Below are 70,911 nucleotides of genomic sequence, written 5' to 3'. Positions count from 1 at the left end.
TTGGGACTGGCCGGCAGAAACCTGCTGTACCTAATCCGGGGGCTGCATTCTACGCTAACAGCAGAGGCACTGACTCCAAGGGTGCTCTGGGGCCCAAGCACCCATGGAAAAAAAATAGGGAGTGTTCAACACCCACCAGCCACAGCTGTTTGGTGCTGGCCGCTAATCAGCTGTTCTGCAGGAGTCCTGGGGCTGGCCACCAATGAGCTGTTCCCCGAGCTCTATTTGGCTGGCCCTGGGGCTGGCCGCTGATCAGCAAGCGGCTGGTGGGAGGCTCTCGGGGAGGGGGCAGAGAGGAGTGAGAGGTTGGCGGGTGGGCGGGAAGGCTCAGGGAGGGGGTGCAGAGGAGCAAGTTACAGGTACAGGAGGAGGCAGAGTAGGGGCAGGAAGAGGTGAAGTGAGGGCGGGGCCTGGGGGAAGATGCCCCGCGGGGACAGGGCCTTAGGGTGGAGCAGGGCCAGAGCATCCACTGGGAATAACAAAAGTTAGCGCCTGTGTCTAAAGGGCTCTGTCTCCATGGCAGAATTAACTCAGGCTCTAAGTCAGGCACTGCCCTAACCCTCCTTCTGTCCACACACAAACCCTCTCACCCCAGTCTGGTGGTGCTTTCAACCCAGGGGATTTAAGTGACCAATCACATCAAACATAATGAATATACAAGGTGATTTGCTCCATGCCTGCTCACATCACATGGTTTCTGACAGGTCTCGATGCCTCTTTGGCTGAGCAGCAGTTGAAATTTTGGACCTGGCTGGGGGAGCCGGGAGCCGTTTGGATGAGCAATTGCAGACATGAAGTCAGGGTTATCTTCAGTGTCATCTGGTTATTTTCAGAAACACAGAGTAAGTCCTGTTCCCCTGAAAAGCAGTGGGGATGTACAGTGCACAGGCACCTACAGAAATCCCAAGCCCAACACTCCAGCTCTCTCTGCCTTTGCTGCCTTCCAGCATCACCCTGCCACTGCGAGGGCTCAGTCACACAGCGCAGACCCAACCCCCAGCCCCTGCCCTTGGAATCTAGGGGCTTATCTCGGGGGGGGGGGGGGAATTAAGTCCAGACTAACTCAAGTTAATGCGGATTGAAAATACCTGTGTGCACATAACACAAACCCATAAAGCGCACCGACTCCCCACTTGTTGTGAATTCTGGATTCCACTTTAAAAGTGCACTAAATTCAATGTGAATTAAGTTAGTTTGCGGAATATTGCTCATGTGGATGCACTGATGCCACCATAAGGACAGTGGAGCCCCGAAGCCGAGCAGCAAGAGTCACTGGAAGAGGAACATGAGAGGGCCGTGAGGAGATCTCCCCGGAAAGCTAGGATCTCTTTGGGACTCAGGCCTCTGAGCGTGGCCTTGTAGGAAGCTGCCCTGATTCCCAGCCCCAAACCCAGCCCAGGACACAGAAGGGAGATCTGATTGAGGGGAGCTTGGCGTGTAAGGATCCCTCTTTACAATGTATTATTGTTATGCTGTACTGCTGGGCTCACTGCTGTTCTGGGTGCCCCGTGGCCTCAGCCATTTCTGGTGGATGTGAGCTAGGAGCCTTTCCGAATTTCCAGCTCCCACCTTCCTCTCTTCCCCTACACTCTCCCCCTTCGTTCAGCCCCCTGAACAAGTTTTCAAACAGAGTTGGATGCCCAGGCAATTGGCTTCTAACTCGGACTGAAGCCTCAACCACTGACTGTTAACATGCCCAGGCCATGGTGGGCACATCCCCAGCTACTAATTGTCTTTTCCCTTTGAGCATCTGTCCATCCCCCAGCCTCCATCTGTGAGCTCAAAATGACGACTTCCTGGAGCAGTCACAGCCTCTACCTCCCCTGCTTTCCCTTACAGGGTAGATTCAAATAATGATTCTGTTCACTTGTGCAACTTTTCAAAGTTTACTGAGAGAGTTGGTACAGGAAAAACAGTCTGGTTAGTATCATTATGAACTGGGTGAAACCTTGATATGGGTCAAGTTAAAAACTCTCTGAGATTGATGGATGTGAATTCATCCTTCAGTTAACATAACTGTAAGGATACATTTATCACCAGCTCCTACCTAAGACAAAGGAGGTATGTGAACCCACCCAGGGGGTTTGGACAGAAGGGCTTTGCTGAGCAGTATTTTGGGTAGGAGGGTGTTTGTGTGTGAAAATATGCAAAATGCAGAGGACCAGCGAACAGACAAGGACAGCGAGGCAGAGGCAAAAGCCAAGCAGCCGCTGTGAACACAGTGTGATCCCGGACAATCTAGAGAGAGCGTCTGGTGTTGACTAAACGGGCTTGGAGCTGCAAGCTACGAAATTGGTCTTGTTCTTGGTTCCTGGCTCCTTATCCCTAATCACTATTCCCAAACCAGCCCCCAGTAGTGTACGGGGAGATCTCGGCAGACCAGTAAAGTGCCGAACCACGACCGCTTATTGGTAAAAGTAGCCAAGCCAGCAGGCTGTAACTGGGCGTATGCCAGAGCCGTAACTAGGTATTTTTGCGCCCGAGGCAAGAATATAAAATTGCTCCCTCCCCCACGGCTGGCTCTTCGGCGGCAATTCGGCGACAGGTCCCTCAGTCCCTTTCAGAGGGAAGGGCCTGCCGCCGAAGAATTAATGAAGTGGCGGTGGTAGAGCCTGTGATTTTGGGGGGGTCAACTCATTATTTTTGACTGCTTGGGCTGGTAATGTTGCTTCCAAGATGGTCTTTGAGTCCAGTCCAGTTCCAAATCAGAGAGGGACTCACAGGTTAAGGGAGGTGGGAGGTGCTGGATATCAGCAGTGGCGACTAGGGATTAGCAAGTGTCCTGAGAATGCTGGGAGTTCAGGTCTGCAGGGCAGGATCAGGGGTGGCAGGTTTGTAGAAATTTTGGTTGTGCCCAGAACCCACCCCCACCCAAACTCTGCCCCCCCCCACCTGCCCAAGGCTGTGGGAGGGAGTTTGGGTGAGGGAGGAGGTCTGGGGTGCAGGCCCTAGGCTCGGGCAGGGGATTGGGGTGCAGGCTCTGGGAGGGAGTTTGGGGATGAGAGGGGTGCAGAGGGATGGGGTGCAGGGGTGAGGGATGTGGGTTGTGGCTGCAGATGAGGGGTTTTGGAGTATTGGGGGGGCTCAGGGTGAGAGTTGGGGTGAGGGCTCTGTCTGGGGCTGGGGATGAGGTGTTTGGGGTGCTGGAGGGGCTCAGGGCTCGGGCAGAGGGTTGAGGGTGTGGTGGGGTGTTGCGTTGCATGCGGGCCGGATAAAGCACAACAACCAATATGATTGCAAGCAGAATCATTTATTAAGTACAATGCATCATATTATATAGGCTTCTCCATATTAGCAAACGTCAGACACACCAACATCACATTACTGCTGATTGGTTCTCTGTCCGATACACACGCTTTTCACATGCATGGCCCTTTGCTTACTGGTTTCCCATGCAATTCATCTGATTTATGGTCTTGTTTATCACCTTGAAACCGATCCCAGCTAGGCCACCTGGCGTCTGCCTCCTTCTGGCTAGTTCCCTACTTTCTCACAACAACTTTATCTCACCCCTCTGTCCTTGATGTCCGCTGCCGTAACTTTCCACCAAGGCAGCATAGGGATGATGTAACCCCACAGTGTGGGGTGAAAGCTCTGACTGGGGGTGTGGGCTCTGGGGTGGGGCAGGGCTGGGGATGAGGTTGGGGTGCAGGCAGGCTGCTCCGGGACAGGGGCCAGAAAGGAGGACTCCCCTCAGCCCTTTCCCTGCTGGCAGCAGCGAGTTCTGGGGGAGGAGTCCCCCTTTCCTGCCCCCCCAGCAGCACACTCACCCCCACCACTGTCACTGCTCCTAGGGCCCCTCTCAGGTCCAGGGCCCCTCTCAGGTCCAGGAATCTCCCTCACCTCCCCCGTGGTGGGTGACAGGGGGTGCTGTGTGCGCCTCCTCCCCTGCTGTTGCCCCTGACTGTAGCTTCACTAGGGGTGGGGCTGCCTCCTTGCCCAGCATGGGGCAGGAGCAGTGACTGCGGGCGGGGTGGGGGGCTGTGCTGCTGGAGGGTCCCATTGGAAAATGAAAGGGTCTGAGGAGGAAGGGCAGGCTCAGAGTCAGTCTGCCCTGGCAGTGACATGGAGGGTACTAGGACCCTGCGGCAGCAGTAGCTGCAGGGAGGCAGCATGGAGCTGCTCTGCTTCAGGTCCGGGAAGGGGGGTGGAGGACACTCGGGGGTGGCAGGTGGGGCGGGGGGGTGGGGGGGAGATTACCTCGGTTACAGATATCTCTGTCTGCCAGCGGATTTTTTTTTCTCCACCACTTTCTGCGCCCCTGGGCTTTTTGCACCTGAGGCAAGTGTCTCAGTGGCCTCGCCCTTGTGACAGCACTGGGTATGCACCAGCATGACCGAGTCAGGAGGGGACGGGGTTTGGGTGTCACAGAAAGGGCAGCTTGACCCGCATCCTTCCTGATGAGATCTGAGTCATAATTGCTGAGGTTCACATTTTAGGTAAGCAGGAAGCTTGTCCATATGTGCCCCACAGCCCCTGATCTCACCCCCACAAATCAGGCTGCAAACGGAGATTCGGCTCCAGCCTGAACTCTCTGCCCAGAGCCATTTGTCCCATGGACTCTGCCAGAAGCACAGACCCTCTGCAGCTGCACCTGGGCGTCTCTCAAACTGGATAACAGTCACAGAGACCATCTCAGAGCCCCAGGGGCTCACGTCTCCATCTAACGACTGTTCCAGTCCCCCCTGCAATTAACCAGCCCAGGGTCAGACACGCTGGAAACTTTCACACTCAGACTCTGGAGACACTTTGGGTTCATCTACAGAGCCCACGGCAGCAAGTCTCAGAACTGGGTGGACAGATTCAGGCTTGCAGGGCTCCCTCTTCGGCCTTAAAAATAGCCGTGTAGACATTCAGGCTCAGGCTGGAGCTCAGGCTCTGAAGTCTGGGTGGAGCCAGGTCTGCCCCTCAGAGCGCACACGGGGACATTGTCTGTGTCCACATCCCCTTCACCCTCTTCCTAGAACGGGGAACAGCAGCCCCAGGGCCCCTCCCTTCACCCCCAGGGCAGGGGAGCGAGAGCCCTCGGCCTCCTGGGCAGTGGGGCCTCCCAGCACCAATTCCTGAGTCAGTGTGAAAGTGTCTCCACCCAGAGAGCTCTGCGCACCCAGGAAACACAGATGTGCCTGTGGATCAGGATATAGGACGATATTCCCCCAGGAGTGATGGAAGCTCCCTAAAAGTAAAGGGGCCATCGGCTGCTGGAGCTCTGGGTAACCATGGAACAAGGACGTCACAGCAGCCGTGTGAGTCCCTCACTGTCCTGCCAACGTGGCTCATCTCTGACACCTGCTGGAACCTCTCCTTGGGGAGCAATCATCCCTGTGGCCCATTCAGGTCTTTGTCTCCCTGCGGAGGTGGCCGGTGAATGATGGCCATTCATGTGAGTGATGGTGTGAGCTCCTGTCCACTGGGAACCAGACTGTGAGCCTGGGCTGAGATTGGTGGGGAGTGAAAGGCCCCAGCTGCCCTCACAGCCCCCCTGACCCAGCTGGTTTCCCCCTGCAGTGCGATACCAGTGCTGCTCATACTTGGTGACACTCCCAGTGCCCCAGCGGGCAGGGCGAGGGCCTGTCCAAGGAGCAATGGGCACAATCTGCAGCAAGGGAGGTTGAGGCTGGAGATGAGGAAACACTTTCTAATTCTCAGGGCAGTGAAGCTCTGGACCTGGCTGGCGTCACTGGAGGTTTGTAAGAACAGGCTGGATAAAGCCCAGCTGGGGATGGTCTAGGCCAGGGATAGGCAACCTATGGCACGTGTGCTGAAGGTGGCACATAAGCTGATTTTCAGTGGCACTCACACTGCCCAGGTCCTGGCCACCGGTCCGGGGGGCTCTGCATTTTAATTTAATTTCAAATGGAGCTTCTTAAACATTTTTAAAACCTTATTTACTTTACATGCAACAATAGTTTAGTTATATATTATAGACTCAGAAAAAGAGACCTTCTAAAAACATTAAAATGTATGACTGGCACGCGAAACCTTAAATTAGACTGAATAAATGAAGACTCGGCACAGCACTGCTGACAGGTTGCCAACCCCTGGTCTAGGCCCTGCCCCAGCGCGGGGTGGCTGAACTAGGTGACCTCTCAAGTCTAGGTTACAGCTGTTCTGAGGCTGGGCCAAGGCCCTGGGAGCTTTAAGTGAGTCTGCCCAGGAAATTACAAGCCCCGGGTGTGTGGGTGGCTGTAGCAGGGCAAAGGGGTATTTTAGCCACCGGCAGTAATGGAGGAGAACAGTTAGGAACAGGTAATTTGTGATTTGGTGTTTTACCAGAAGAAGTGAAGTTAGACCCCTTAACTGCAGATGTGTTTTGAGGACTGGCATGACCTGGCAACAGCTGATTTACATGTTGCCGCCAGGTAAGATTTTTTGCAGTTTGGACTGTGTAGGAAACAGGTCCTGTTTGAGTGATGATTGTGGCAGGGACCCATTTAGCTTGGAAGTATAATTTTGAGCCAAAACTGGCTGTTCCGGGCTAAAGGTTCGGTCTTTTGCTTTGGGTGCCCGTCTGATGACTTGATATTGCTGCTGATGTTGCACAATTTGTCGGGGTTCAGAAGGTTTTAGCAGATTAAAGCAAGTGCGCAGCTGTCGTTCCATTATTAGAAAGGCCGGGGATGCCTGGGTTGTAGCATGTGTGTTTCTGTAGGAAAGTAAGAAGGTATCCACACGCTTTTGAATGGAGTGTTGTCCCCTTGCTGATTTGAAAGCATGTTTCATTGTCTGCACAAATTTTTTAGCTAATCCGTTGGTGGATGAATGATATGGTGCTGACGTGATGTGGTGTATTCCATTTGCCTTTATAAAATTTTGAAACTCCTGAGAGACGAACTGCGGTCCGTTGTTACTCACAAGTTGTTCTGGCAGACCAAAACGACTAAAGAGTTCTTGTAGTTTTTGGATAGTACTCTTTGCAGTAGTGGACTGCATTATAGAGACTTCTGACCATTTAGAATGGGCATCTACTGCCACCAAGAACATGCTTTCTTTAAGGGGGCCAGCGAAGTTAACGTGAATACGTTGCCACGGGTTTTCAGGCCAGTCCCATTGCTGTAGGGGTGCCCACTGGGGTGCATTTCTTACACTCTGACATGACATACAAGCTTTTGCCTTTTTTTAATAGCACTGTTCAATCCAGGCCACCAAAAATAGCTTTGTGCAATTTTACAGTGACTGGAATGTCACTGTTTTAACATTTGTGATCTCAGTGGTGGTGGAATAATGACACGTCTCCCCCACAACAAACAACCAGATTGGACTGATAACTCTGTCCTCCTGGACATGTAGGTAACAAGGTCGGGTGAAACCGGAGAGGTTTCTCGAGATTTTCCATGCATTATCAGGTTTATAACTTGGGACAATAGTGGGTCAACGCGAGTTGCCTTTTTTATCTGAGTAGCAGTGATGGGTGTATTCTCTACCTGTTTAAAGTAGAAGATTTCCTTTTGGGCCCTATTTTGATGTTTGACCGGTAAAGGCAACCTTGAGAGGCCATTTGCATTGCCGTGCAGAGTGGATTTCCGATATTTGATGTCATATGTGTGTGCTGAAAGTAACAATGCCCAACGTTGCATACAACTAGCAGCTAATGGGGGAATGCCTGTGTAGGGTCCAAAAATTGACGTCAGAGGTCGATGGTCTGTGAGAAGAGTAAACTTTTGCCCAAACTGGTACTGATGAAACTTTTGAATTTCAAAAACAATTTCTAATGCCTCACGTTCGATTTGGGCGTAGTTAGTTTCTGCTTTGCTTAGAGTGCGTGAAGCAAAAGCAATAGGTCTCTCTTCTCCCGAAGGCATAATGTGTGACACGACTGCTTCCACTCCATAAGGGGAGGCATCACAGGCCAATTGTAGGGGTAAGGATGGATCAAAGTGTGTTAGAACTTCAGAATTTAGCAATGCATCCTTAGCTTTGTTAAATGCAACATCACAGGCTTCAGTCCATTTCCAGGCCTTGTTCTGTCCAAGGAGCTCATGAAGTGGTTTTAGCAGTGTAGCTAACTGTGAGATGAACTTTCCATAATAGCTCAGTAGTCCTAGAAATGAGCGCAGCTGGCTTACATTTCGAGGTGGGGGAGCCTCCACAATAGCTTTAACTTTTGCAGGGGCCTTATGAAGGCCTGCAGAATCAATGATGTGTCCCAAATATTCAACAGAGGGCTTGAAGAATTCACACTTGTCTTTGAGAACTCATAGGCCATACTCTTCCAGTCTTTGTACGGTTGCCTCTAAATTCTTTAAGTGATCCTCTTCATTTCTTCCAGTGACCAGGATATCATCCAGATAGCACTGAACTCCTGACAAGCCACACAAGATCTGGTCTATAGCCCTCTGGAACAGGGCGGGAGCAGACGTTATTCCGAAGGGTAGGCGACAGTATTGATAAAGCCCCTTATGAGTCACAATAGTCAACAGCTCTTGGGACTTTTCATCGACGTACATCTGTAAATATGCTTGACTCAGATCAATCTTACTGAACTTTTGTCCCCCAGCCAGGCCTGCGAAGAGGTCATCGATGCGGGGAAGCGGGTATTGCTCTGCACACAACACTGGGTTGACAGTGACTTTAAAATCACCGCAAATCCGGAGAGAGACATCTTTCTTCACTATTGGAACGATAGGAGTGGCCCATGAGCTATGGGTAACTGGTATTAGGACTCCATTGGTGACCAGGCGCTCCAGGTCTGCTTCAACTTTTGGCCTGATGGCACATGGCACAGTTCGGGCTTTCAGATATTTTGGTGGACTGTCAGGTTTAATGTTCAATGTTACAGTGATTCCTTTTATACTTCCCAAATCATCTCCAAAAACAGCAGCATGTTTCCTTAGTATAGGGGTTAGACTGGTTTCTTCTTTAGTCATCCGGTGCACTTCTGCCCAGTTCAGTTGAATCTTCCCAAGCCAAGACCTACCCATTAAGGCTGGGTAGTTACCTCTCACCACAAACAGTGGCAATTTAGCAGCCTGTCCATTGACCTCCACCTTAACATTAATAGTGCCCAACATGGGCACAGCTTCTCCCGTATACGTCTTCAGAACAGTTTTTCTTGCCTTAAGCGGAAGATGCTGTAGCTTTTCTTTATACACAGTCTCGGAGACCAGCAAGACGGCTGCACCGGTGTCCAGTTCCATGCGTATAGGTTTGCCATCCAACAACGGGGTTACCCAGTATTCATTTGAGCCCACTGCCAAAGACAAAACATGCACAGGCACTTCCTTTTGCGATGAGGTGTCACCTTGATCATCCTGGGTCTGCTTTAGGGTATGCAGAGTTCCTCTTTTTGTCGGCCAGACCACAGGCCTCTTTTTCTTTTGTTTACAGGCACACTCAATGTGTCCCTTTTTGCCACAGTGTCGACACACCAGGTCCTTACACCAGCATTCTGATGCCTGGTGACCCGGCTTACCACAGTGGTAACATTCTTGACTCCACACAGTTTTGTGGGTCGGTTCTTGTGACACTTTTTGCACCCTAGGGGATGCACTGATGTATTGCGCCTCCCTTGTAGCCAGTTCCATGGAGACAGCAATATCAACAGCCTTATGTAATGTAAGCTGAGCCTCTGTCAGTAGGCGCTTCCGTATAGCTTCACTGTAGAGGCCACACACTAACCTGTCACGCAGGGCATCATTTAACATCTCTTTAAATTTACAGTGTTCTGCTAGCTTTTTTAAAATGGCTACAAATTGTACAACTGTTTCATCTTCTTTTTGGTCTCTTTTGTGGAACCTATATCTTTCAGCAATTACCAGTGGTTTTGGGGAAAAATGGGACCCCAGGATTTCCACAATGTCACTGTAAGATTTAGTCTCAGGCTTAACAGGTTGTAGTAAGCTGCGTAGCAGGGAGTAGGTTTTAGCCCCTACAACACCTTTGAATATTGGCACCTTCTTCACTTCTGTAATGTCATTTGCAATAAAAAAAAGCTCAAAACACTCAGTATACACATGCCACTGCTCTATATTCTCATCAGAAGGTTCCAGTGGCCTGCTCAGAGTAGCCATGATTTTAGTTTCACTTTCACAGTCAGTGCAAACAAGCAGTATTTTTCTTTGTTTGTTCTTTACCTTGACTTCTCTTCCTTCTGTTACTGAAGCAGCACCGGGATCCCATCCATCGTCGCCACTTGTTGTATCCTTGGGGGCAGCTGGTTTAGGAAGAAATCACTTGAGGCCAGAGAGCAGACAGCTAACAAAACTACCCCTTTATTTACAGACACAGAGCTCACCCAACCGGCTGAAGCCGGCCAGGCTATCCCCTAATATTCTAAATCAGTTGCCATAGGAACAAAAACCATGACAACCAAATACACAACAGGTGACACCAAGGGGCAGCATTCCCTCACCAATCAGCCCTTTCCCAAAGGGGACATGTCCCTGCTACGCAACAAACCTGGGTTTTTTCTGCCCCTTTCCATCCACCCCAGTGACACTGCTGTTTCCAGCCTATTGAATGTCATAGGAAAATGCTCTGTGCAGTGAAAGGAGCAGAGAGCTCCCAGGGGGAGGTGGGTCTCACCATGGATAAAACATCAGTGGTATGTACAGTACCTGCGTAGAGCTGGGCACGTCTCCACCCTGCAACCAAACACAGACAGAGGAGTGAGAACGCCCTGAACACCAACACACTGAGCAGGAGACAATGTCACACAGGGTGATACTGGGGGGAAAGGAACTTACTGAGCTCAGCCTGGAGTTTGTCTGAAAATAAAACAAATAAATGAGTCAATAGCACATTATCTTGCAGAAGGGAAGCGAGTCAAAAAGACCTTAATGCAGGGAAATTACAATCCTTAGACTCAGCCTGGAGGCTACCTCAACAGCCAGACACTTGAACCCCTGAGAAACAAAAGAATCAGGAAGAGGACAAATACTGTAACTCCACATGGCCATGGGCAAGGGGTTGTTAGAGCCAAAACAGGGATCCTTCAGCAAATGGAAAATATTAACCCTGTGAAGCCAAGAAAAAGGAGCACACCGTATATCAGGTGAAGTGCATGATGGGAATTAGGAGGCTAAAATGGAATTAGAAGAGTGACCAGGCAGAGATATAAACCAAATACCAGGGAATTGTTTCAGTCCATCAGAATCAGAAAGCCTGTGAGAGAAATGAAGGATGCCTTGGATCAGCAGGGGAAAGGAAGCAATTGAGGACGGTAAGGACAATACTGAGAGACAATATGTGATTTCTTTGCATCAGTTTTCAGCAGGGTGTTGGGGCTGCTCTGTTCATGAAATAAAGATAATGGATTGGGGTGTGAAGAGGAGAGATTGGAACAAACTGGTAAGTTAAAGAAACAGCAGCCACCAAGACCAGATGGCAAATGCCCGAGAGTTCTAAAATGACCTAAGAGTGATATGGCTGAGCTGCTAACAGTAATCTACCTCTCATTCAAATCAGTTACTCTTCTGGAGAATCAGAGGGCTGGGAATGTTGTACCCAATTTTAACAATTTGACAGAGGTAATCCTGAGAATTACAGCCCGGTGAGCTTTATGCAGGGCCTGGTAAACAATAACTAACAGAGAACTGTGCGGTCATGCTATGCTAAGCTCTAACCAGCCCAGCTTCTGCAAAGGAAAATGGGGTCTCCCTAAAACTATCAGAATTCTCTGAGCATGTCAATAAAACAGTGGACAAAGGAGAACCCACTGACACGGTTTATGTGTTTGCGGTATAAGTGCAGCTTGGCTGGTCCCAGGGTATTAGAGAGACAAGGTAGATGAGCTAAAAGTTCCTGTGGAATTTCACAAGCCTTTGACAAAGTTCCTTACAAAAGGTTATAAGAAAATTGAGTCATCATGGTATGAGAAGTAAGATTGTCATGGATCAGAGATTGGGGCCTCTGTCACAGACAGGATCTCAGACTAGTCAGACTCTGGTCTGATTTGCTTTGGTGACTCCTGTGTTCTCAAAAGCTTCTGTTTTGGAGTCTGATTCAGGAAAACACTGTGCGTGTGCTGAACAGGGATGGATTCACTCATGGGCTTATAGAATCATGGAATCATAGGACTGGAAGGGACCTCGAGAGGTCATCTAGTCCAATCCCCTGCACTCATGGCAGGACCAGCACCATCTAGACCATCCCTGACAGGTGTTTATCTAATCTGCTCTTAAAAATCTCCAATGATGGAGATTCCACAACCTCCCTGGGCAATTTATTCCAGTGCTTAACCACCCTGACAGATAGGAAGCTTTTCCTAATGTCCAACCTAAACCTCTGACCTTGTAACTGACAATGGGGCATCGTCATTGAATGGGAGAGCTGTTAACGAGGAGGCACAGGGATTGGCTGTAGCCCCCTCATTATTCAACTTTGTAATTAACGATCTGGAAGTAAATATAAAATCACTGCTGATAAATTCTGTGGCTAACACAGCTGGCTGGGAGTGGTGGTAAATAATGCTAGTGACAGGGCAGTTGCACAGAGCAGCCCGGATGGTTTGGTAAACTGGGATTAGTAAAACAAATGCATTTTAATACAGTCAACAGCAAGGCCCTATAGCTAGGAAGGAAGACTGGTGGCCACAGTTCCCTATGCTCTAGGGGTGGCCTGGAAAGCAGTGACTATGAAAAGGATTTAGGTCATAGAGAACAAACAGCTGAACCTGAACTCCCATTCCTAATGTGATCCGTAGATGTAGAAACAGGGGAGCAGCCTTGGCTTCTTTGTGTATGTAATTAAATCACCTATTCATTTCTTTAAATAACTTGTTTGGGGGCTTTTGCCAGGCCGTGGCTTCTGCTTTGTTGTTGTTTGTTTGTTTGTTTTTTAATTTCCCACGTGATTGGCTCCTGGTTGTGCAATCTGCTTTAAAAAAAAAAAAGGTTGAAAAGGCTGCTTCCTTCCTCTGCTCATGAGAGTGAAACTAACCTGCAGGGGCTGGTTCCCGGGTGCGGGGCTGGTAGTGGGGGAGCAGCAGGGGTGAGCAGGGCACAGCCTGGGAGGAGAGGACAAGGAGTGGAGAAGGGGATGGCAGTGGGTGTGAGGCATCCAGGGTGGTGAGGAGGAGGAGTTGGATGGGAATGATCAGAAAAGAATTGTAGGGCAAGACTAGAGTCAGGAAGGCCAGATGCTCTCTCCAGGCACCAACCCAGGCTCTGGTTCATTTCATCAGGCCCCACCAACTTGAATACATCTAACTTACCTACATATTCTGTAAACTGTTCCTTCCCTACTTTGAGTGGAGCTCCAAAACTGCTTTAAAAAGGAGTTAAAAATAAATAACTGCTAATATTAATTGTGCTGAGTATCTGGTCACAATTAAACTTTTTAGTGAAGACTGAAGTAAAATAGGCATTAAACACCTCAGTGTCAGTGACTGGGCAACCATGCCTAGGGGTCAGAATAGGGGTCAGTAACCAGAACTAGGAGCTAACACTGGAGTCAGAGCTGATGTCAGGAACCTGAGTCAAGGTCAGAACTGGGTTAGCTGGAATGAGGCAAATCAGGGGCAAGGCTAGAACAAGGAAGGTGCTATCCCAGCAGCACCTGATGCTTTGCAGAACCTTTAAGTGCATCTGCTGCTGAGCTTAAGAGCTGCTCTGCTGACGCTCCTAACCAATCAGATGCTGTAGCCAGTCAAGCAGTCTCACTGCTCCCAGCCGTTGTCCCCAGGGCACCGGCCCCTCCGCTCTCCAGGGACTCTGGGGCTCCACTGGTGGCCCCCGGCCCACCAGGGCTCCGCTCCCCAGGGGCTCAGCTCCCAGCCGCTTGCCCCCTGCTCCTCCGGCCGCTGCCAGCTCCACTCTTCCCTGGTCCCACAACACTCCTGGCCCCAGCCCGTCAGTTTTTCCCCCTTGAGTGTTCCAGCCCCGAGCACCCACTGGGTCAGACCAGGGGTTTTGCTGGACTAGGGAGGTTCAACCTGTAGCATCAATTATTATTTTCTATGATTATTTATTATTAAAACCGTACACTGAGCAGCGCAATGACATCCATGCGCACACTGTTAACCAAGGTGCACTAAGGAAAATAGGAGTAACCAAAACTGCTTTAAAAAGGAGTTAAAAATAAATAACTAAAACAGAGTGAAGCTGCATTTACACTGGCTTATAGGAAACAGAGTAACTGTCAGGCCCTGGGAACAGCAGGTCAGAGCCACATCAAGTGACAATGGATTATTTTATGTAACAAAGACATACGGGGCAATGGGCTTTAACACCACAGCCCTGGGGGACGGGTGCTGAGATGGGCCAGCAAGGAACACCAGCCTCTCTGCCACATGTCCTATTTTGGCAATCACTGCAGATGGCTCACCCCACTGTGGTAACTTTTATTCCCTCGTTTCTTAAATTTGCTTGTTTGGAGGCTTTTCAGGGCTGTGGCGTCTTCCTTTTTTTTTTTTTTTTTTGGGTGGAATATCCTGCCGGAGTGTGTGATTGGCTCCCGGTTGAACAGTCTGCTAAAAGAAGCTTTAAAAGGCTGCTTGCCGTTGATGTTTTCCCTTTTGCTTTCGGGTTGTCTGCGGGTGTGGTTGGTTGGGCTGCTGGCTGCCTGTAAAGAGCAGAGAGATCAGACACCCACCCAGCTGCGATGGCCTCTCCAGCTACAGCAGGGGAAGTGCAAGATGATGTTAAATGCTCCATCTGCCTGGGGTATCTGACAGAGCCGGTGACTATCGCGTGTGGGTGCAACTTCTGCCAAGCCTGCATCACCCAGTACTGTGCGGCAAAGGGAGCGGGGACACCCCTGACCTGTCCCCAGTGCAAAGCCCAGTTCCAGAAAGGGGAGTTCAGGCCCAACACCCAGCTGAGCAACATAGTACAAAAGGTCAAACTGGGGTTAAAACCAGGAAAAGGGCAAAAGGAGGAGCTGTGTGAGAAACACGAGGAACGTCTCAAACTCTTCTGTGAGAACGATGGAGAAACCATTTGCTGGGTGTGTGAGAAATCCCGGGACCACAAGTCTCACACGGTGGTTCCCATTGAGGAGGCTGCCCAGGAGTACAAGGTAGGAAATGCTGTTGACTTTGCTTAATTAAACCCCTTAAGGACCCCAGGTTTATCCCCCATCAATCCAAGGACAATCTTTCACTCCTGGCTGCCTAAGGTTAGGCACCTAAACGAAAGGGGCCTGGTTTTCAGGGGGGTGAGCACTGGGGGTTGTGGGTAATGGGAAAAGATCCAGACATTTTTGCCCCAACACTACAAGTTTCAATGCCTGATAGAGAGAACAGGGCTGATGGCTCTTTGTGCACCTGCAACCCGTCTGCCAGGTGGAGCGGGCAGCAAGAAGGTCTGGGTTCAACATACAACATAGAACCAGCTCAAGCCCCCACCCAGTAACCTGGGCAAATCACACCCCACCCTGTGCGCCTCTGAGAGGCAAAACTTCCTCTCTCTAAAGCTCAGAGCCTGAGTGTAGAAAACACAGGTGCTGGCTTCCTCGTTTCCCCAGGGGTGCTCAAGCCCTGCTCTGCACAGACCCCGCCCCCACTCCATCCCTTCCCCCAAGACCCCACCCCACCTCTTCCTGCCCTATTCTGCCCCCTCACCCGAGCGTGCTCTGCCCTCGCTCTGCCCTCTCCCACCAATGCCTCTGGCATACGGCTGTATAGCTGACCCACGGTGGGCAGGGGGCACTGGGAGGAAGGGGGAGGAGCTGATCACAGGGCCGCTGGTGGGTGCTGAGAACCAACTCTTTTTTTCCCTTGGTTGCTTTAGCCTTGGAGCCCCCCCAGAGCTGGTGCCTATCGTAGAGAAGAAACTTTAAATGAGAGCTGGGAGGTCACCCTGCATTAATTAAAGAAAACGCTGCAAGCAGGATTCATGAACATAAAACCGTGAGCAAAACCCCCACCCCAGAGTGTGATGGGCTGTGTCTTCTGCCTCAGGTTTTTTAGTTCTACAACCAAAAGTTCCTTTAACAAGTCCCTCACCACACCCCACTCACAGTGGTTGCCCCAGGTGAGTGAAGACTCGGAGGTACACCTGGTGGAGGGGAGCAAGAAGGCACCTTGCTTGCTCCTCTGTGCCACCTGTCAGTCACCACCCTGCCACATACCCAACTGATCCACTCCACCGGCCGCCCCACCAGCTGTTACCTGCTTCTCTACTATAAGCTCTAGAGATCAGTCTCTTGAGGTTCTACCCTGCTCTTAGTGATTGTCAGCTCTTAGGTTTTGTCTACACTACAAAGTTTTGTTGGCAAAAGTGATGCCACTTTAATTAAAGCCGCTGTTGCATGTGCACACTAGCTCCTTGTGCAGGCAGAGCACATTCACACTAGCAGCTCTTACATCCACACAGAGAGCAGCACGGTTCGTAGCAATCCCACTGTGAAAACTGGCCACCAGGGTGCTTTGCAGAGGTGAAAGTGGGCCGGTGCGGGCCGGAGCAGTGCTCTGGCAAGAGCCGGCCGCCACTCCAGCCCACACACAGCCGACATTTGCTCCCCTGTCGGCGGCCCTGCCGGTAGGTCCCAGCAGCACGGCCGCACTAGCGAGGTTAAAGCGATGCCATGGCAGCACTGCTGGACCCTACCAGCAGGGCCACCGACAGGGGGGAGCAAAAGGGGCTGCTGCCCTGGGACCCAGCTTTGGGGGGCCTTGTGGGGCCCAGGGTAGCCTGAGGGATTAGCAGGGGGCCTGGCGCCAGCAGGCAGCAGGGGTTGGGTGCGCACCCGCACTCACTGCAGCCGGCGGGAAGCAAAGCGACTCGGCCCCAGCCGTGTTGTTTGGGGACGGGGGGAGGAATTGAAACCACCCCCCTCCCTGCACTCACCAGTGGTGGGAAGCGGAGCCCCCTTGGCCCTTCTGCCCCAAGGCCCCCGCCTTCCAGGGGGCCAGAGCCACCAACCCTGTTAAGGAAGCCGGGCCTGGTGCAGGAAGCACTGGTACGTCCCGGCGTCTACTTTCACTGACAGGGCTCAGAAACAGCTAGGAAGTACTGGCACGTCTCTGCGACTGCCTTGTTCTCCAGGATCTCAGCTTTCACTTTGTGTTAAACTAACTCTTCAGCTGTTCTGGTTGTGAAGAAAACCTCAAAACTGACCCACATGTAGGGATGCAGAGGGCTGGGCACAGCAGCTCGGAGAGGTGTGAATAGCTCCAGTCCCTGAGTGGGGGGTGGGCTCAGGTGCCTGGGGATGATCCTTTAAATATCAGCATTGTTAACATTTTTGTTCACCACGTGAGAGCGGAGAGGGAGAGTTACAGCCAGTGGTGAGGCGGAGCTGGTTCGCAGGAACCGGTTGTTAAATTTAGAAGGCCTTTTAGAACCGGTTGTTCCAGGAAAACCGATTCTATAAGGGCTTTATTTAACAAAAGCTCTGGGACTCCGCCCTGGCCCCAGCTCATGTCCCCATCCTTTCCTGAATGCTCTGCCCCCCTTCTCTTCCCCCTCCCCTGCTTCCCATGAATCAGATGTTCGCGGGAAGCCTGAAACAAGCAGCAGGCAGGCAGGTAAGCTGGGGCGCGGGGGAAGGGGAGGTGCGACCGGCTCAGCGGTTCCCTCCAGCCCAGCTCCTGGTCCCAGCCGAGCGCCCCCAGCTTCGGCCCCGCGGCTCTGACCTGACTCCAGCCCTGCGATGCCAGTGCTGGTCCTGGCCCCGGCCCCGCAGCGCCGGTGCTGGTCCTGGCCCTACGGCTCCGGCCCGGCCCGGCTCCAGCCCTACAGCTCCGGCCCGGCTCAGCTCCAGCCCCGGGCGCCGGTGCTGGTCCCAGCCTGGTTCCACGGCGCTGGTGCTGGTCTCGGCTCCATGGCTTCCGCCCAGCCTAGCCCAGCTCTGGCCCCGCGGTGCCGGTGCTGGTCCCGGCTCTGGCCCCACAGCTCTGGCCCGGCCCAGCTCCGGCCCTGCGGTGCCGGTGCTAGTCCCAGCCCCGTGGCTCCGGCCCGGCCGAGCTCCGACCCCACGGTGCCGGTGCTGGCCCGCCGGTCCGGCCCCGCAGCTCCGGCCCCGCAGCTCCGGCCCGGCCCAGCTCCAGCCCCATGGCGCCAGTGCTGGGCCCGGCCCCGCGGCTCCGGCCCAGCCTGGCCCGGCTCCGGCCCCGCGGTGCCGGTGCTGGTCCTGGCCTCACGGCGCCAGTGCTGGTTGCGGCTCTGGCCCGGCCCGGCTCAGGCCCTGCAGCACTGGTGCTGGCACTGATCCCGGCTGAGCAGCTCCACGCAGTGCAGTAAGGGGGTAGGGAGCAGCTAGGGGGTGTTGGAAGAGGGCAGGAGAGTTTGAGGGGTTGTGGGGGGGTGGATGGGGTGGGGCGGTCAGAGGGCAGGGAACAGGGGGATCAAATGGGAGCAAGGGTCCTGAGGGGGCAGTCAGGAAGGAGCAGGGGTTGGATGGGGTGGTGGGGAGCAGTCAGGGACAGGGAAGGGGGGTGGATGGGGCAGGGGTTCCAGGGGGGGCATCAAGGAACATGAGGGGTTGGATGGGGCGGGAGTCCCGAGGTGGGGGGGGGCGGCCACAACCCCCTCGTGGGGTGAGGAGGAGGGAACCTGTTGTTAATATTTTGGCAGCTCATCACTGGTTACAGCCTAGCACCACATACAGCCAGTGACACCTCCTTCCAGTGCCAAAGGCGGGTGATGTTTGGAAGATGCCACCTCTTATTTTTTCCCCAGTAAAGAAGGTCCAGGCCCAGAGAGCCCAGAGGTATATTCTAGCCCCATGTGGGGAGCTGGGCCCAAGGACCCCCTTGGAGCCAGTCAGTAACTCCACCCTATTTTGAACATTGCACCATCTCCTGTGAACAGACCATGCTGTCTCATTTTGGTGACTCACCTGGGCAGAGCTTATTTTGTGGGTGAATCTTCAAAGAATCCAGCCATGTTTGTCCCTCTGCCCTCTCCCCCAGTCTGATTCCTGCTCATTTACAAAGCTGTTTTGATGGGTGCCAAGGCTGTTTTTCCTCCTGTCTCTCACTAGCCCCTGCTGGCTCCCTCCCTCACTGCTTCCCTCCAGCAGCACCACAGGAGTGTCACCAAACAGCTCCCCAGGAGCTCTCAGCAGCAGCTGCAGCAGCAGCCTGGGCCCTTGGGCAGAGAAGGGGAGAGAACTTGAGGGCCCAGAGAAAAGAGAAGGAGTGAAATGGGGAGATTCTGCATGGAGCTGCATGCTGCTCTGGGTGCTGCACAGAGTTGGGCTGATGGGGCAGGAGCACGTTGCTGTGCCGGGTGAATGAATCACACGCTGTCAAAGGGGAAGAGAGCCCTGGGTTATTACAGCTCTGGAGCAGTTATAATTATGGGTGGCACATTCCCCCAGACCGAGTGTTCCCTGGTCCTCACTGACCTCCAGCCACATCACAGCTTCACCCCGTACAGTTAATGGGACTGCACTGGCTCAGGTGCTCGGCTGCTGCCTGGGGGAGGCCACATGGGAGCCTGGACAGACCAATCCATGGAACAAACCTCGATGCCAACTCTGCCCACATATCTACACCAGCGACACCATCACAGGACCTAACCAGATCAGCCACACCATCACTGGTTCATTCACCTGCACATCCACCAATGTAATATACGCCATCATATGCCAGCAATGCCCCTCTGCTATGTACATCGGCCAAACTGGACAGTCTCTAAGGAAAAGGATAAATGGACACAAATCAGATATTAGGAATGGCAATATACAAAAACCTGTAGGAGAACACTTCAACCTCCCTGGCCACACAATAGAAGATCTTAAGGTGGCCATCCTACAGCAAAAAAACTTCAGGACCAGACTTCAAAGAGAAACTGCTGAGCTTCAGTTCATCTGCAAATTTGACACCATCAGCTCAGGATTAAACAAAGACTGAATGGTTTGCCAACTACAGAACCAGTTTCTCCTCCCTTGGTTTTCACACCTCTACTGCTAGAACAGGGCCTCATCCTCCCTGATTGAACTAACCTTGTTATCTCTAGCTTGCTTCTTGCTTGATTATATATACCTGCCCCTGGAAATTTCCACTACTTGCATCCGAAGAAGTGGGTATTCACCCACGAAAGCTCATGCTGCAAACGTCTGTTAGTCTATAACGTGCCACAGGATTCTTTGCTGCTTTTACAGAACCAGACTAACACGGCTACCCCTCTGATACTGGACAGACAATGAGATCACCGTGTGGATCTTGTTCCTGGCCTGAGCCTGGGGCACAGTGCAGTGATGCACCATCCTAAGCTCCTCGCTCTCACCGGCAGGAGGGATCGTTCAGAACCTTCCCAGCTATTTCCCCTCTGGCCTGTGCTGTAGCCCAGTGGGCCAGATTACCTGTATCATATTCATTGCTTTGCTATCCTGCTTTTTCATATTTCATAGTAATGCAAGGAATCTGTTGTGTATTTGGTTGTCATGGTTTTTGTTCCTATGGCAACTGAGTTAGATTATTAGGGGATAGCTCAGCCAGCTTCGGCCGGTTGAATGAGCTCTGTGTCTCTAAATAAAATAGTAGTTTTGTTAGCTGTCTGCTCTCTGGCCTCAAGTGATTTCTTAATAAACCGGCTGCCCCCAAGGATATAACAAGTGGCGATGAGGATGGGATTCCGGTGCTGCTCCAGTAACAGAAGGAAGGAGAAGTCAAGGTAAAGAACAAACAAACAAAAATATTGCTTGTTTGCACTGATTGTGAAAGTGAAACTAAAAATCATGGCTACTCTGACCAGGCCACTGGAACCTTTTGATGAGAATATAGAGCAGTGGCATGTGTATACTGAGCGTTTTGAGTTTTTTGTTATTGCAAATGACATTACAGAAGCGAAGAAGGTGCCAATATTCTTAAGTGTTGTAGGGGCTAAAACATACTCCCTGCTACGCAGCTTACTACACCCTGTTAAGCCTGAGACTAAATCTTACAGTGACATTGTGGAAATCCTGGGGTCCCATTTTTCCCCCAAACCACTGGTAGTTGCTGAAAGATATAGGTTCCACAAAAGAGACCAAAAGGAAGATGAAACAGTTGTACAATTTGTCGCAATTTTAAAAAAGCTAGCAGAACACTGTAAATTTAAAGAGATGTTAAATGATGCCCTGCGTGACAGGTTAGTGTGTGGCCTCTACAGTGAAGCTATACGGAAGCGCCTACTGACAGAGGCTCAGCTTACATTACAGAAGGCTGTTGATACTGCTGTCTCCATGGAACTGGCTACAAGGGAGGCGCAATACATCGGTGCATCCCCTAGGGTGCAAAAAGTGTCACAAGAACCGACCCACAAAACTGTGCAGAGTCAAGAATGTTACCGCTATGGTAAGCCGGGTCACCAGGCATCAGAATGCTGGTGTAAGGACCTGGTGTATCGACACTGTGGCAAAAAGGGACACATTGAGTGTGCCTGTAAACAAAAGAAAAAGAGGCCTGTGGTCTGGCCGACAAAAAGAGGAACCTTGCATACCCTACAGCAGACCCAGGATGATCAAGTTGACACCTCATCGCAAGAGGAAGTGCCACTGCATGTTTTGTCTTTGGCAATGGGCTCAAATGAATACTGGGTAACCCCGTTGTTGGATGGCAAACCTATACGCATGGAACTGGATACCAATGCAGCCGTCTCACTGGTCTCAGAGACTGTGTATAAAGAAAAGCTACAGCATCTTCCTCTTAAGGCAACAAAAACTGTTCTGAAGACGTATACGGGAGAAGCTGTGCCCATGTTGGGCACTATTGATGTTAAGGTGGAGCTCAATGGACAGGCTGCTAAATTGCCACTGTTTGTGGTGAGAGGTAACTACCCAACCTTAATGGGTAGGTCTTGGTTTGGGAAGATTCAACTGAACTGGGCAGAAGTGCACCGGATGACTAAAGAAGAAACCAGTCTAACCCATACTAAGGAAACATGCTGCTGTTTTTGGAGATGATTTGGGAAGTATGAAGGGAATCACTGTGACATTGAATGTTAAACCTGACAGTCCACCAAAATACCTGAAAGCCCGAACTATGCCATATGCCATCAGGCCAAAAGTTGAAGCAGACCTGGAGCACCTGGTCACCAATGGAGTCCTAATACCAGTTACCCATAGCTCATGGGCCACTCCTATCGTTCCAATAGTGAAGAAAGATGGCCCTCTCCGGATTTGCGGTGATTTTAAAGTCACTGTCAACCCAGTGTTGTGTGCAGAGCAATACCCGCTTCCCCGCATCGATGACCTCTTCGCAGGCCTGGCTGGGGGACAAAAGTTCAGTAAGATTGATCTGAGTCAAGCATATTTACAGATGCACGTCGATGAAAAGTCCCAAGAGCTGTTGACTATTGTGACTCATAAGGGGCTTTATCAATACTGTCGCCTACCCTTCGGAATAACGTCTGCTCCTGCCCTGTTCCAGAGGGCTATAGACCAGATCTTGTGTGGCTTGTCAGGAGTTCAGTGCTATCTGGATGATATCCTGGTCACTGGAAGAAATGAAGAGGATCACTTAAAGAATTTAGAGGCAACCGTACAAAGACTGAAAGAGTATGGCCAATGAGTTCACAAAGACAAGTGTGAATTCTTCAAGCCCTCTGTTGAATATTTGGGACACATAATTGATTCTGCAGGTCTTCATAAGGCCCCTGCAAAAGTTAAAGCTATTGTGGAGGCTCTCCCACCTCGAAATGTAAGCCAGCTGTGCTCGTTTCTAGGACTACTGAACTATTATGGAAAGTTCATCTCACAGATAGCCACACTGCTAAAACCACTTCATGAACTCCTTAGGCAGAACAAGGCCTGGAAGTGGACTGAAGCCTGTGATGTTGCATTTAACAAAGCTAAGGATGCATTGCTAAATTCTGAAGTTCTAACGCACTTTGATCCATCCTTACCCCTACAATTGGCCTGCGATGCCTCCCCTTATGGGGTGGGAGCAGTCGTGTCACACATTATGCCTTCGGGAGAAGAGAGACCTATTGCTTTTACTTCACGCACTCTAAGCAAAGCAGAAACTAACTATGCCCAAATCGAACGTAAGGCATTAGGAATTGTTTTTGGAATTCGGAAGTTTCATCAGTACCTGTTTGGGCAAAAGTTTACTCTTCTTACAGACCATCGACCTCTGTCATCAATTTTTGGACCCTACACAGGCATTCCCCCATTAGCTGCTAGTCATATGCAATGTTGGGCATTGTTACTTTCAGCACACACATATGAAATCAAATATTGGAAATCCACTCTGCACGCCAATGCAGATGGCCTCTCAAGGTTGCCTTTGCCGGTCAAACATCAAGATAGTGCCCAAAAGGAAATCTTCTAGTTTGAACAGGTAGAGAATACACCCATCACTGCTACTCAGATAAAGAAGGCAACTCGCGTTGACCCAGTATTGTCCCACGTTATGGACCTGGTGATGCATGGAAAATCTCAACAAACCTCTCCGGTCTCATCCGACCTTGTTCCCTACATGTCCAAGCGGACGGAGTTATCGGTCCAATCTGGTTGTTTGTTGTGGGGGAGACGTGTCATTATTCCACCATCACTGAGATCACAGATGTTAGAACAGCTACATTCCGGTCACAGTGGAATAGTGCGCATGAAGGAAATTGCATGAAGCTATTTTTGGTGGCCTGGATTGGACAGTGCTATTGAAGAGAAGGCAAAGGCTTGTATGTCATGTCAGGGTGTGAGGAATGTACCCCAGTGGGCACCCCTACACACATGGGACTGGCCTGAAAACCCGTGACAACGTATTCACATTGACTTCGCTGGCCCCCTTGAAGGAAGCATGTTCTTGGTGGCAGTAGATGCCCATTCGAAATGTCCAGAAGTCTCTATAATGCAGTCCACTACTGCAGAGAGTTCTATCCAGAAACTACGAGGACTCTTTAGTCATTTTGGTCTGCCAGAACAACTTGTGAGCGACAACAGACCGCAGTTCGTCTCTCAGGAGTTTCAAAATTTTATGAAGGCAAATGGAATACACCACATCACGTCAGCACCATATCATCCATCCACCAACGGATTAGCTGAAAGATTTGTGCAGACAATGAAACACGCTTTGAAATCAGCAAGGGGACAACACTCCATTCAAAAGCATCTGGATACCTTCTTGCTTTCCTACAGAAACACACCTCATGCTATGACCCAGGCATCCCCGGCCTTTCTAATGATGGGACGACAGCTGCGTACTTGCTTTGATCTGCTGAAACCTTCTGAACCCCGACAAATTGTGCAATATCAGCAGCAATATCAAGTCATCAGACGGGCACCCACAGCAAAAGACCAAACCTTTAGCCCGGGACAGCCAGTTTTGGCTCAGAATTATACTTCCAGAGCTAAATGGGTCCCTGCCACAATCATCACTCAAACAGGACCTGTTTCCTACACAGTCTGGACTGCAGAGAATCTTACCTGGCGGCGACATGTAGATCAGCTGTTGCCAGGTCATGCCAGTCCTCAGGACACATCTGCAGTTGAGGGTTCTGACTTCACCTCTTCTGGTGAGACACCGAATCACGAATCACCTGTTCCTGACTGTTCTCCTCCATTACTGCCGGCGGCTGAGATACCCCTTTGCCCAGCACGAGCGGATTCCACCTCCTCACCTGTTCGTGCTGCAGACCCTGAGCCCATGGTACTTTCGGGTGCAACAACACCAGAAGTTCGCCGTAATCCACCTAGAGACAGAAGGCCTCCTCATCAGCTAGATCTTTAGCTAGGGCGAACCCACGGTTATGGGGCAAAATAATCCCCAGGGTTTAGCCGGGAATGGAGGCAGTCTACCCTCCTTCTCTAGTCTAGTGTGTGTTTTATTTAAGGGATGTTCTTATTGGGGGGGAAGAATATGTTGTGTATTTGCTTGTCATGGTTTTTGTTTCCATGGCAACTGAGTTAGATTATTAGGGGATAGCCTGGCCGGCTTCGGCCGGTTGGGTGAGCTCTGTGTCTGTAAATAAAGGGGTAGTTTTGTTAGCCGTCTGCTCTCTGGCCTCAAGTGATTTCTTCCTAAACTGGCTGCCCCCAAAGATATAACAGAATCTACAGGCTTTTATCCTGTAAGATTTGGCTTTAGTAGATAGTGTGAGGCTTGAGGCCTGTAACCATTGGGATAGATCAACTGAAGTAACTCATAAGTTATAGGGAACTGAAAGTGGCATGCCAGAGGGGGACTTTTGTCCAGAACACTGACATCAGCCACGCACCGAACATAGCTGACACCAGCATCCGGAAGGTTCTGGACAGAACCTCCAGTCACAAAGGTGCATGACTGCAAATTGATGTGTATGCTAATAGGGTAACATAATACAAATACTAACCTATAGAAAACGTACACCTTAAGGGGAGGAAATACAAATAAGGACCTCTATTGAATATGCATTGTCATGGCAGTGTCAGCCTAATCTACTATAAAAGTAACAACTCAGGGGTCAGCAGAGAGGTTGGAGAGATGTAGACCTTGGGAGGGGCCAGAATGATGGCCACCGGGGAAGATGAGGATGATGATAGTGATGAGAAAGATAATGGTTAAGTATGAAAGATAAGGGTGTAAGTATGGATGTCCAAATGTACTTTCTGTATTATCTCTCTGCTTTGTTAAGTTTAAGTGTGTGTATAATCTTTGCTAAATTTATATATATATAATGAGATTTATTAATGAGTTCCTATAGTGTGTGTTGCACCTGTGCACATCGGGGTTCCCAAATTCTATAATAATTTTACAATAATCTTACTGGGCCTCATTTTGTGACAAGAACTGTTAATCCTTAAGTTACGATTATGTTTATCCAACTTTGGGTCAAGCTACAGTGTTCAGTGGTGTGAAACTTCAGCTAAAAAAACAGGCTTTGAGAAGTCCTGACTGTGTGCATGATAAAGAGTCCCTACTCTGAGACTAGCGTCTCTGCTCCCATGCTGCCTTTGGGGCTGGCAGAGCTGAGTCTGCTGCCTCCTTCCAGGGTATTTTACTTCTTATGTATGAAAGGATGATATCTATGGTATGCAGGCACCGATGATACTGCCAAGAATGACCTTGAGTGGATCACTGCAGAGTACAAGGCTCTGGGAAGAAGGATAAAGGAGTTTGAGGCGCAAGTGGTGTTCTTGTCTATCCTCCCTGTGGAAGGAAAAGGCCCAGGTAGAGACCGTCTAATCGTGGAAGTCAACAAATGGCTATGCAGGTGGTGTCGGAGAGAAGGCTTTGGATTCTTTGACCATGGGATGGTGTTGCAAGAAGAAGGATTGTTAGGCAGAGATGGACTCCACCTAACGAAGAGAGGGAAGAGCATCTTCGCAAGCAGGCTGGCTAACCTAGTGAGGAGGGCTTTTAAACTAGGTTCTCCGGGGGGAAGGAGGTAAGTGCAGTGGTGAGCTGCAGCCGGTTCTCACAGGTTCGCGCGAACCGGTTGCTAAATTTAGAAGCCATTTTAGAACCGGTTGTCCCGCGTGGGAGAACTTGTTCTAAAAGGGCATTTAAATTTAACAAGAGCTCCCTGCTGCAGCCCAGCTTACCTCAGCTCTGCCTCCACCTCCTCCCACGAATGCTCCGCCCTGCTTCTCCTCCCCCCCTGCTTCCCGCGAATCAGCTCTTCGCGTGGGAAGCTTGGGAGGGCTGAGAAGCAAGAAGGCTTCCCGCTGAGGCTCCAAAGTGGACGCTGAGGTAGGGGTAGAGGGAACGAGGAGGACGGTGTGCCCCAGCCCCCGCGTCCACCCCCCCGGCCGCCTGGCTCCGGCTCCAGCCCGGGTCCCTCCCTGCCCCGAGTCCCCCCCCCCTGCCGCCCAGCTCAGCATCCCCCCCTTGGCCCCCTCCCCCCGCAGCCTGGCTCTGGCCGCGGCCCCGGCTGCCCGGCTCCAGCTCGCCTGGTTCCGGCCGTGACCTCACCTACCCAGATGCTGGGCACCGGCAGCGCGGGTCGGGGCGCGGCGGCGGGCCGGGCTGCGGGTCTGGCAGTGCGGGTCCGGGCGCGGCGGCGGGCCGGGCTGCGGGTCCGGCAGCGCGGGTCCAGGCGCGGCGGTGGGCCGGGCTGCGGCTTCGGCAGTGCGGGTCCGGGTGCGGCGGCGGGCCGGGCTGCGGCTCCGGCAGCGCGGGTCTGGGTGCGGCGGCGGGCCGGGCTGCGGCTCCGGCAGCGTGGGTCAGGGCGCGGCGGCGGGCTGGGCTGTGGGTCTGGCAGCGTGGGTCCGGGCGTGGCGGCGGGCCGGGCTGTGGCTCCGGCAGCGCGGGTCCGGATGCGGCGGCGGGCCGGGCTGCGGCTCCGGGAGCGCGGGTCCGGACACGGCGGCGGACCGGGCTGCGGCTCCAGCAGCGCGGGTCGGGGCGCGGCGGCGGGCCGGGCTGCGGGTCTGGCAGCGTGGGTCCGGGCGCGGCGGCAGGTTTTTACACACCTGACTGTAAAGTCAGGTGTGTGTGTAAAAAAAAAAAAAAAAAAAGGGGGGGCATCAAGAAACGTGGGGGGGGCCATGATCCCTCCTGGGGTGAGGAGGGAACCGGTTGTTATGATTTTGGCAGCTCATCACTGGGTAAGTGGGATAGTGGGATATCAGGAGGAAGCACGAGCAGGAGAGAGCAAAAGGGGAAGACTCCTGCCTCATACTGAGAAAGCAGGATGATCAGCGAGTTATCTGAAGTGCTTATACACAAATGCAAGAAGCCTGGGAAACAAGCAGAGAGAACTGGAAGTCCTGGCACAGTCAAGGAATTATGATGTGATTGGAATAACAGAAACTTGGTGGGATAACTCCCATGACTGGAGTATGGTGATGGATGGATATAAACTGTTCAGGAAGGACAGGCAGGACAGAAAAGGTAGGGGAGTTGCATTGTATGTAAGAGAGCAGTATGACTGCTCAGAGCTCCAGTATGAAACTGCAGAAAATCCTGAGTCTCTGGATTAAGTTTAGAAGTGTGAGCAAGCAGAGTGTTGTTGTGGTGGGAGTCTGCTATAGACCACAAGACCAGGGAGATGAAGTGGACGAGGCTTTCTTCTGGCAACTAACAGAAGTTATTAGATCACAGGTCCTGGTTCTCATGGGGGACTTCACTCCCCCCGATATCTCCTAGGAGAGCAATACTGCAGTGCACAGACAATCCAGGAAGTTTTTGGAAAGTGTAGGGGACAATTTTATGGTGCAAGTGCTGGAGGAACCAACTAGGGGCAGAGCTCTTCTTGACCTGCTGCTCACAAACCGGGGAGAAATAGTAGGGGAAAGCAAAAGTGGATGGGAACCTGGGAGGCAGTAACCATGAGATGGTCAAGTTCATGATCCTGACAAAAGGAAGACAGGAGAGCAGCAAAATACAGACTCTGGACTTCAGAAAAACAGATTTTGACTCCCTCAGGGAACTGATGGGCAGGATCCTCTGGGAGAATAACATGAGGGGAAAAGGAGTCCAGGAGAGCTGGCTGTATTTTAAAGAATCCTTACTGAGGCTGCAGGAAAAAAAAATCCCAATGTGTAGAAAGAAGAGTAAATATGGCAGGCGACCAGCTTGGCTTAAGATCAGCAAGGATTTCACTGTTAAACACAAAAGAGAAGCTTACAAGAAGTGGAAGCTTGGACAAATGACCAGGAAGGAGTATACAAATATTACTCAGGCAAGCAGGAGTGAAATCAGGAAGGCCAAATCACACTTGCAGTTGCAGCTAGCAAGGGATGTTAAGAGTAACAGCAAGGGTTTCTACAGGTATGTTAGCAACAAGAAGGCGGCCAAGGAAAGTGTGGGCCCCTTACTGAATGAGGGAGGCAACCTAGTGACGAGGATGTGGAAAAAGCTAATGTACTCAATGCTTTTTTTGCCTCTGTCTTCATAAACAAGGTCAGCTCCCAGACTGCTGCACTGGGCAGCACAGTATGGGGAGGAAGTGACCAGCCCTCTGTGGAGAAAGAAGTGGTTCAGGACTATTTAGAAAAGCTGGATGAGCACAAGTCCATGGGGCCGGATGCGCTGCATTCAAGGGTGCTAAAATAGTTGGCGGATGTCATTGCATGGCGATCAGGGGAGGTCCCAGATGACTAGAAAAAGGCTAATATAGTGCCCATCTTTAAAAAAGGGAAATAGGGGGATCTGGGGAACTACAGGCCAGTCAGCCTCACCTCAGTCCTTGGAAAAATCATGGAGCAGATCTTCAAGGAATCAATTTTGAAGCACTTCAAGGAGAGGAGAGTGATCGGGAAGAGTCAGCATGGATTCACCAAGGGAGAGTCATGCCTGACTAACCTAATTGCCTTCTATGAGGAGATAACTGGCTCTGTGGATGAGGGGAAAGCAGTGGTCGTGTTATTCCTTGACTTAAGCAAAGCTTTTGATATGGTCTCCCACAGTATTCTTGCCACCAAGTTAAAGAAACATGGGCTGGATGAATGGACTATAAGGTGGATAGAAAGCTGGCTAGATTGTTGGGCTCAACGGGTAGTGATCAATGGCTCCATGTACTGTGTCCAGTTTTGGGCTCCACTCTACAAAAAGGATGTGGAAAAATTGGAAAGAGTCCAGCAGAGGGCACCAAAAATGATTAGGGGGCCAAAACATGATTTATGAGGAGAAGCTGAGGGAACTGGGATTATTTAGTCTGCAGAAGAGAAGTATGAAGGGGGATTTGATAGCTGCTTTTAACTACCTGAAAAGGGGTTCCAAAGAGGATGGATCTAGACTGTTCTCAGTGGTAGCAGATGACAGAACAAGGAGTAATGGTCTCAAGTTGCAGTGAGGGAGGTCTCGATTGGATATTAGGAAAAACTTTTTCACTAGGAGGGTGGTGAAGCACTGGAATGGGTCACCTAGGGAGGTGGTGGAATCTCCTTCCTTAGAGGTTTTTAAGGTCAGGCTTGACAAAGCCCTGGCTGGGATGATTTAGTTGGGGATTGGCCCTTCTTTGAGCAAGGGGTTGGACTAGATGACCTCCTGAGGTCCCTTCCAACCCTATGATTCTATGATACTCTCCACCCATCAGACAGGCAGACTAATGACTGTTCATTGCATGCAATGTCCCTGCAGGAGAAACTCCAGGGAGCCCTGGGCCCTCTGAGGAAGGAGCTGGAGGAGGCCCTAGCGCTGACGTCTAAAGAGAAGGAGAAAACCACAGAGTGGCAGGTGGGTGTCCGGGTTTATCTCTCCCTGAGCCCTTCCCCCTGCAACTCTCCCAGGATGAAGGAGCTGTGAAGCTCCAGGACGAGGGTATGAACCTGCCCTGGTTTCTTGCCCTGTGACACTGGCTTGGTGCCAGCAGGATCAGGCTGTGTCTCTGTTAGGGGTCTCAGCACAGCAGCTCCTGTACGCGGCAGAGGAGGGGCAGTTCCTGGGCATAGTGAGGTGGTGCAAACTTACCCCAGTGCTCTCTGATGGGGCAAATAGTGGGTTCAGTTTTTTCACTATCACATGCAGGGCCGGCTCTGGCTTTTTTGCCGCCCCAAGCAAAAAAAAAGGGGGTGGGGGAGAGCGACAAAGCAGGAGGGGAACAAAACAAAACAAAACAAAAAAACCTGTGGTGCGGCCAGAGCAGCAAAGGTGGAGGGGACACCTGCAGTGCGGCTGGAGCAGCAAAGAAAACAAAACAAAAAAACTTGTGGTGCAGCTGGAGCGGCAAAGCAGGAGGGGAAAAAAACCAACCAAACAAAAAAAACCTGCGGTGTGGCCGGAGCAGCTGCGGGGAGAGACCTGCAGCACGGGCCGGTGCGGCAAAGCAGGGAAAGAAAACAAAACAAAATAGCGGCAAGGCAGGAAGGGGGAAAAACAAAACAAAAGAAAAACCTGTGGCGCGGCCGGAGCAGCAAAGTGGGGTTAGGGGGTAACCTGCAGCGCGGCCGGAGTGGCAAAGCAGGGAAAGAAAACAAAACAAAACAAAAAAACTGGGGCGCGGCCGGAGCGGCAAAGCAGGGGGGAAAAACAACAAAAAACCCTGCCAGGCAGCTGGAGCCAGGGTGCAGAGTGCAGGGATCGCCCCACTGCTGCAGCCACCACTGGGCACACACCACTCTGCCCTCTGAAACTACCCTTAGCATAAGGTGCACCCATTAGGTTAGGTTTAGCCTTTAGTTTAGATAAATTGTAATTTCATTTTGCATAGCTGTGGTTAAGTTAGGTTTAGAAAATTGTTTGCATTGTACTCTGTAAGTTAGGCTTAGAAAATTGTTGCATTGTGTTTTGTTACTTGCTAATTTGTGTAGTCTTGGTTAAGTTAGATCATAGATAAGATTTTGCTGTGTTCGGTATAATTGTGATTAAGTCTGTCTTCCCACTGTCAGCCCCCTGCCCCGGGCTTCTCCAGCCACTTACACTCTGTTTGTTCTCTATGTCTCCCTGAGTTTAAATCTCCCTCCACCTCATGCTCTCTCTCTTTTAATTCCTTCCCTATTGCTGAAGTCTAGCATAAAACCCCATTGGTTACTTTTTCTCTCTGATACACCTCACATTCTACATTTACACCACTGTGACACATTTTTACCTAGAACTGTTTGCTACTTAACATATTTTATCCATAACTGTTAGTTGGTTATATGCTGCTGTGACACACCCTGTACACAGAAAATTGTTAGCTACCTGTTACATCATATATTTCTGTGTTAATTGGTTACCCACTGTATTATATCCTACTGTATTGTACTCCACTATTGAAACCCCCTATACTGTTCACCAAAAGAAACCCCTCCCCAACTGTCTACCTTAACAAACCCCATACCCCTCACTATTGAATTTTCCCTGTTTTTGCATTTTCTTAATAAAGTTTATTTTGCACCCCACCAGTGCAGTAATTGTCCCCCAAGATCCCCTACCTGCTGGCAAGGACACTGACGTGCAGCAGAGTGTGCAGCCAGTCTAGTGGGGAGGAAGGGGAGGGAGCGGGGGAGAGAGAGAGCAGGGGGGTGGCCAGGGCTTCAGCGGGCCGCTTGTCCCGCGGTCCCGACCACTGTGCCGCCTGCCGGGAGGGCTCCGCGCCGCTCCAGTCGGTGGAGAGGGAAAAACAGGGGCTGCCCTGCCCAGTTTGCTGCAGGGCACTCCCCTCCTCTGCTCTGCCGCCCCCTACAGGGCGGCTGGCGCGGCTAACCAAAAACAAAAAAAAAGAGAGAGAGCCGTGCTGCCCTAGGATTGGGCAGAATGCCGCCCCATAAAATATGCCGCCCCAAGCACCAGCTTGCTCAGCTGGTGTCTGGAGCCGGCCCTGATCACATGGACCCTGTTTCCCTCCTGCAGGTGGGGGTGGTGTAGAGGCTGCTGCAGCCAGTGGGATTCAGGGGCCTCCATGAAATAGCTCCACAGTCTGTCTGCAGCCTGGAGGACTCAAGGATTGTTCTCCCCCATCTCCTCCCCCACAGTCCCTGCAGTGCATCTGCCCAGTGCCTGGGCCAGACACTAGAGCTGGGGGGAGGATTTACCCCATGGGTGAGGTTCAAAATCACTCAGCTGGCTGGGCTGGGGCTGGGCTGGGAGCTGAGCTCTTCTGAACATCGAACCCAGTTGTGGGTGCTGAGCTCTTTGCAAAGTCTGCCCCAAGGGTGTATCTAAATGGCCCCAACTGGTAGCTGCGGGCTAGTCACTGAGTCATTACCCAGGGGGCTGGGTGGGCTTGTACAGCCCCTGCTGCTGCGGCTTCACTGCTACCAGCACCCGAGCAAGCTGGAGTGTGTCTTCAGGTTCGTGCTGCCCTCACTCCTCCATTGCAGTGTGGCCACTCCCTGAGTCAGCGGAGCCAGAGGCGGGTCAGTGTAAAGCAGTGGTCCCCAATGTGGTGCCCATGGGCACCATGGCACCCGCCAGGGCATTTATATGCACACGCCTGGTGCCCAGCAGGGGAGAGAAGCCACAGCCCCGTGCCTGACGAGGACAGAGAACCCAGGCTGCGGGCATGGCATTCTCTGTCCCCGGCAGGCGCGGGGCCCGCCTAGTGCCCAGCAGGGGAGAGAAGCTGCGGCCCTGCGCCTGCCGGGGACAGAGAACTCCAGGGCTGCAGGCTGCTGGCGCCGGTGTTCTCGGTCCCTGGCTGGCACAGGGCCTGCCTAGTGTCCAGCAAGGGAGAGAAGCCGGGTCCCCCGTGCCTGTCGGGGACAAAGAACTCCAGGGCTGCAGGCTGCGGGCGCCAGTGTTTCTCTGTCCTCGCGGCTTCTCTCGGCACTGCCCAGAGCTGCCGCCAAAAAAATGAAAAAACACCCCGACTCTTCCGTCCCAAGAATGGACTGAGTGCCGCCCCATCGCATGTGCTGCCCCAGGCACATGCTTGTTCCACTGGTGCCTGGAGCCAGCCCTGTAGGTGTGTATTCTTCCGTTGCACTGATACTGCTGTTTTCTTTAAAAGCAGCAAAGAATCCTGTGGCACCTTATAGACTAACAGACGTTTTGCAGCATGAGCTTTCGTGGGTGAATACCCACTTCGTCAGATGCAAGTCACGGCTACCCCTCTGATGCTGTTTTCTTGTGCTTTGCGATTTATTATTTTTTTAACATTTTGCCCCAAAATGAGTGGTTCAAATAAAAGACAACGTATGCATTATTTCAACACAGAGTGGAAAGAATCCTATTGTTTTATTGAAAAGAAAGGGAAATGTGTTTGCTTATTGTGCGGGGGTACTATTGAAGTGCTGAAAAAATATAATGTCGAACACCATTTCCAAACTAATCACGGTTCTTTTGACATTAGCCATCCACTTAAATCTGAGTTGAGAAAGGTTTGATTTGAGTTGATTAATTTTCTTCTATCTGTCCAGCAATCTGTTTTCACTAGACAAGTGGTAAAGTCTAAAAGTGCTACTATTGCTTCCTTTAAAATTGCTCATCTGCTCACAAAGAAGAAAAAAACCCTTTCAATTGTTGAAGGAAGCATTTTTGACTGGTGCTGATTGGCTGTTTCAAGGATTTCCTAACAAGGGCAAGATTTTGTCAGCAATACAAGACTTGGAGTTATCAGACAACACAGTTACAAGGAGGATACATGCAATTTCAAGCAACATGCAAACTCAGCTAAAGGATGACTTGGAAACATGTGACTGGTTTTCACTGCAATTTGATGAGTCGACAGATACATTGGATACAGGGCAATTGGCAGTTATGGTGAGGATGGTATTTAGTGACTTCACCATAAAAGAAGAGTTACTGAAAGTATTGCCTATGAAAGGGTGAACAAAGGATGAGGACATCTATAATTTATTCAAATCATATGCAACATCAATTAGTATTGCCACTACACAAGCTATCTGCGATCACCACTGATGGGGCACCAGCAATGATGGGCAGTGCCAGTGGATTCATTGCACTCTGTAAGAAGAATGAATCCTTTCCGAACTTTGTCTTATTGCATTATCCACCAAGAAGCTTTGTGCGTCAAAGTTCTTTCTTTTCAACTCATCCTGAATGTCGTTATTAAAATAATTAACTATTTGAGCGAAACCTTTGCAACACCGACTTTTTAAGGCCCTGTTGGAAGACGTTGATGATAAATGTCAAAGTTAGACTCAGGACTCACAGTTTGTCAGACCACTCTGTTTTATTAGCACAGCGCTCTGCTAATAACACCCAAATAATGTGAGCACCATGCAAAACACAAACTATCTTATTTATACAGATAAAAAGGGCGAGAACTTAACAAGATAACACAGGAAACAGAATCTGATAAGTTTACCTGGGCTAGGCATGCATATCTTATTTCCTTACTAACTATTACCCATCTTCTGTTAATGTTTTGCCATTAGCACCATTGTTTATGCCTAATGCTTCTTTTCCTGGCACCTGTATTTCAACATTTCTTATTTCTGCTTAAAGGTACATACAACATTTCTTTAATTTATTCTTATTTTTACAATATAATTTATTCCACTTTCACAATCCCTTCTTTTGGTCAAGCTTACGCCATGACCAACAATTACGAGGTTCCACAAATCAATCATTCTTTATTTCTTCATCAGTGATATTTAAAATCATCATATTAGCACTCTGGTTTGGGGCAGCTATCTGTGTGGCATGTCTTACACCGTTTTGGATGCAACAGGAGATTAACTGAAGACGTACAAAAATCATTAGAATTCCAAACAGGATAGTCAGGGCTCCCTGGAACAACCAGTTTCCTATGCCAAAGAAATTGAACAGGATACTTAGCCACTTCCATAAAGAACTCGGCTCTTCATGGGGAAGATATGTGATTTGTTCTAAGTGGCTAGCGCGATCTATTACCTAATTGGTATCGTCAGGTATAAACACACAACATTGTTTTCCAATGAGAGCACAGGTCCCTCCTTTGGCCGCCAGCACTATGTCCAATGCCTGATGGTTTTGGAGGGCCACCTGTCGGATCGCCCCTGTTTCTTTGGCCAGGGCTCTTAAACTTTCTCCAGTTTTATTTGCCATTATTTTAACTACTGCTTGTAATCTCAGGAGCCTTTTTGCATGGTGTATTACTCCCCCAAGTGGGATAAAGGAACTGCCAATAGTCTCTTCCCAGGTGTCATTGCTGTTCCCATATTGTGTTAAACGGACAAGGTCCTCCAGTAAGGTCTGGAGAATTGAGTGGGATAGCCAGGACAAGAACACCAATTTGAGAGTGGGCTGGGATGTGGCTACAGACCCAGCATTTAGAAATAATAAGGGTCTGAGCTATCCACACTTGCTGCTGGATAAAAGAATTGTCCTTGTGGACTCCCCAGACCTTAAGACACCAGCAGCCGAGGAACAGGCGCCACCAGAGACACATGTTGGAGGCAGGGCCCTTCTGGTTCTGACAACCTCAACTGAGGGAACCGCAGTCACGGTTTTACATCCACCAGGTAGCAGGCGCTAGGCTCACTACTGCTGCTTCTTGGCCCTTGCTTTAGGTCGTCGTCTGCTTCTGGCAACCCTTATGAGAGCGTAGATTGCAAGGTATTGCAGGCTGTTCCTCTACATCTTCTTCTGGAGTCAAAATTGACTCTGCGTGGTCCTGAGGTGATGATTGGTTCACTGGGGTGGTGCATTCTTACACTGAGAAGCATGTATCCACTCTGCGATGCCAGACAGTTTAACAGCCATCTGGCTAGTAAGCAGTGCCTGATGATTCTTTGATGCTTTTCAGCTCTCTTTGCTTCTTTCCTTGACACTGGCTATAACAATGGCCTTCACACCTTATCTTTTCCTGATGCATACATTCTTCATTCACACAAACAGATTGACAATACAAACAGTAATATTTTATATCGAGCAAAAAGGCATTGCAAATTAAACCTTGCTAAGTTTTACAATTAATAACCAAGGCAATTTACATTGAGACCCAGGCCTTCAATGTTTCTTTAATTTACTTAACATAGACACAATAGAGAATCCTGTCTCTTACTAACTAAATCTTAAAACAAAGAGTTAGAGAGGGCCCAATTTGTAATGCATATGGGAAAACAGAATCTTATAGTCCCAGAGGGTCATTTCTTTCTTCTATTCAAAAAGGGTGGCTAGCAGGATGAAATCAAATTATACATTAATTCTTATGGGACATTATAAAATCTTGCTCCTACATATCCCCCTTTTGACACTAAGATTATTAATCACCAGTGTCACTTCTTATTTAGTCTGGAAAATACTGGGAGGTGATTTGGGCCTGTGACTCTAGCTTTGCATACATTTGTTTTATCCACCAGCATGTTTTAAACATTTCAATTAAACACATACAATTTAAAACCAAAAACAATTAGGGGTAGTAACATTAGTATGCCAGTAGTTGTGGGAGACCATCCAGAAAATATGTTATACCAATGGTAAGCGGTTATGTCTTTCTGTAGTGGCAATTCTTAACATGTCCCCATTTGCGTGTATAATATGAATGGTCCCTTTTCCCATATTGTTTTTTTTTCTAGGAACTATGTTACCTTTTTACCTTTTAACAGATGATTGGTAACTGTTTGGCATTCAATGCTAGATTGATAGAGAACTCAGCTAAATCAGTGCTCACAGTAAGCTGAGACTTTCTTTTTTTGTTGTTATTGTTGTGGCAAATAGTAAATGTGATTAGACTGGTCTACAATTTTTGAGACGTCGTCTGCTTCAGAGATAAAATGTGCTATTTATTATGTATTTTGATGTGCTGAATTCAAATATGACAATTAAAACAACTGATTGGCTACTGTTTCTAAGATATTTAAGTTTTTACATTTTATGTCTATGTATATTGTGTAGATAGTCGAGTTTTAATCATAAATTGTAAACCTAGGTCTTTTCATGTGTTTATGGTTGCTTTACATGATAATATTTCACCTGTCCTGTTCAGGGCCTCCCGGGGGGGGGCAAGAGGGGCAATTTGCCCCAGGCCCCAGGCCCCACAGGGGCCCCCATGAGAGTTTTTCGGGGCCGCTGGAGCAGGGTCCTTCATTCGCTCTGGGGGGGCCCGGAAAACTCTTGCGGGGCCGGGCCCAGGAGCTTCTTCAGCTCCCAGTCTTTGCCGGTGGGGGGTCCTTGCACTCCGGGGAGGAAGGACCCCCCGCTGGCGAATTACCGCCGAAGCGGTACCCGCCACCGAAGTTCAGGTCGGTCTTCGGCGGTAATTTGGCGGCGGGGGACCCTTCCGTTCAGGGACCCGCCGCTGAAGTGCCCCGAAGACCCGCGGTGGGGGCCCCTGCTGCCGAATTACCACTGAAGACCGGGCTGAACTTCGGCGGCGGGTCCCGCTTTGGCGATAATTTGGCGGCGGGGAGGCCCCCACTGTGGGTCTTCGGGGCACTTCGGCGGTGGGTCCCGGAACGGAAGGTCCCCCCGCCGCTGAAGACCCCAGGCCCCCGGAATCCTCTGGGCGGCCCTGGTCCTGTTTATGTAACACTTTAAAAATCAGCAAAAGGGTTATCTAACTAAAATTTATTATGAAACAAAAGGCAAAAAAGTGTACATAGTTGAGTCCTATTCAGTGTCTAGTCAGCGCTTCTTGGCTTGTCTCTTGTATTCATTAAATGGAGCATCTCTTGTCACTGTCCAGCAATAGTCTGCAAGCATTGATGGGCTCCATTTGCCCTGATAGCGTTTCTCCATTGTTGCAATGTCCTGGTGAAATCGCTCGCCGTGCTCGTCGCTCACTGCTCCGCAGTTCGGTGGAAAAAAATCTAGATGAGAGTGCAAAAAATGTATCTTTAGTGACATGTTGCAACCAAGGCTTTTGTATGCCTTGAGGAGGTTTTCCACCAACAACCTGTAGTTGTCTGCCTTGTTGTTTCCGAGAAAATTTATTGCCACTAACTGGAAGGCTTTCCATGCCGTCTTTTCCTTGCCACGCAGTGCATGGTCAAATGCATCATCTCGAAGAAGTTCACGAATCTGAGGACCAACAAAGACACCTTCCTTTATCTTAGCTTCACTTAACCTTGGACATTTTCCACGGAGGTACTTGAAAGCTGCTTGTGTTTTGTCAATGGCCTTGACAAAGTTCTTCATCAGACCCAGCTTGATGTGTAAGGGTGGTAACAAAATCTTCCTTGATTCACCAAGTGGTGGATGCTGAACACTTTTCCTACCAGGCTCCAATGACGGTCGGAGTGGCCAATCTTTCTTGATGTAGTGGGAATCTCTTGCACGACTATCCCATTCGCAGAGAAAACAGCAGTACTTTGTGTATCCAGTCTGCAGACCAAGCAAGAGAGCAACAACCTTCAAATCGCCACAAAGCTGCCACTGATGTTGGTCATAGTTTATGCACCTCAAAAGTTGTTTCATGTTGTCATAGGTTTCCTTCATATGGACTGCATGACCAACTGGAATTGATGGCAAAACATTGCCATTATGCAGTAAAACAGCTTTAAGACTCGTCTTCGATGAATCAATGAACAGTCTCCACTCATCTGGATCGTGAATGATGTTGAGGGCTGCCATCACACCATCGATGTTGTTGCAGGCTACAAGATCACCTTCCATGAAGAAGAATGGGACAAGATCCTTTTGACAGTCACGGAACATGGAAACCCTAACATCACCTGCCAGGAGATTCCACTGCTGTAGTCTGGAGCCCAACAGCTCTGCCTTACTCTTGGGTAGTTCCAAATCCCTGACGAGGTCATTCAGTTCACCTTATGTTATGAGGTGTGGTTCAGAGGAGGAGGATGGGAGAAAATGTGGGTCCTGTGACATTGATGGTTCAGGACCAGAAGTTTCATCCATTTCCTCTTTCCCGTCTGACTCAAGTGAGAATGATTCTGGTGCATCAGGAACCGGCAGTCCTTCTCCGTGGGGTACTGGGCGTATAGCTGATGGAATGTTTGGATAATGCACAGTCCACTTTTTCTTCTTTGACACACCTTTCCCAACTGGAGGCACCATGCAGAAGTAACAATTGCTGGTATGATCTGTTGGCTCTCTCCAAATCATTGGCACTGCAAAAGGCATAGATTTCCTTTTCCTGTTCAACCACTGGCGAAGATTTGTTGCACAAGTGTTGCAGCATATGTGTGGGGCCCACCTCTTGTCCTGATCTCCAATTTTGCAGCCAAAATAAAGGTGATAGGCTTTCTTAACCATAGTGATTATACTGCGCTTTTGTGATGCAAAAGTCACTTCACCACAAACATAGCAGAAGTTATCTGCACTGTTCACACAAGTACGAGGCATCTCTGCTCACTTTGGCTAAACAGAAATGTGTCCCTTTGCAAAATCAAACACTGACAAATAAGAGAGCACGACACTGTATGATTTCTAGAGCTGATATAGGGCAATTTGTTCAGCAGAGTGATATAAGCTTTATTATGATTGCATCATCCATGACTTCTAGGAATAACATGATGCAATTCATATCATGTATGACGCAATACCAGCTTCAGATTGCATCATTCATTGTTTTGCCTAAAAAGCAAGTACTGTCCAAACCCAGTCATAGATTTATTCATAGATCCAGTCAAAGATGTATTTTAGTCATTTCTGGTTTAAATTGAGATCCCTTCCCTTTATAACTCACTTCTCCGCTATTCCCAAGTCAAGGGTCGTATATACTGACCCAATACCATAACTTGAAAACTAGAGCCAATCAACAATTTTAAGCATCATTTTCGTTCTCAGTGACCCAGAATTAGTAAAGTTTGACTACATTTATTTCAGAAGCATTTTGCCTGTAGAGCAGTGTTTGGTAAACACAGTACTTACATTACATGTACATTTGTCTACTGGTGGGTTGCTAACACTTTTATCCTTTTAAAACACGTTTCCCGAAGAATTAACACATACACATAGCCCATTATAGAGTACTTTGGTCTCATTATTCATTTTATCCCACATACAGGATTCTAGTGAAATGTCTTTACTACAGGGCTTTGGAGCAACAGGCATGGATAAGCATACCCACTTTTGAGGAGTCCACTTGGTACAACCTCTAGTGTCCAATAGTTTCCCTTCCTCCCCAGCCCACTGGCTTGAGGTCCAGGGTAGCCAGAAGGATCCCATGTACAATATGGAGAGTGGGCTAACTTTCCATATCTTTGCTTCCAGATCCTGTTGGTGTGCGATTTTAACAACAATTTCTTCACTTAACAAATTTTGTCTCACCGTACTGGAGACATACTGCATCCATTTATATTGATAGGTATTAAACAATGATCTTTTCTTTTGCTTTAACAGATGCATTAAAACCTTAATATTTTCTGATATTACCCAAAACATCTTATGTTCTAAACAGCTGCATTTCAGTACATTCCATAGCTATTGCAGGATGTTTTTTCTTTCGTTTGTTCTGTAGCTGGTATTAGCTTTTTATGATTTTCTGAAAGACAAAAATAACATTTTCTACCCCTTTTGGGGTGGCATTGATTATTGCTTAAAGATTCCGTTCTTTTACAAATACCCTTGCTGATTGCAGGCAAAACAGAGGAATTACCCCCATATTTTCCTGTGTTTTTTGTTTTATAGGCCAGGCTTCTACTTTTTAAGGGTTATGGGGAAATTATCCCACTGTTTAGTCATTATATCCATGTGGTGGTGTACCTCAGTTTTTCTTCTTGTATAGCAGACCAAGTTTGTAATGTTTTTCCTGCTGTGTTAAGCTTTAAGTTTATTCACAGGTAATAGCTGAGAAGCATTATTACCATATTACCTTAAAGGATTTTTCCAAAAATCATACACACTATATGTTGTTACAGGGGTACTTACTAACATTGAATTTATTTCAGTGTTTAAGATTAACAATAACATTAGCGTTAAATCTATTAAAGGTATCTTGTTGTACCATGTCTTTTATTTAGGCAATTTGTTTGCTGACCAGGTATGTTCTTTATTTGCAGCTTCTTTTGTGCTGGCAGTTCTCACCTTTCTTTATCAGTTAGGTAATTTACATCAACACAGGCTTGGCTTTTGGATTCAAAGCCATCAGCAGAGCTCAAAGACTCTGTCTTAACACACAGGGATCTGAAAAAGAAAACACAGCCTATTGCAGCTGTTTTTGGAGCCCTAATAGGATTTTAATTCAGCAGCACGTTTCATTTGCATTTTTTTTACCCATTTCTACAATATACACTGCACGTGTCCTAGGGAAAATGCACATTCCTTCTATACTATAACTTTTAAAACATTAGCCATATAAATTTTTACATAAGGTGTGTAGCAGGGTGGACCCTGCTCCGGCTCTGAGGGCTTTGACAAAGCAGCCTGGCAGGGCTTGAGAGCTGTGGCTGGAGGCTGGGCTGATGGGGAAAGTGGCTGCAGCTGGGGCCACGCCCCAAACTGAAGCCCTGGGGATTATAAAAGGCAGGAAAGCCAGAGCCCAGGCAGAGTCTCTCTCTGCATCAGAGAGAGAGGGGCCTGGCTGCTTAGAGACTGAGGCTAGATACCTGAGGGAAGCAGGGCTGGGGGACAGGCTGAGGAGCTAGGGAAGCTCTAGCCAGGAAAGCCCCAGGCTGCGGCCTAGCAGTGGGCCAGTAGGTATTGGGGGTTGCAGAGGGCAACCCAGGGGTAGGACAAAGCAGCAGGTCCAAACCCCCTTTGCCTGTGATGAGTGGGCTGATACTGCAGTCTGCCCCAGGGTGTGGGGCTAGACCATGACTGTCAGTAGCCACTACTGAGGCAAGGTGGGGATAGTAGGGTGGGGTTCCCCTGGGAGGGGGAGACCCAATTATAGATAGGGGGCACCAGGTCCAGGGAGGGACGCCGGGGCCAGAGAACAGGTGGGTCACCAGCCTGCTGAGGGCGCTCCAGGGCTGGACCGAGGGACATTCCGGGACCAACCAGCAGGAGGCGCGGCAGGGGTGAGTACCACCCGTTTACAGGTGTAACGGTTTCTTTTGTTCTTACAGAGTTTTCATGTACCCTTATCAAAGTGACAGTCTGATTACACAGAGCCATTTTAAGGCTCAGTGTTTTTAACATTGCTTCTTTTTGTTTTGTGCACCTCACCTCTGCTGTTGCTTCAGAGGGTCACTGTTAATTTCTTATTCTTTCACTACAGCTATCTGCTATTGTTACAAAAAAACCAACCAAACAAAAAGACTCCAGAATCTCTCCCTATTCTCCTGATTTCGACTGCCCTATTGCAGCCATGACTTGGTCTTTATTTAAAAACATTTTAAATTTTGTAAAGAATCAAGTTACCCCTTAAGGGTTAAATGCTAAATCCCAAAGCCAAACAACACTAATTACCCGTGTCTTGCAAAAAGGTCTGCCAGTTTTGCAGCTTTGAATTAAAGAGTCAAATGAATTTTTAGTGGCATTAAAAACAAAAACAAAACCAATTTATCTTACACCTACAAAACAGGAGTTTTACAAACCAGATGTGCTGGTTTAGATTCTTAGAACTTTACATATTTTCAAAGACAAATAGATACATACACATTTTTTTCCTTAACATTCCTTTACATTGCTTTGTTTTTACATAGCTATATATATATTTGGATTATTTACAGGCATTCTTCTGGAAAAGGGCCCATTTTTCCTTCAGAATGGCTGTAAAGAAACCAAGAATTCTTTTCTTTAGCATGAGCCTTTTTAACATTTTCACAAAGTTTAACTGCTTAATTCTCTCCAGCCTCTGTAGAGTTAACTTTTCACTCTCTTCCCTTAAATCACTTGTTTCTCTCCCAAAATGACACCTTTATCAACTCAGATTTCACCATTTTAAGTATTGTTCCAGGGGGTCATGCCTGCACTTACTGCTTTTCTTACTCCTGACACTGTGCCCTTAGGGCTTCCAACCTGTTTTTCAGTTTCGTTATCTGTTGCTTGCCTGCTTGTCTGGGCCCAGTCCTGCTTTTTTTCCAATGAACCGTTTGTGAGTGATATTGTGGTCACTTCACAATTTTGAAAGAAATGTTCAAGGAAAGGGACCAGGAAGGGTGGGGGCTAGTTAAGGAGCTCACCTTCCTTGCTGAATTGGTAGTGGAACACTAAAGAATCAGTTTTTGAGGCAGACAACAAAGGGGAACAGAACAAAGGGCTTTTTGTCCTTTTTACAATGAGATGGGAGTATGAAGGGGGTTGGATCGATCCGGGGTGGGGTTTTTTTGAGAACGGGGTAAAGGGGAGCGCTCGGTCTGGTGGTGGGAGAGGAGGCTTTTAATAAAGCTTTTAACGTATTAGTTGAATATTTGAGAGAGGCAAGATTTGATTTGGTCCACCTACAATTTGCCTCTTTCCACCACTGCATGAAACAATTAACCTCTCCTTTAGCCAATTTAGTTTTAGGCTGGCCAAGTTTGTCTTTTAAGACGTTCACTCGGTCTTTGCCCCAAGATTTTAACAGTGGTCACTGAGTTTTGGGATCCCCCTGAATTAGCCTAGACCGTTTTTCCAGAAATTTACAGGAGTCCAGACCCTTTTTACAGGAGTCCGGACCCATCCTAAAATACATACATGAGCCGGCATTCGTTTAGGAAACTGTCCCGATTTAGATGTCTGGTTACCCATACAGGAGGACTTCACACACCAATCGCACAAGAAGGAAATTTGGGTTCGTCAGAGCGATGCCCGGTGCAACACACAAAAGGAGCCCACAGGCTACTGCCTCAATCGCCCTTGCTTTCACACCAGGGGTTTTAGCCAAAGTGCGGTGCGGCTGCGATTTTGCAGATTCCACTCACTCAGACCGCGGGGACAGGAACCCCTTGGTCGGCTGATCCCCGGACGGAGATGGCACCCAGACTCAAACACTCCACAGCAAGATGGATAGACACAGAGACAGGACAGTCCTCAGTCCGGACAAAACACAGATATAATTACCTGACCAGATTCCTGATGTCAGATCCCGGGATCCCTACCAGAACAGAGTGGGAACCAACAGGTTCGATGGCGTAGACTTCACTGTGGTCATGTGCCTTTCCGTTCTGGTGGAGGACCGCTCGGGCCATATGCCCAGGTGCCGGCTGCCAGGGTCATCCTACAAAAATGGTCAGGAATCACACAGCCCCAGTGAAGACAGTTGACATCTTGATGGGACCTCCAAATTGTCAAAGTTAGACTCAGGACTCACAGTTTGTCAGACCACTCTGTTTTATTAGCAAGCACTCTGCTAATAACACCCAAATAATGTGAGCACCATGCAAGACACAAACTATCTTATTTATGCAGATAAAAAGGGTGAGAACTTAACAAGCTAACACAGGAAACAGAATCTGATAATTTCCTTACTAACTATTACCCATCTTCTGTTAATGTTTCGCCATTAGCACCATTGTTTATGCCTAATGCTTCTTTTCCTGGCACCTGTATTTCAACATTTCTTATTTCTGCTTAAAGGTACATACAACATTTCTTTAATCTATTCTTATTTTTACAATATAATTCATTCTGCTTTCACATAAACAAGCTATCTTATCTTGCACACAGAAGTACGATGGCTGAGCAAAGGTAAAGTTTTGCACGTTTTTTAAGCCTAATTGAAGAAATCAAAGAATTTCTGAAGTCCACAAATCAGAACTTTGAGCAACTAGAAGACTCCAGCTGGTTAATGGACTTGGCTTTTCTTACCGACATCACGGACAAATTGAACATTTTAAATCTTGAGCTCCAGGGAAAAGACAAATGTGTGGCTCAAATGATAGGTTCTGTAAAATCATTCAAAGCAAAACTGATCTTGTGGATGTCACACATGATGACGAATCTCTCGTACATTTCCAAAGTATGAAGAAAATGGTATGTGACAGTGATTTTAACCCATCACCATTTGTTATCCACATTCAAATACTTCTGGAACAATCTGAAAAGAGATTTCAACAGTTCACCATCATAGAGCCTGTAGTTGCCTTTCTTGTGAATCCTTTTACTTGCCAAATAGAGGTAACAGAAATGGCTACATCAATTGTGAGTCTCATTCAAGTAAGAACAGAAGACGTGGAACTGGAGATTTTGGACCTTCAAAATGATATTGTTCTAAAATCCTGCGCAACAGATGAAAACTTTTGGAATCTGGTTGACCGAAAAAAGTTTCCTACCTTGAAAAATGTAGCATACAAAATAAAATCTGATATCAGTTCCACTTATCTATGCAAAGTTCTGTTTTCAACAATGAACATCATAAAATCAAAATACAGATCTTGGCTTACAGATGCCCATCTTGATGATTGCTTATGTACAGGAATATCATCCTACTCTCCCAACTACGAAAAATTGGCTGAAGAAATGCAGTGCCAAAAATCAGACTGACTTTATTAGAAAAACCACGTGAATTAATTATACTTATTTTCCATTAAGTGCTGATGAGCGCGTATGATTAACTCATGTTTAACTTTTTTTTCATGTTTGTTTGTTTATTGAAATCCAGATACAAGTAACTATACAAAGAATATTTTTTAATTAACCATAACTGGCTATGTTAAAGTAAGAATAATAAATATATTTGGACCAGCAATTCAACAATGTTTTACTTTTTTAAAATAAATAAGATGAAAACTGCTTATGATATTTATTATGTAAAAACTCCTTAATTTTTCTACAGATAGATAAAAAAGAGCAAATTCACATGGTCAGGTGAAAGAGTAATTGTCAAATAATTTAATTAATACCTTTTACATGTGAAATTACCTTTTTTTATCTTATGAATTCATATATTATGTAATATTAAATATGATGATTTTCATATTATTTAATGTACAAATACAAAATAAGCCTTGACAAATTGTTGATGCCCACCACACTCTTCTGAAAACACGAATGTGCTACTGGCCACATAAAGATTGGGGACCACTGGTGTAAAGCCAGGCAGAGCTCAGCCACTTCACAGCCTCTGCTGCCATCATGTGGCCACCTCATCCCAGTCACTTGCTACTGTTACTGTGACTTTACCTGTGCTTGTCTGTAGCAAAGTCATGAACCCGGGGGACACAATGTCTGTGCCAGTTCACCTGCCTTTCACAGTGAAATCCCTGCAGAGATCGTGGGGTGTGTGAGGAAGACACTGGCTGGTCACTGGACACAGGGGCTTGGGGCACTCGGCCAGGCTGAGTGAGGCCAAAGCCAGCCCTGACAATGCCCTGGGCGCCCAACACCCATGTGAGCTCCCGGATGGCACCCGAAGGACTATTAGCACCAGTCCTAGGTCCTGAACATTGCAGCCTTAGGAGCAGGTTGTCAGAAGGAGCATCGCCCGCATCCCACTGTGATGGCTCCCCTTGGTGTCTGAGTGCCCAGCACTGAGCACCCAAATCCCCCTGCAAACACCCTGTGCAGTTCCCTTGATTTCTCCCCACTCCACTGTGTCCATCCCCTGCCACCCGCAATAACATACTGTGGCTTTACAAAACACCCTAGACAACCCCGCTATGGAACTGGCTGTATTAACTCTGAACTAAAACAAACCCTTTATAGTTTCACCCACAAAAGCTCATGCTCCAATGTGTCTGTTAGCCTATAAAGTGCCACAGGACTCTTTGTCCCTTTATGGTACATTTCTCAAAGAAGTAAATATCCTTACAAATCTGATAGTGACAGAGGCCCAGTCTGTGTAACTCAACATCTGGCTCACAGTTTTCTCTGTGCCTTTCCTATTTTTCTTTCTCAAGGGGAAAGTGAAGAACAAGAGAGAGATGATTGCAGGTGAATTTAACAAACTGCACACACTGCTGAGAGAGGAGGAGCAGCTGATTCTGCAGAGTCTGGAGGAGGAGGAGAGGGAGACTCTGCAGAGACTACAGGAAAATGTAACCAAACTCTCCCAGCAAAGCTTCTCTCTGCAGCAGCAGATCACAGAGATAGAGGAGAAGTTTCAGCAACCAGTTAATGAGCTGCTAAAGGTGAGATGGCATCAAAATTCTCCACCCATCCAGAATTATGACTCAGATCCCTGGGTCTGGATCCCAAGAATTAGAGTAAATGTGTTCTGTGGTTTACTGACAAACAGAACATCTGGCTAAGGGCTCCATCAGTTCCAAAATATCCCAGTTCATGTTAGAGGGGAATTTTCCTCATGGAGACCCAGTGAGGCCATGGGAGATTAAATAGATGATACAAGAATGATACTGAGCTGAACCCATCCCTGCTCTTTCTCCAAAACATTGGACCCAACACAGGTGATAAACACAAATACTGATGGGTTGGGTCCCTAGAAGGGAGAATCCTTTAGCTAAATTCCTGTCTCACCTACATAAATGAAACAAGTCTTAATGCAAAATGTCATAGGAGTTTTTACCACAAAACAGTGAAGCCTGGGAAGGTTGATTTGTTTTCTAGGTGAAAGGTTGATGTGCAGAGTGAAAATTCACTGGTTTTTACACATGGTTTTAACTAAGAAAATTTATTCTCTTTCTCCTTCCAGGATGTGAAAACCACATTGAGCAGGTATGTTTCCGATGTTCATTGCTCTTATATCCCCGGTAGCGCCTCTGCGGTGATGTGTGCACAGGGCAGCTGAGTGATGATGGGACGTTTTCTTCATAGGAGAAAGAATGTGAAACTCCAGGCACCAGAAGCCGTTTCTACTGACCTGAAGAATGTGTATACAATCCCGGAGCGCTGCCTGGATATGCGAGAAATGCTGAAGAGATTCTCAGGTGAGTGGAAGCTCCTGGGACATTCAGGCGTATTGTGCCTGGGGATCTGGACAGAGCCTGGGACCCCAGGACATGCACGGACCCAATTGACAGGCTTGGAGCTGTGATAGCTGGAGGCTGATGTGCTCAGTGCTGGGCAGTTTGCCTGATATTCGCACCCACTCTCCCAGACAGGATGTCATTGACACAAATGGGGATGCGCCATCACCACAGTATGGCATCCGGTCCATCTGGTCCGGGAAAGTTGGCAACCCTAGCACTCATCTGCTGGTACTTGCCCAGGTATCTGACCAGGCCCTGTCACTGACATCCTGACCCCTCCATGGCTGAGTTACTGGGTGTCCCTGAGCCAGGTGCTGTGAGGCCTGGACTTGGCCCATTGTGCTGGGAGCTGCACAGACGGGTAATGGATGATGTGTCTGTGCCTCTCTCCTGGGACACGTGAGGGCTGCATTGTGTGGCCACCGCTCAGCACTGCCCCAGCCCCCATTAGCCAAGGCTGGCCCAGCTTTCAGAGCTGGAGGAGGGGCTGGTCTGGCTGCTGTGGTCTGACCTGGGCCATGTTTTACTGGGTAACAAGCTGAATCCTACGGGCCCCTCGTCTGCTCTGAGCAGAGCCCAGTGTGAGGTTGGGTCAGTGGTTTGCTGCTCAGTGAGTGAGACTCACTCACAAGAGTGTGACCCTGTCACAACGGCTGAGTGTGAGCTGCCCCTATCCAAACCCCTCCCCACAACCCCAGCGCGGAGACCGGGGGCAAAGGCAGAAACCTGACAGTGAGGAGGGACAGAGAAGAAACTAAGGCAGAGGAGAGGGGGGTGGGAAGGTTCAGTGAGCTCGGTCTGTGATTGTTGAACTGGCCCTTTCATCCTCCCCCCCCCCCACCCCCGCTCCTCTCCTCCCACCCACCCCCAGCAGGGGGCAGTCGAAGGGGCCAAGCTGGGTGTGTCTGTCCTGGCCGATGGAGGCTGCGCAGTCTGTGCTGGCTGCAGGGCCAGGATCTCAGGACTCCAGGGAGCAGGAACCCCAGGCTGTGGGGGAAGCAACTTCCTGTCTGTGAGTGGCTGGAGCCAGCACATCCCTGCTCCCCTCCCTGTTCACTGCTCCCAGCCCAGCACAGTCTGTGCCCACTGGCATAGGCGGCAGGTTCGTATAATTTTTGGTGGGGGCCCAAAATGGTGGTGTCCCCCCCCCCCCCGCTCTCACCCTGTAAGCTGATATAAAATGAAGCTACAATGCATCAGCACCACAAGATTACAAGGGTCAATTAAAAGTGGAAAGTCAGAAGCAGCACTTGCCTATTCATACCTAATATACGGTATTAAATTTTGTTGCACCTGTTGTGACAAAGTGGGAATGTTCTTAATGTTTTCTCTGAATACTGTGTGGGTGCCTCAGTTTCCCCTGCAAAGTGCCAACTGACGGTGTTGGGGACAAAGAGATCAGGTGGCCTCCTTGTCCGGAAGAGACACAAAGGCCAGATGAGGGAGTGCCAGTTTGGAGCTGGCTGGGGAAATTGGGAGATGCCCAGAACTTGGGTCTGGGCTCCCCACCCCCCAAGATGGACCTGACTAAGGGGTCCTGTTTTCTGTACTTACAAGCTCTGTTTTAGACTGTATCAATGTCATGTAATAAACCTTCTGTTTTACTGTCTGGCTGAGAGTCACATCTGACTGCGGAGTTGGGATGCAGGGACCTCTGGTTGCCCCAGGACCTGCCTGGGCACACTCGCTGCGGAAAGTGCACAGTGTGGAAGGGTGTGCTGAATGCTCCGAGGTCAGACCCAGGAAGGTGTAAGCTACTTGCCCTGGAGACAGTATGCTCAGAGAGGAGGCTCCCCCAGAGTCCTGACTGGCTTTGTATGGAGTTGTTCCAAAGCATCCCAGCATCCCCTTCCACACCATGCACTTCCTGGAAGTCTGCACAGGCACTGACACTCCCTCCTCTGGCCTTTGTCTCTTTTCAAAGCATTAGGAGGCCACCTGATCTCCTTGTTCTCCAAAACCTTCAGTTGGCACCTTGCAGGAGAGTGGCCCAGGCCATCAGTTGCCTGGAGACAGGGTGTCAGCCATTCTCTGTGCAGACAGCATCACACTGGCCCTCTAGGGCTTTACAACAATCACACACCCTTATCCCACCATCTAGAGCCTTAAGAAATGCATTGGGGAAACTGAGGCACACAGACAGTACTCAGAGAAAACACCTGTATACGACCAGTTACATACTTTGAAGGGTGTAAAATAATCAAATATTGTGCTAAATACAATGATACTCCAAACTGACCACCAAATTTAAGTTGCATGTTTTTCCCCTCAGGTGAGGGTTCTGGGGTGGGGCTGGGGATGAGGGGTTCACAGTGCAGGAGTGTGCTCGGTGCTGGGGGTGCAGGCTTTGGGGTGAGGCAGGGCTGAGGATGAGGAACTTGGGGTGCAGACAGGCTGCCCCAGGGCTAGGGCCAGAGAGGACTCCCCATCACCACCACTGGCAGCAGCAAGCTCCAGGGGAGGGACCCCTCCTGCCCCCCACGGCACACACACTCTGCACATGCTCCTAGAGCCCCTCTCAGGTCCAGAAAGCTCACTCCCCTCCCCTATGATGGGTACTGGCGGGGGGGGGGGGCTCTGGTGGCCTTCCATGTTGTTGCCCCTCACCATAACTTCACTGTGGATGGGGGATGGGGCTGCCCCTTGCCCAGCATGGCACAGAAGTGGGGTAGGCAGGGTGGTGGCTGGCTATGGGACGGGGGAGCAGGGTGTCATAAAATTCACCCAAGCCCCAGCTGCTCAGGTCTAGGAAGCCTCCCTCTCCCATCCCTCCTGTGGTGGGTTGGTGGCTGCTGGGGGAGGGGGCATTGCCTTCACATGTGGCTTTCTGCCTCCCCTGTGCAGCCTGCTGTGCCTCACTGGGGGTAGGAGTAGGGGCTGGGACTGGGGCTGGGGCAGGGGGGGAATCATAGGGTCAAACACTCAAACATAATAAAAAATCATAGGTCAACCACTCACGGAAGCCCCAGCAGCTCCTAAGGTGAATGATGTCTGTCTCCTGGCCCGTTTGTGTCTCCTCCAGGTAGGGGCAGGAGAGGGGAGGCCCCCTCCACTCCCCTCCCCCTCCTGAGTGCTTCAGAAGTTGTTAGCAATGCATTCCTCTTATGCTAATGTTGCAGCCCTTAGGCTACAGCAGCAGCAGCAAAGGAGAGAGAGAGAGACCCGCTGTGCGCTCTCTTTACATTCAGGCAGGAAAACTCCAGGGAGGGGGAAAAATCTAGCTCCAAATATTGGTGGAGCAGAGCCCCTGATTATGAATATTCCTGGGGCTTTAGCTCCAAGAGCCCATATAAGTTGGTGCCCATGTCCCACTGGGCCCTGAACCCGGCTGGGCTCTGGGCCATTCCACACCCCTGGCCCCTGAGCCTGTCAGGACCCTGAGCCAGTCACCTCAGTGCCTCGTTCTAGGGGATCACCAGCCCCTGGGGAGCCTCCTGTCAGTTCCCCAGAAGCCCCTTCCTGGGCAGGGTCCCAGGCCCTGAGTCACTCGCTGGCTGCTCCAGGCTGGCCAGGCCCAGGGTCTCCAGCAGGGCCATTGGTGCTGGCACCACGCTCGCTGCCAGAGCTCCCAGCCCCTGACCCAGCCCGGCCTGTTGTCCCAGCGCTGACCCCTCCCCTGCGGGTGGGGACGCTGCTGCTCTCAATGGCTGAGCCCCTCTCTCTGCCATTGCCTCTGCTGCTGCGCTCGCAGGCTCAGCCCGTGCCAGGGCCAATGCGGCTGCTGGGGCTGCTCCTTCCCTCGGCACCTGGGTTCTCTGTGTCTGGGGCAAATGGCAGGTGAGTGGGCAGGGACCTGCTCAGAGACACATGCCCTGAGCTGCACCCAGAGGGCAGAGACTAGCCAGGGCCGGGCAGCAAAGTGCCACCGTGCTGAGATTAACCCTTTCCTTCCCCCCACCCCAGCAGCCCCGGCCGGTCAGTGCCACTTGACTGCCTGCGCTCTGACCCCAGGGACCTGGGTCCGGCAGCTCAGGGGAGTCTCTGGGTGAATGTGTGGGGCAGAGTAACCAGGGCTTCCTGCACCCCAGGGTCCCCATGTGCAATGGGGAAGGTCCTGCACTGTCATGCAGCCCTTAGGTGCTGGGCAGTGAGTGTTATTATTGATACCCTGATATGGCTGAGGCTGGTATCTTGGCAAGCATCTTGCCTCAATTTATCCTCTTCAGCACTCCTTAAATTACGACTCACAGTCCAAAAGATCTGAAAGAAAAGTCCCCTCCTGAGGTCCGCTCTGAGTCCAAGTAAACCCCAAAATAAAATCTTTTCCTTCACTCTGCTCCAGCCTCCAGCTCTCACTGCAGTTCCTCACTGTTCTCAAGTCAGGAGCCCTCAGTCCTTCCCGGAGCTGGGCTTGGATTAGTGTCCATGGTGGAATCAGATGACTCCAGCCCTCCCTCCTGGAGCTGGGTCATTTCAGACTGTGCCTTTATTCTCTGCATCCACTTTCTCCAGCCGGGGACAGCTCTCCAGGGTTCTGTCCTGCTACAGCTGCTGCTGTCATTGTCATCTCTGGCAGCTCCTCCCCCTTAGGGGAGCATCTCTGTCTAGGACAGTGGTCCCCAAACATTTTTGGTCGTGTCCTTCCTTACCTGGTTTGCGCCCCCACCTCAGGAGCTGCAGTCTGGAGCTGGGCCAGGAACGGGGCCGCAATTGGGACCAGGAGCTGGGGGCCATGGCTGGGAGTGGACCCGCAGTTGGGGCCGGGAGCCGTCGGTTTCAGCCGGGAATGAAGCTATTGGTGCAGCCTGAGCTGCAGTTGGAGCCAGGAGATGGGGGTTCGTCCAGGGGTGGAACCACGGTTGGGGCTGGAGCTTCATCTGGGGTCGCAGCTCGGAGCAGGGCTGGGAGTCAGTGGCTGAGGCTGGGGCTGCAGCTGGGGCTGAGGGTGGGGCCGGAGTGGAGCTGGGGGCAAAGCAGGGCTGGGTGACATTCCCTTCCCGCCACCATGGGGGCTGGTCCAGGCCCTGTCAGGCTTCCCAAATGTTCCTGCACACCCTTGAGGGGGGCACCACTCACAGTTTGGAGACCACTGCTCTAGGCGACCCCGTCCAGGCTCCTTGCTCTGGTGAACTCTCCTGGGAGCTCCTCTCCTCAGCAGCTTCCTGTCCCTGGGATCCCTTCAGCTGAGCCCTGGTTACCCTTTATCAGCCTCATTAGCTGTTTCGCTGCCGACTAGCCACCTAGGGATTTAATTACTTCGGCCCCCCCATCCCCGCGTCGCACCGCCCAAACCCCCGCCCCCCGAGCATCGCTCCGCCTAAGTCCCCGCTCCCCGAAGCTTCGTGTGGGGCTGCCCAAGTCTCCGCCCCCACCAGAGCCGCGTTGCACCGCCCAAGTCCCCGCCCCCCCGAGCATCACACCGCCCAAGTCCCCACCCCCCCGAGTGTCGCGCCACCCAAGTCCCCGCCCCCACCAGAGCTGCGTTGCACCACCCAAGTCCCCAGCCCCCCGAGCGCCGTGTCGCATCACACTGCCCAAGTCCCCGCCCCCCAGTGCCACGTCGCACCGCCCAAGTCACTGCCCCCGAACGTCGCGCCGTGCTGCCTAAGCCCCCCTCCCCCCAGCGCCGCCTGGCCAAACCAAAAACAACAAAAACAAACCCCGATCGCCGCCCCCTTCCAAGGTGCCGCCCCAAGAACGTGCTTGGTAGGCTGGTGCCTGGAGCTGGCCCTGCTGGGTTGTCTCATTCTCCCTTACAGGAGCCTGTCACAGGTAGTCTGGTCCCTGACTCCCCTAAAAGGGCCAGCCCTCTTGATACATTTCCCCCCACCCCCAGAGCCAACCTGTATTCAAAGGGTGGCTTCACCATGGCTGACACTTGGTTATGTTCTGCTAGAAAAGTTTCAAATTCCAAGGAAGTAAATTGGTGGCCACTTCCAGGAGCTGCATGGAGCTAGGGAGGCAGTGGGTCTGCCTTAGCCCTGGGCCCCCGCTGTGCCACTGAGCAGACTTTTAATGTCCCAGTTGGTGGTGCCAACCGGCGCTGCCGGGGTCCCTTTTCGACCAGGCGTTCCAATAAAAAGCCAGATGCCTGGCAACCCTATGGACAGGTGCCAACCCTAGGTCCTGTCCACATGGCCCAATAACACCCTGCTGAGCCAGGTACAGGCAGCCACATGCCAGCCCAGGCCCCTGGCAGGGACACTGAGCTGCCAGCTGCCATGGTCACTAATAGTGTTAACTCTGTCACGTGCCACTCACCAGGCTTAGAGCCCCCTGGGCTCAGCCCCAGGAACTGCGGTAACCTAGAGCCGTAGCAATGCAGGGCTGGAAGAGCCCTCGAGAGGTCACCTAGTCCAGCCCCCCACGCTAGGTCAGGGACTAGACTATCCCTGGCAGGGATTTGTCCAACCTGTTCTTACAAACCTCCAGTGACATGGATCCCACAACCTCCCCTGGAGCCGGGTCCAGAGCTTCACTGCCCTGAGAATTAGAAAGTGTTTCCTCATCCTCAGCCTCAACCTCCCTTGCTGCAGATTGTGCCCATTGCTCCTTGGACAGGCCCTCGCCCTGCCCGCTGGGGCACTGGCTGTGTCACCAAGCCTGAGCATCGCTGTTATTGCACTGAATGGCTGGCGGTGCTGGGCTGGCTCAGGGGGACAGTGAAGGCAGCTGGGGCCTTTCATTCCCCAGTCACCGATCTCAGCCCAGGCTCAGAGTCCAGTTCCCAGCGGACAGGAGCTCACATCGTAACTCACTTTAACGGCAGCCTCACCGGCCACCTCCGCAGGGAGGCCAAGGCCTGAATGGGCTGCAGAGACGATTCCTCCCCAGGGAGAGGCTGCAGCAGATGTCAGGGCTGAGCCATGTTGGCAGGACAGTGGGGGGTTCACAAAACATAGGCGGCAGGTTTGTATAATTTTTGGTGGGGCCCAAAATGGTGGTGCCCCCCCCTGCTCTCACCCTGTAAGCCGATATAAAATGAAGGTACAACGCGTCAATGCCACAAGATTACAAGGGTCAATTAAAAGTGGAAAGTCAGAAGCAGCACTTGCCTACTTCAATATACAGTATTATATTTTGTTGCACCTGTTGTGATGAAGTGGGAATGTTCTTAATATTTTCTCTGAATACTGTGTGGGTGCCTCAGTTTCCCCTGCAAGATGCCAACTGAAGGTGTTGGGGACAAAGAGATCAGGTGGCCTCCTTGTTCGGAAGAGACACAGAGGCCAGAGGAGGGAGTGTCAGTTTGGAGCTGGCTGGGGAAATGGGGAGAGACCCAGAACTTGGTTCTGGGCTCCCCACCCCCAAAGATGGACCTGACAGAGGGGTTCTGTTTTCTGTACCAACAAGCTCTGTTTATGCTGTGTTCCCGTCATCTAATAAACCTTCTGTTTTACTGTCTGGCTGAGAGTCACATCTGACTGCGGAGTTGGGGTGCAGGAACCTCTGGTTGCCCCAGGACCCTCCTGGGCAGACTCGCTGTGGAAAGTGCATGATGTGGAAGGGCATGCTGAATGCTCCGAGGTCAGACCCAGGAAGGTGTAAGCTTCTTGCCCTGGAGACAGTACGCTCAGAGAGAGGAGGCTCCCCCAGCGTCCTGACTGGCTTTATATGGAGTTGTTCCAAAGCATCTCAGCATCCCCTTCCACACCATGCACTTCCCAGAAGTCCGCACAGGCACTGACACTCCCTCCTCTGGCCTTTGTCTCTTTTCCAGGAATTAGGAGGCCACCCGATCTCTCTGTTCTCCAACACCTTCAGTTGGCACCTTGCAGGGGAAACTGATTTGGGAGAAATGAAGTAAAAGCTGCCCAAACCGAGCTTGAGCACTCCTGAATTTTGAGGTGTTCAAATCTGGAAGGCAGGTGCTGGGGATGGGAGAGGGTTGTGGGCTCCATGGGGGAGCATGGCAGCAACTATCTGGAGCTGCACGGAGCCAGACACGCTGGTCTGAGTGGCACAGTAAGCGGTTTGGGGGTTGGAGAAGGGGTAGGGGGTTCCGGGGGGCAGTCAAGGGACAAGGAGCAGGGGGGGTTGGATGGGGCAGAGGTTTGGAGGGGCAGTCAGGGGATAGGCATGGGAGTCCAGGGGGTTTATCAGGGGACAGGTAGGGGGTGGGGTCCTGGGGGGAAGTTGGGTGGGGTCTCAGGAGGGGGCAGTTGGGGACAAGGAGAAGGGAGGCTTAGATAGGGGCTGGGGTCCCAAGGGGCAGTTAGGGGCAGGGGTCTCGGGAGGGGGTAATCGGGGGACAAGGACCAGTGGTGCTTAGATAGGGGGTGGGGATCCTGGGGGGCAGTTGGGACAGGGGTCTGGGGAGGGGGCAATCAGCAGCCAGGGGCTGGGACTCAAAGGGCTTGGGGCTACTGGCAGCCGCAGGGAGCCCTGAGCCCTTTAAATCCCAGCCGCCGCAGCGGCTGGGATTCAAAGGGCTCTGGGCTCCCTGCCCCTGCGGGGAGCGCAGAGCCCTCTGACTCCCGGCTGCGGCTGAGATTTAAAGGCCTCTCGGCTCCCTGCAGTTGCAGGCAGCCCAGAGCCCTCTGATTCCCAGCCGCGGCTGAGATTTAAAGGGCTCTGGGCTCCCTGCCGCAGTGGGCAGCACAGAGCCCTCTGACTCCCGGCCGCGGCTGGGATTTAAAAGGCTCTGGGCTCCCCGCGGCTGCCGGCAGCGCAGAGCCCTCTGACTCCCGTCGCGGCTGAGATTTAAAGGGCTCTGGGCTCCCCACCGCAGCGGGCAGCGCAGAGCCCTCTGATTCCCGGCCGCGGCTGGGATTTAAAGGGCTCTGGGCTCCCCGCGGTTGCAGGCAGCCCAGAGCCCTCTGACTCCTGGCCGTGGCTGAGATTTAAAGGGCTCTGGGCTCACTGCCGCAGCGGGCAGCGCAGAGCCCTCTGACTTCCGGCTGCGGCTGGGATTTAAAAGGCTCTGGGCTCCGTACGGTTGCCGGCAGCCCAGAGCCCTCTGACTCCCGGCTGCGGCTGGGATTTAAAGGGCTCTGGGCTCCCCGCGGTTGCAGGCAGCCCAGAGCCCTCTGACTCCTGGCCGCGGCTGAGATTTAAAGGGCTCTGGGCTCCCTGCCGCAGCGGGCAGCGCAGAGCCCTCTGACTCCCGGCTGCGGCTGGGATTTAAAAGGCTCTGGGCTCCGTACGGTTGCCGGCAGCCCAGAGCCCTCTGACTCCCGGCCACGGCTGGGATTTAAAGGGCTCTGGGCTCCCCGCGACTGCCGGCAGCCCAGAGCCCTCTGACTCCCGGCGGGGGCTGGGATTTAAAGGGCTCTGGGCTCCCCGCGGCTGCCGGCAGCGCAGAGCCCTCTGACTCCCGGCGGGGGCTGGGATTTAAAAGGCTCTGGGCTCCCCGCGGTTGCAGGCAGAGCCCTCTGACTCCCCTGCGCTCCAAACAGGGGAGAAACCTAGCTCCAAATATTGGTGGAGCAGAGCCCCTGATTGTGAATATTCCTGGAGCTTTAGCCCCACGAGCCCATATAAGTTGGCGCCCATACACACGGCCTCTGTCTCCTTATACCCTCAATACACAGAGTCCAGCAGACAGGGTGTAAAACGCAATTCGTACCCCCAGCACCGAACTCACTGACACTGCCCCAAGGGTCCTCTCCTACTGGGGTTGGGGAGTGAGTAAGGGGCACTGGAAGAGGGGGCCCAGGGGGCCATGGCCCAATCACTTTTACCAATGGGAGGGCTATTCCCTCCCACTTTTACCAGCTGTAAGGGTGAGCAAGGATGGGGGAGCGGGCCGAGAGGAACGACCAGGGTGTTGGGGGGAAGGTGTGGTGTGAAGGCAGGTCTCCTTTTTCAGCCTGATTTGCGGGGTGATATCAGGGGCCCAGGGGGCATTTGTCTGCAAAGGGCAAATTAAACAGCAGCTCTGGAGTGTTTCATAGCTGATGTCCTGAGCCTGGCCTGCCTGTAACTGCGTTTCTGGGGATGTTGACAGTCTCTCATTGCAAGTCACTGGGACTGGGGCTCCTAAGTTGCTCAGACAGGTTTGCAGTGGAGCTGGGTGAAATGTTTTGGAGGGATCAGTAAGTGGTGAAATGCCCTCTCCCCTCCCCACTGCCCCAGCCTCATTAGCAACAGCCCATTAGTGCGCATTTATACCCCCACCCAATCTTCCACTGTACTGCCCCCCAAGCGAGCCCAATCCAGACAACTGCCCCCATGGGGGTGGGGCTGGGCCGGGCGAGGGGATGGGCTGCCTCTGGGGTTTGCCTGGCTTGAAAGAGGGGCCTGTGGAGCCTGCCAGCATAGAGAGTCCCAGCTGCTCCCCCTGGGGCAGGGCTGCATCCCCAATGTGTGTGGGGACAGCACCGACCTGCTCTGAGTGAGAAACCAACCACACATAGACCAAAAGCAACAGAGATTCCCTGGGGCCTGCCTCTCCCTCCCCTCTCCTTCCTCTCTTCCCCTAACATCCCTTTCACTCTGGAGCCCACCCATCACTTCACACCTCTGCTATGTCCTGGCATCCACCTCTCCCCTTTCCCTCCTCTGTGCCATGTCTCCCACCCCTCCCCTCGCCCTCCTCTGCTGTCCTGGCTTTCGCCCTTCTTACTCCCCTCAGCCCTCCTGACACCTGCCCCTCTCCCCACCCACTCTGACCCCGGCACCCGCCCCTTCCCTCATCCCCCTGTGCCCACCCCTCCTCTGGCCCCACTCTGACCCCTGGCACCTGCCATCCTCAGTCCCCTCTCCTAACACCTCCCTCTACTCACCTGCCCTGCCTCTCACCCTCTCTGCCCCCTGGTGCTTGTCCCTCCCCTCCTCTGCCCTCCCTGTGTCTGCCCTTCTGCTCAACCCCCTCAATCCCCCTGGCACCTGCCCTTTCCCTTCCCCCCCGCACCCTTCTGATGCCTGCCCCTTCCCTCCTCCTGCCCCCCAACACCTGACCCTCCCCTTGGCCCCTTCCTTCCTGGTGCCCATCCCCTCCCCACCCTCTGCCCCACTGACCCTGATCTCCTCTCGCCCCTCTGCCACCATCCCCCATGCCACCTTCTTCTTATTTCTCACCCCTGCCCCTCCCCTCCCCCTCTGGTTCCGTGACACCTGCACCCCTCACCACCCTCCAATCCCCTGGTGCCAGCTCCTCCTCTGCCCCAAGTCACAGCTCTACCCTGGCCCCATCTGCCTCCCTGGTGCCTGCTGTTTCCTTTGCCCCCTCTGCCTGCCTGGTGCAAGTCCCTTCCCTCACCCCCCTTTGGGACCCCTGGTCTCAGCCCTTCCCCACACCTCAGCACTGCCCCACCCCTCCCCTCACCCTCTCCTAACGCCTCTGCCCCCTAGGGCCTGCCCTTCTCCACACCCCTCTCTCTGCCCCCTTTCTGCTCACCTGCTCCCTCACCCCCCATTCTGCCCCTTTGGCACCAATGCCTGTTCATTCCCCCCCCATGCTTCCACCTCCCCACTCCTCATCATCTCACTGCCTGACAGCTCACCCGCCCCTTGATTTCCCCTGCCCCATTGGAGCTTCCTCATTCCCTCACACCCCTCTGCCCCCTGGTGCCCGTCCATTCCCTTATCACCCCATAGCCCTTGTGCCTGCCTCACCCCTATGTCCCTCCCTACCCCCTCTGTTCCTGTCACCTCCCCCTCCCCCTTTCCCCTCCCAGCATCAGTCTATCACCTCCCCACCCCCACCTCCCCTGATACCTTCCCACCCCTCCCCCACTCCTCCTGCCCTTTCCCCTCATTGTCTCCTCCAGGCAGAGGGGCCCTGACGCCCCTCAGCCAACAACACCCCCCCCCCAGTGATTAACAGGGACGCAGGTTAATTTCCCTTTGATCCCAGTGACCAGCCCCTGCCCCCGGCCCTGACTCTGACTCTCTCCCCAGTGGACGTGACTCTGGATCCATACACGGCTCATCCCAACCTCGTCCTGTCTGAGGATCAGAAACGTGTGAGACTCGGAGACACACGCCAGGATCTGCCCAACAACCCTGAGAGATTTGATCCTTGTGTCTTTGTTCTGGGCGCTGAGGGGTTTGCGGGCGGGAGGCGTTACTGGGAGGTGGAGGTGGGAGACAAGACGAGATGGAACCTGGGGGTTTGTAGGGAATCTGTGAGCAGGAAGGGGCAGGTCACACTCACACCTGGGAATGGATACTGGGTCGTGTGGCTGAGGGATGGGGAATATGAGGCCCTGACCTCCACCCCGACCCCCCTCCCCATGAGCATCAGGCCCAGGCGGGTGGGGATTTTCCTGGACTATGAGGCGGGCGAGGTCTCATTTTACAATGTGACTGACAGGTCCCATCTCTTCACTTTCACTGACACCTTCTCCGGGAAGCTCCGCCCTTATTTCTGTCCCTATCTCAACGCTGGGGGTACAAACGCGGCTCCCCTGATAATCTGCCCGGTCCCAGCTCAGGCCAAAGGGAATATCCGTCCCTGACAGTGACCCCGCGGCACAGATTGGCCCCTCCCAGTCCTGCTTCTCTTCCCACCACCCCCAGTGGTGGGGGCCAGTTACTGCAGCAATTGGACTTTCTGTGCTGACCAGACGCTGCCAGTTTCCCTTTTCAGCTGGAGGTTCCAGTCGAAAACCGGACACCTGGGAACCCTCAGCCCCCACCTTCCCCGTCCCCTGCCCCAGGGGTAGCAGATGGTGGGGGATGGGGTCATTCACTCCTGTCAGAATTTTCTACCCCATGAAATCTCAATGTAAAATATGAAAGAAAAAATATTATTTTAATTTAGAAAATATTACTGTAACAGGGTGTAAATACAAGAATATTTTAATTTACATTTTAATAGTGTTTAATAAACAAGCATCTAAACATATTTTTAAAACTGGAATTATTTACATTTATTTTTTGATTCTTCCCTCAAATCTATAGTGAAGTTTAACTTCTCTAAATAACGTCATTTGTATTTCAACTGTGGAATTTGAAGAAATCCAAAATATTTATCTTAACAAAATAAACTATTAAATTGTCAGACTGGGTTGTTCTGTTACAATGTACATGTGTCATAAACATCACACATGTGCAGCTCGCCCCTCCCCCCCTTTATTGTCATGATTGATTCTCTCCAGGAAATTCATCACAATTCCTCTGGGTTCTGTTCACCACCTTCTGGAATGCTCTGTAAAAATAGTGACTGACTGGTCTAATTCCTTGAAATTAGCGATTAGGAAGTTAGGTAGTTAGGTACCTTCTGGGATTTTCAAAAGTGCTACTGTTTAGGCACCTAACTCCTATTGGTTTCAATAGTCTGTAGGCACCTAGTTCCCATTGGGTTCAATAGCCCTTAGGTACCTAACTCCTATTGATTTCCCTTGGGCGCATTACTTGCTTAGAAGCTTTTGAGAACCCACTAGGCATCTGTCTGTCTCTGTAGGCACTGCTGTATCTTCATAACTCTGGCTCGTAGTGAAATTCCATGGGCCGGACTGGTCGGGACATCAGCCTCTGTTAGACCTGGACCCCGCTGTGCTTCCTGTGCCCAGCTCTGTGAGTGCACAGGCCCTTCCCTCTGGGCAGCCAGGGGCCAGCCGGGGCCTTCAACCTCTGTGAGCATGTCCCATTGTCAGCTTCCCCAGGACCTGCTGTGCCCATTCTCTGCTGGCACCGCAGGAGGAGCCCTAGGAAAAGCCAGACTGGGAGGAAAGCTGGGGCTGGAGTTCCCGTTGTGTTATTGTGAGTTACCTTATGAATAAAGCAAAGTCCCAGGGCAGGGGTGAGTTTGACCCCACACAGCATGTGCAGGGTGGGAATGCCGCTCATTTACAGCATCCTGTGAGCAGCAGTTCATAGCTCCTTGGTCAGTTTCTAACCACCTGTCCAGTGACACAAGGAGATCGTCCATCAGTGCCCCTAAAGCAGTTGCAGTTCAATGGCCTGGCCTCAATCCAGAGTGAGCCATGCCTAGAGTGTAGCTCCAGCTAGATGAGCTAGTGGGGGGCCGTTTGCTAGCTCCCCTCTCAGCTCGCTCAGGAATAGATACGATGCTGGTAATAGTGGTGAAAACTGAAGCATCCAGGGTGGGTTTGCTCAGTGTTGGTTGGACTATTACATGTTTGAAAGAGGGAGGGAAGATTCCTTCTCTGACTGGGGCCTTGGCTGTTTAGGTGAGGGGGTGGCTCCCCCCACTCCTGTCTGCAGCAGGGCAGGGACACAGAAGATAAAACTTGGGGCAACCTGTGAATTGTGGCAGACACGCAGAATTCCATGGCATCACGTGTCCCCTGCGCTGTGAGGAATGGAGAAGTTCCCATTTCTTAGCGCTGTGGTTTCAGGCTGTCTGCAGACTCAGGCTGGTTTCACTGCATCACTTACACTCAGTTCCTTTTCAGGGTTATCTCTGCAACCACAAGGTCTAGAAACACAGGGTGCGATACTGTGCCGGGCCCAGAATGGGCCGCCTATGGGAGGCAGCACTCTCAAAAATGCCCATTGTGCTAACAGTATGGACACACCTCCTTCTACTTGCAGCACATTCCTTGCTGCCTTTCTGCAGAACATCCCTGCGAGTTTGGAATGTGAAACTGTTTGGTGGGTTACCAAAGAATTGTGGTGAGCGAGGCAGGACATGTAGCTATAGTGAGTGGGGAGTGACTTTTGGAATGGCTGCCTTGAGCTGTGTGTAACTGTCATAACTATAAAGGGAAGGGAACGGCTCTCCTGTGTACAATACTATAAAATCCCTCCTGGCCAGAGACACCAAAATCCTTTTACCTGTAGGGTTAAGAAGTTCAGGTAACCTGGCTGACACCTGACCCAAAGGACCAATAAGGGGACAAGATATTTTCAAATCTTGGTGGGGGGAAGGCTTTTGTTTGTGTTCTTTGTTTTGGGGTTGTTCGCTCTTGGGACTAAAAGGGACCAGACATCAGTCCATGCTCTCCAAATCTTTCTGAACAAGTCTCTCATATTTCAAACTTGTATGTAACAGCCAGGCAACGCGTGTTAGGTTTATCTTTGTTTTCTCAACTTGTAAATGTTCCTTTTTGCTGAGAAGATTTACCTCTGTTTGCTGTAACTTTGAACTTAAGGCTAGAGGGGGTTCCTCTGGGCTCTGCAAATCTGATTACCCTGTAAAGTTATTTTCCATTCTGATTTTACAGAGATGATTTTTACCTTTCTTTCTTTAATTAAAAGCCTTCTTTTTAAGAACCTGATTGATTTTTCTTTGTTTTAAGCTCCAAGGGAATTGGATCTGGACTCACCAAGAATTGGTGGGGGAAAGGAGGGGGGATGGTTACATTCTCCTTGTGTTAAGATCCAAGGGGTTGGATTGGTGTTCACCAGGGACTTGGTGAAGAAGTCTCTCAAGACTATCCAGGGAAGGGAGTTAGTATTGGGGAGTGGTGGCAGCAAAACCAAATCTAAGCTGTTAATTCAGTTTAGGGGTTCACATGCAGGTCCTCATATCTGTACTCTAAAGTCCAGAGTGGAGAAGGAACCTTGACAGTAACTGTCTCTGTTTGTATTTGGGTCTGTTTGCTCTCTGTGTACTTGAGGTCTATGAGGGTGTCCATGTAGAGAAAAAGATTTTAAAAACAAAATTTCTCTGTTGTTAATTGACTGCTCCAGATGTGGCAATCATACAAAATATTTACTAGTGAAGCACTTTGGCTGTGGAGTCTTAGCAGAAACATTTATTTGTATGAACTTCTCCTCACCTATGTACAATTCTTCACAAACCACTCAGACCGGTTCCCTGGGCTGAGTCAGAGATTGACAATGGCTTGTTGTTTACATTCGGGTTGCTTTAAGCAGGTATCTGAAGAGACATGCAGCTTCGTGATTCATGGTCTGCAATGTAAATGCCTCCGAGTAACGTGAAACACTCAGGAGTCACCTCTTTGCTTTGGGCTTTCTGGTAGTTGATAAAGAAGTTTTATTTCCTCATTCTGTATTGGGACTGGCCAGCAGAAACCTGCTGTACCTAATCTGTGGGCTGCATTCTACGCTAACAGCAGAGGCACTGACTCCGAGGGTGCTCTGGGGCCCAAGCACCCATGGAAAAAAATAGGGAGTGTTCAACACCCACCAGCCACAGCTGTTTGGTGCTGGCCACTAATCAGCTGTTCTGCAGGAGTTCTGGGGCTGGTCACCAATCAGCTGTTCCCCAAGCTCTATTTGGCTGGCCCTGGGGCTGGCCACTGATCAGCAAGCGGCTGGTGGGAGGCTCTCGGGGAGGGGGCAGAGAGGAGTGAGAGGTTGGCGGGTGGGCGGGAAGGCTCAGGGAGGGGGTGCAGAGGAGCAAGTTGCAGGTACAGGAGGAGGCAGAGTAGGGGCAGGAAGAGGTGAAGTGAGGGCGGGGCCTGGGGGAAGATGCCCCGCGGGGACAGGGCCTTAGGGTGGAGCAGGGCCAGAGCATCCACTGGGAATAACAAAAGTTAGCGCCTGTGTCTAACGGACTCTGTCTCCGTGGCAGAGTTAACTCAGGCTCTAAGTTAGGCACTGCCCTAACCCTCCTTCTGTCCACACACAAACCCTCTCATCCCAGTCTGGTGGTGCTTTCAACCCAGGGGACTTAAGTGACCAATCACATCACACATAATGAATATACAAGGTGATTTGATCCATGCCTGCTCACATCACATTATTTCTGACAGGTCTCGATGCCTCTTTAGCTGAGCAGCAGTTGAAATTTTGGACCTGGCTGGGGGAGCCGGGATCCGTTTGGATGAGCAATTGCAGACATGAAGTCAGGGTTATCTTCGGTGGCATCTGGTTATTTTCAGAAACACAGAGTAAGTCTTGTTCCCCTGAAAAGCAGTGGGAATGTACAGTGCACAGGCGCCTACAGAAATCCCAAGCCCAACACTCCAGTGCTGTGCCCAAGAAGCAGTTCTCTCTGCCTTTGTTGCCTTCCAGCATCACCCTGCCACTGCGAGGGCTCAGTCACACAGCACAGAGCCAACCCCCAGCCCCTGCCCTTGGAATCTAGGGGCTTATCTCTGAGGGGGGGGATTAAGTCCAGACTAACTCAAGTTAATGCGGATTGAAAATATCTGTGTGCACATAACACAAACCCATAAAGCGCACTGACTCCCCACTTGTTGTGAATTCTGGATTCCACTTTAAAAGTGCACTAAATTCAATGTGAATTAAGTTAGTTTGCGGAATATTGCTCATGTGGATGCACTGATGCCACCATAAGGACAGTGGAGCCCCGAAGCCGAGCAGCAAGAGTCACTGGAGGAGGAACACAGAGAGGGCCGTGAGGAGATCTCCCCGGAAAGCCAGGATCTCTTTGGGACTCAGGCCTCTGAGCGTGGCCTTGTAGGAAGCTGCCCTGATTCCCAGCCCCAAACCCAGCCCAGGACAGAGAAGGGAGATCTGATTGAGGGGAGCTTGGCATGTAAGGATCCCTCTTTACAATGTATTATTGTTATGCTGTACTGCTGGGCTCACTGCTGTTCTGGGTGCCCCATGGCCTCAGCCATTTCTGGTGGATGTGAGCTAGGAGCCTTTCCGAATTTCCAGCACCCACCTTCCTCTCTCCCCCTACACTCTTCCCCTTCATTCAGCCCTCGAACGAGTTTTCAAACTGAGAGTTGGATGCCCAGGCAATTGACTTCTAACTCAGACTGCAGCCACAACCACTGACTCTTAACATGCCCATGCCATGGTGGGCACATCCCCAGCTACTAATTGTCTTTTTCCTTTGAGCATCTGTCCATCCCCCAGCCTCCATCTGTGAGCTCAAAATGGCGACCTCCTGGAGCAGTCACAGCCTCTACCTCCCCTGCTTTCCCTTACAAGGTAGATTCAAATAATGATTCTGTTCACGTGCAATTTTTCAAAGTTTATTGAGAGAGTTGGTACAGGAAAAACAGTCTGGTTAGTATCATTATGAACTGGGTGAAACCTTGATACTGGTCAAGTTAAAAACTCTCTGAGATTGATGGATGTGAATTCATCCTTCAGTTAACATAACTGTAAGGATACATTTATCACCAGCCCCTGCCTAAGACAAAGGAGGTATGTGAACCCACCCAGGGGGTTTGGACAGAAGGGCTTTGCTGAGCAGTATTTTGGGTAGGAGGGTGCGTGTGTGTGAAAATATGCAAAACGCAGCGGACCAGCGAACAGACAAGAACAGAGAGACAGAGGCAAAAGCCAAGCAGCCGCTGTGAGCACAGTGTGACCCCGGACAATCTAGAGAGAGCGTCTGGTGTTGACTAAACAGGCTTGGAGCTGCAAGCTACGAAATTGGTCTTGTTCTTGGTTCCTGGCTCCTTGTCCCTAATGACTATTCCCAAACTAGCCCCCAGCAGTGTACGGGAACATCTCGGCAGACCAGTAAAGTGCCGAACCACGACCGCTTATTGGTAAAAGTAGCCAAGCCAGCAGGCTGTAACTGGGCGTATGCCAGAGCCGTAACTAGGTATTTTTGCCCCCGAGGCAAGAATATAAAATTGCACCCTCCCCCAGGGCTGGCTCTTCGGCGGCAATTCGGCGACGGGTCCCTCAGTCCCTTTCAGAGGGAAGGGCCTGCCGCCGAAGAATTAATGAAGTGGCGGTGGTAGAGCCTGTGATTTTGGGGGGGTCAACTCATTATTTTTGACTGCTTGGGCTGGTAATGTTGCTTTCAAGATGGTCTTTGATTCCAGTCCAGTTCCAAATCAGAGAGGGACTCACAGGGTAAGAGAGGTGGGAGGTGCTGGATATCAGCAGTGGCGACTAGGGATTAGCAAGTGTCCTGAGAATGCTGGGAGTTCAGGGGTGGCAGGTTTGTAGAAATTTTGGTGGTGCCCAGAACCCACCCCCACCCAAACTCTGCCCCGCCCACCTGCCCAAGGCTCTGGGAGGGAGTTTGGGTGAGGGAGGAGGTCTGGGGTGCAGGCCCTAGGCTCGGGCAGGGGATTGGGGTGCAGGCTCTGGGAGGGACTTTGGAGATGGGAGGGTGCAGAGGGAGGGGATGCAGGTTCTGGGAGGGAGTTTGGGGATGAGAGGGGTGCAGAGGGATGGGGTGCAGGGGTGAGGGATGTGGGTTGTGGCTGCAGATGAGGGGTTTGGAGTATTGGGGGGGGGCTCAGGGTGAGAGTTGGGGTGAGGGCTCTGTCTGGGGCTGGGGATGAGGTGTTTGGGTTGCTGGAGAGGCTCAAGGCTCGGGCAGAGGGTGTGGTGGGGGGGTGAAAGCTCTGACTGGGGGTGTGGGCTCTGGGGTGGGGCAGGGCTGGGGATGAGGTTGGGGTGCAGGCAGGCTGTTCCAGGACAGGGGCCAGAGAGGAGGACTCCCCCCAGCCCTTTCCCTGCTGGCAGCAGTGAGTTCTGGGGGAGGAGTCCCCCTTTCCTGCCCCCCCAGCAGCACACTCACCCCCACCACTGTCACTGCATGTGCTCCTAGGGCCCCTCTCAGGTCCAGGAATCTCCCTCACCTCCCCCGTGGTGGGTGACAGGGGGTGCTGTGTGCGCCTCCTCCCCTGCTGTTGCCCCTGACTGTAGCTTCACTAGGGGTGGGGCTGCCTCCTTGCCCAGCATGGGGCAGGAGCAGTGACTGCGGGCGGGGTGGGGGGCTGTGCTGCTGGAGGGTCCCATTGGAAAATGAAAGGGTCTGAGGGGGAAGGGCAGGCTCAGAGTCAGTCTGCCCTGGCAATGACATGGGGGGCACTAGGACCTTGCGGCAGCAATAGCTGCAGGGAGGCAGCATGGAGCTGCTCTGCTTCAGGTCTGGGAAGGGGGTGGAGGACACTCTCGGGTGGCAGGTGGGGCCGGGGGAAGATCACCTCGGTTACAGATATCTCTGTCTGCCCGCGGATTTTTTTTTTCTCCACCACTTTCTGCGCCCCTGGGCTTTTTGCACCTGAGGCAAGTGTCTCACTGGCCTCGCCCTTGTTACAGCACTGGGTATGCAGCAGCATGACTGAGTCAGGAGGGGAGGGGGTTTGGGTGTCACAGAAAGGGCAGCTTGACCCGCATCCTTCCTGATGAGATCTGAGTCATAATTGCTGAGGTTCGCATTTTAGGTAACCAGGAAGCTTGTCCATATGTGCCCCACAGCCCCTGATCTCACCCCTCAAATCAGGCTGCAAATGGAGATTCGGCTCCAGCCTGAACTCTCTGCCAGAAGCACAGACCCTCTGCAGCTGCACCTGGGCGTCTCTCAAACTGGATAACAGTCACAGAGACTGTCTCAGAGCCCCAGGGGCTCACATCTCCATCTAACGACTGTGCCAGTCCCCACTGCAATTAACCAGCCCAGGGTCAGACACGCTGGGAACTTTCACACTCAGACTCTGGAGACACTTTGGGTTCATCTACACAGCCCACGGCAGCGAGTCTCAGAACTGGGTGGACAGATACAGACTTGCAGGGCTCCCTCTTTGGCCTTAAAAATAGCCGTGTAGACATTCAGGCTCAGGCTGGAGCTCAGGCTCTGAAGTCTGGGTGGAGCCAGGTCTGCCCCTCAGAGCGCACACGGGGACATTGTCTGTGTCCACATCCCCTTCACCACCTTCCTAGAACAGGGAACAGCAGCCCCAGGGCCCCTCCCTTCACCCCCAGGACAGGGGAGCGAGAGCCCTCGGCCTCCTGGGCAGTGGGGCCTCCCAGCACCAATTCCTGAGTCAGTGTGAAAGTGTCTCCACCCAGAGAGCTCTGCGCACCCAGCAAACACAGATGTGCCTGTGGATCAGGATATAGGACGATATTCCCCCAGGAGTGATGGAAGCTCCCTAAAAGTAAAGGGGCCATCGGCAGCTGGAGCTCTGGGTAACCATGGAACGAGGACGCCATAGCAGCCGTGTGAGTCCCTCACTGTCCTGCCAACGTGGCTCATCTCTGACACCTGCTGGAACCTCTCCCTGGGGAGCAATCATCCCTGCGGCCCATTCAGGTCTCGGTCTCCCTGCGGAGGTGGCCGGTGAGTGATGGCCATTCATGTGAGTGATGGTGTGAGCTCCTGTCCACTGGGAACCAGACTGTGAGCCTGGGCTGAGATTGGTGGGGAGTGAAAGGCCCCAGCTGCCCTCACAGCCCCCCTGAGCCAGCTGGTTTCCCCCTGCAGTGCGATACCAGCGCTGCTCACGCTTGGTGACACTCCCAGTGCCCCAGCGGGCAGGGCGAGGGCCTGTCCAAGGACCAATGGGCACAGTCTGCAGCAAGAGAGGTTGAGGCTGGAGATGAGGAAACACTTTCTAATTCTCAGGGCAGTGAAGCTCTGGACCTGGCTGAAGCATCACTGGAGGTTTGTAAGAATAGGCTGGATAAAGCCCAGCTGGGGATGGTCTAGGCCAGGGATAGGCAACCTATGGCACGTGTGCTGAAGGTGGCACATAAGCTGATTTTCAGTGGCACTCACACTGCCCAGGTCCTGGCCACCTGTCCGGGGGGCTCTGCATTTTAATTTAATTTCAAATGAAGCTTCTTAAACATTTTAAAAACCTTATTTACTTTACATGCAACAATAGTTTAGTTATATATTATAGACTTTGAGAAAGAGACCTTCTAAAAACATTAAAATGTATGACTGGCACACGAAACCTTAAATTAGAGTGAATAAATGAAGACTCGGCACAGCACTGCTGAAAGGCTGCCAACCCCTGGTCTAGGCCCTGCCCCAGCGCGGGGTGGCTGAACTAGATGACCTCTCAAGTCTAGGTTACAGCTGTTCTGGGGCTGGGCCAGGGCCCTGGGAGCTTTAAGTGAGTCTGCCCAGGACATTACAAGCCCCGGGTGTGTGGGTGGCTGTAGCAGGGCAAAGGGGTATTTTAGCCACCGGCAGTAATGGAGGAGAACAGTTAGGAACAGGTAATTTGTGATTTGGTGTTTTACCAGAAGAAGTGAAGTTAGACCCCTTAACTGCAGATGTGTTTTGAGGACTGGCATGACCTGGCAACAGCTGATTTATATGTTGCCGCCAGGTAAGATTTTTTGCAGTTTGGACTGTGTAGGAAACAGGTCCTGTTTGAGTGATGATTGTGGCAGGGACCCATTTAGCTTTGGAAGTATAAATTTGAGCCAAAACTGGCTGTTTCGGGCTAAAGGTTTGGTTTTTTGCTTTGGGTGCCCGTTTGATGACTTGATATTGCTGCTGATGTTGCACAATTTGCTGGGGTTTAGAAGGTTTTAGCAGATTAAAGCAAGTGCGCAGCTGTTGTTTCATTATTAGAAAGGCCGGGGATGCCTGGGTCGTAGCATGAGGTGTGTTTTTGTAGGAAAGTAAGAAGGTATTTAGACGCTTTTGAATGGAGTGTTGTTTTCTTGCTGATTTTAAAGCTTGTTTTATTGTCTGCACAAATTTTTTAGCTAATCCGTTGGTGGATGGATGATATGGTGCTGACGTGATGTGGTGTATTCCATTTGCCTTTATAAAATTTTGAAACTCCTGAGACGAACTGCGGTCCGTTGTTACTCACAAGTTGTTCTGGCAGACCAAAACGACTAAAGAGTTCTTGTAGTTTTTGGATAGTATTCTTTGCAGTAGTGGACTGCATTATAGAGACTTCTGGCCATTTAGAATGGGCATCTACTGCCACCAAGAACATGCTTTCTTTAAGGGGGCCAGCGAAGTTAACGTGAATACATTGCCACGGGTTTTCAGGCCAGTCCCATGGGTGTAGGTGTGCCCACTGGGGTGCATTTCTTACACTCTGACATGACATACAAGCTTTTGCCTTTCTTTTAATAGCAGTGTTCAATCAAGGCCACCAAAAATAGCTTTGTGCAATTTTTTTCATGCACACTATTTTACAGTGACTGGAATGTAGCTGTTTTAACATTTGTGATCTCCCCACAACAAACAACCAGATTGGACTGATAACTCTGTCCTCCTGGACATGTAGGTAACAAGGTCGGGTGAAACCGGAGAGGTTTCTCGAGATTTTCCATGCATTATCAGGTTTATAACTTGGGACAATAGTGGGTCAACGCGAGTTGCCTTTTTTATCTGAGTAGCAGTGATGGGTGTATTCTCTACCTGTTCAAAGTAGAAGATTTCCTTTTGGGCCCTATTTTGATGTTTGACCGGCAAAGGCAACCTTGAGAGGCCATTTGCATTGCCGTGAAGAGTGGATTTCCGATATTTGATGTCATATGTGTGTGCTGAAAGTAACAATGCCCAACATTGCATACCACTAGCAGCTAATGGGGGAATGCCTGTGTAGGGTCCAAAAATTGACGTCAGAGGTCGATGGTCTGTGAGAAGAGTAAACTTTTGCCCAAACAGGTACTGATGAAACTTTCGAATTTCAAAAACAATTTCTAATGCCTCACGTTCGATTTGGGCGTAGTTAATTTCTGCTTTGCTTAGATGCGTGAAGCAAA

General features: G+C 51.0%; 1 protein-coding gene across 1 annotated transcript; it reads left to right on the top strand.

Moving 5' to 3' along the window:
• Positions 1–14,526: 14,526 nt before the first annotated feature.
• On the top strand, positions 14,527–60,083 carry LOC123345981 (E3 ubiquitin-protein ligase TRIM39-like). The gene is made up of 6 exons (XM_044983124.1): positions 14,527–14,958; positions 29,816–29,911; positions 46,711–46,941; positions 47,463–47,485; positions 47,585–47,697; positions 59,524–60,083. The coding sequence occupies exons 1-6, from the start codon at positions 14,542–14,544 to the stop codon at positions 60,081–60,083; spliced, it is 1,440 nt and encodes a 479-aa protein (XP_044839059.1). The 5' UTR covers positions 14,527–14,541.
• The last annotated feature ends 10,828 nt before the right edge of the window (positions 60,084–70,911 follow it).

Source organism: Mauremys mutica, chromosome 12, assembly GCF_020497125.1.
Source record: "Mauremys mutica isolate MM-2020 ecotype Southern chromosome 12, ASM2049712v1, whole genome shotgun sequence".
NCBI classification, from domain to species: domain Eukaryota; kingdom Metazoa; phylum Chordata; order Testudines; family Geoemydidae; genus Mauremys; species Mauremys mutica.
Note: the sequence above shows the minus strand (reverse complement) of the source record. Positions and strands in the feature narration are given on the sequence as shown.

What these genes read in the sequence shown, in the direction of transcription:
- LOC123345981 (XM_044983124.1), top strand. Translation starts at nt 14,542, where the DNA reads ATGGCCTCTCCAGCTACAGCAGGGGAAGTGCAAGATGATGTTAAATGC. An exon ending in AGGCTGCCCAGGAGTACAAG is followed by an intron (nt 14,959 to 29,815) that starts GTAGGAAATGCT and finishes ATGTCCCTGCAG; the next exon opens with GAGAAACTCCAGGGAGCCCT. An exon ending in CAGTTAATGAGCTGCTAAAG is followed by an intron (nt 46,942 to 47,462) that starts GTGAGATGGCAT and finishes TTCTCCTTCCAG; the next exon opens with GATGTGAAAACCACATTGAG.